Source organism: Arvicola amphibius, chromosome 14, assembly GCF_903992535.2.
Source record: "Arvicola amphibius chromosome 14, mArvAmp1.2, whole genome shotgun sequence".
Classification (NCBI taxonomy): Eukaryota; Metazoa; Chordata; class Mammalia; order Rodentia; family Cricetidae; genus Arvicola; species Arvicola amphibius.
In genome coordinates, this window is record NC_052060.1 from 62,843,237 (window position 1) to 62,912,311 (window position 69,075).

General features: G+C 35.0%; 1 protein-coding gene across 3 annotated transcripts; it reads left to right on the forward strand.

The window, feature by feature from the left end:
- Positions 1-25,897: 25,897 nt before the first annotated feature.
- On the forward strand, positions 25,898-52,534 carry Depdc1 (DEP domain containing 1). 3 transcript variants are annotated; one of them, XM_038311692.1, is made up of 12 exons: positions 25,898-26,008; positions 29,180-29,445; positions 36,619-36,775; positions 38,194-38,315; positions 38,719-38,849; positions 39,500-39,547; positions 43,621-43,761; positions 45,226-46,065; positions 46,505-46,677; positions 50,362-50,538; positions 51,589-51,774; positions 52,394-52,534. In XM_038311692.1, exons 1-12 carry the CDS (start codon positions 25,961-25,963, stop codon positions 52,532-52,534), a joined length of 2,430 nt encoding a protein of 809 aa, XP_038167620.1. In that variant the 5' UTR covers positions 25,898-25,960. The 3 variants fall into 3 exon arrangements, with proteins under 3 accessions (XP_038167620.1, XP_038167621.1, XP_038167622.1); XM_038311693.1 differs by having other exon boundaries at positions 52,400-52,534; XM_038311694.1 differs by lacking the exon at positions 45,226-46,065.
- Positions 52,535-69,075: the final 16,541 nt, after the last annotated feature.

Below are 69,075 nucleotides of genomic sequence, written 5' to 3' on the forward strand. Positions count from 1 at the left end.
AGGTTTTTCTTTCTTTTTCTCACCCACTTAACCACTTGTGTTCAACAAACTTTGTTGCTGGACTAAAGACTTTATAACCTATGGCCTGACATTCACACCTCTCTAAAAATAGGTGACTTGGTACAATTTTGTGGTACAGTGAAAAAGAGTAAAATGGTGCCAGACTTGGACTCCTAAACAACTCTAAAGCACTTGCAGAACTTCAAAATTGAACAAAGTAATTATTTTCCATGAGATGCAGCTATTTAATTCTTAAAATTGTAGAAAAATATGATGCCTGGATTGAAAGGTTGTTTGGGGAACTGTATTTTTTAAAGAATACAAACACTTTGTGGAGAAAGTAAAATTTTATCCTTGTTATTGTTCATAATACTTCATCCCATCTTTTCTTTCATGAGATAAACTGTTTACTCTTAAGTTTTTAATATTATGCACAAACAGCAATGTTTCCCTTATCTGACTTTGGGTATTAACTTCCTGATTTATATTTCCAAATGTAACACATAATCATCAATTTAGTCTGTTAAATTCTAAAGGTTAGAAATCTAAAATGTTTTTTTTCATGACTAAAATCAAGTTGGTGGTATTTCTCCTGCAGGTGCTGAAGGTGAGAGTCCTTGTGTCCTTTGCCCAAATCTCAGCACTGAAGTTGATCTTGATCTCTCCTTCAATTCCCTGCTGCTCAGTCCCATATATAAGGACCTTCTTTCTTAATCACACACATATTCCTTCATATGCATGAAGTTACCTTGCAGATATCCCTTAGTGGTAGGGATTAAAATGTGGACAGTTTAGGATCTTTTTTGGTTCATATTTTACTGAGTGTCTGTGAATGCTAAATTGCAGTAGAGTTTAGGTCCTCTGCCAGTACTTGGTTCCACCTGGAACATTATCTGTCCTCATTAAGATCCCTGTAGCAAAAAGAACTATTGTTTTTCTTTGCTTGCTTGTTATAGATTTTTTTATCAAGTTTGCATTCTTCCTGTAGCAATCCTCTACTCCTCACTGTTCATGTTTGTGAAGAAAGGTTCAAAACTATGAGGAGATCCTCATGAGATACAGTTGGGAAAGAGGATGTCAGGCTTTCTAGGTCTAGCACACTGTAGGACTGAATGGAATATATTAGAACAAACCACAGATGAGGACTAGAAAGGAAAAATTTGACTGCACAAGGAAGGTAGCAACCAAATGATGAAGGGTTATATTGTTTACTTCCATAAAAACCCGAGTTACTATTGCTCATGATAGAGATAGAAGGGGGCTCTGTAGACACTATGAACACCTCCCTGCATCTTTTTTTAATGCTGTTTGAGTAAAAAGACAAACAAGAAAGATCCTTCCTTTCTTCCTTCCTTCCATTTTATTTATTGCAAACATTATCTCCCATTCAGCACTTGAATGTGTAATATTTCTGTTCCACATTTCTGAGGGCTGGAATTACTGGTATGTGCTTTTTTGCCCAACTGGTCAGTTACATATTTGTCCAGGATGCTCTGCCTAGACATCCGGATAAATAACTTATATTATGAAGATATTCATAAGGCCCAAAGGAGTTTTAAAGGAAAACTTTAGTCAGCTAATTTAGAGGTCATAAGTTTAGAAAAGTAGTAAATGTTTTTGGTTACATTACATTGAACTAGAAGGATAAGACTTCTCTTACATACATAATAATAGACAATGAACACTGTGGTTTTGTTTTTTAGATTTTTTTTAAGATTAAAATGAGGGGTTTTTCCCAGCTAAGAGATACAAATTTTTGCATAGTAATTTAAGTCCAGCATAGTTGTGACTGACATTGTAGCTTAATCGTGGAAATGTTAGATGTTAGATTTTTTTTAGCCTTCTTTAAAGAAAGTTACTACAAAAGGATTTGTCCACAGAATGAAATTCTTTAAATACAGAGAAATTTTAATTTAAAAAGACTTGATACTCTCCTGTATCTTATGATAATTATATAGACGATGCAATACTTACTGCATTGAAGTTTGAGAAAACAGTAATTGTGGACAAGGACAGAGACTACAGTGCTTAAAAAATAAAATATAACTACTAACAGAATAAAACAAGCTATAAGCTGATCAGAATTCATCAGCAGCAGAGTTTAATTCCATAGTACTGTATTGTTATCTGTCAAACATTCATACAATTAAGAAAAAATATCTCCCAGCGTTTCCATGGTGCTTGAGCATTCCAGTGGAGCAGGCAGCCCACACAAGGCCAAGGAGCCGTAAAATATTAATTTAGTACAAGCATGCATTCGACAGTCTGAACATTTATTATAGGTTAGAACAATTTTGCCCTAACAAGTGACTCAGTTTAAATGAACACTGCCAAATATTACAAAACAGGGCATACCTTCCTACAATCTTACAAAGTGTTTTTTAAAGCTTAAGATAATAAAAACCATTTGCATGGCGGAGTTTTCCATTGTTTCTAGTTTTACCTCCTGAGAAATAAAGAGGAGGATGGTTAAACACCATCAATTAGAAAGGTGGTTGTGGTTTTTGCAATAATAGGATGGGGTGGGGCATGATGAGATTGTGGAACAGGCATGTTTGTTTCCTCTAAAACACATCTGTTCAGGACTCAGAGAACTGATGAAATTTTACTCAGAAAAATAAAAGGATATTGGTCATAACCAATGTCAAAAAAATCTGAAAGGGAGGAAGGGAGCTGGATTCTGTCTGGCCGTTCCTAGCAAGAGTTAGTTCATCAGCATAGTAGAGAAAGCTCCTCAGAAGAAGGCCTCAATATGTGCTTCTATCCCATATTAGAGGTATGGAGATCTATAAAGTTTTGATCTGTATTAGGACCTATATTGTGTACAACTTTTGAATGAAAATCTTGTTTCATTCCCAAACACCTCCTTCACTTTTTGAAAGTATTTGTAGAGACTGAAATTTACAGCTCACTGTATATATATATATATATATATATATATATGTGTGTGTGTGTGTGTGTGTGTGTGTGTGTGTGTGTGTGTGTGTGTGTATGTATATATGTACATATATATATATTTACTATATATATATTTACTCCCTGAGGGCATTTGTGTCTGAAATCATATGGTCAAGGATGCCTGATATTTAGTAGATGCCATAAAGCTATCATGTTAACATCATGTTGCAAGGAGGTCTTGCTTGTTTGTCCTGGCCACCTGGCTAGCTTAGCCCCAAAATAACCACACAGAAACTGTATTAATTAAATCACTGCTTGGCACATCAGCTCTAGTTTCTTATTGGCTAATTGTTACATCTTAATTTAAGCCATTTCTATTAATCTGTTGTCTATCACCACGTGGCAGTGGCTTACTGGGTAAAATTCCCAGCCTTTGTCTCCAGCGGATCAAATGGCGTCTCTCTCTCACTCTACTCTCTTTCTTTCAGAATTCAGTTCTGTCTTCTCCACCTATCTAAGTTCTGCCCTATCAGGCCAAGGCAGTTTCTTTATTCATTAATCAATACAAACAACACACAGAGGGGACTCCCACATCAACATCAGACACTTATAAGCAAAATTCTCAAAGGTAGAAAAAATTTAAAATATATAGACACATTTTCCCTGTGCTTTCATCCATGTTTGACTTCTCACTCTGAAGCCATCATTTCTTCAGCTTTCTAGACCTATGTGACCTTATCTGCAAGCCTTGTCTTTTAATGAATATAATATGAGTATCTAAATGTATGTCTCAAAGAAGGAAATATAAAAAAAAATAAAAAAAAAATATAAAAAAAAAAAATATAAAAAAAATAAAAAAAAAAAAAGAAGGAAATATATATTAAATTAAATGAGTGCTCTTCTCACTTTAAAATTTATTTCTCCAAAAATAAAAATTAACACTAGAAATTCACAATTTAATTATGAAAACAAAAAATTATAAAATACAAACATTTGCACAATTTTATAAAATGAATACTTTATTTTATCTTTATGAGAACACCAAGAGAAAGTTGCTGAATCTCATTATTCTTCTTTATTCAAAGACTGTCTAAAACTTACCTATTAAACAGCTTTAGTAAGGCAGGGGAAAATTCAAATATAATCCATTTCAAGAGTACAAGTTTTCAATATTACCAAGGACACAGAAGAGAAAGGAAGGGAATTAGAATAAAGGAAAGAAGCAGAGAAAAACAAAAAAGAGGAAAAGTTGTCTATTCTTTATCAGTCTAGTTGGTGACATTGATTTTTGTGGGTTTTAGTGTTAATTATAATGTTAGTGAAGGCTGGAGAAATACCGAGCTCAGAATTTTTAAGAGAAATATTGGTGATATTATCAAGGACTCTTCTATTAGCTAGTTTAGGGATGGGTACATGACCCATATTCATTCAGAGTGATGGTTAGGCATTTGGCTTAAAGGTAGGTGTTTATTCTAAACATAGATGTTAAAATGCATCCTTTGAAATGTTTGGAAAACATTTGTGCCCACTAGAGAATAGGGTTCATGGCACAGATGTAGAACAGGGTCATCTATAGGAAACATCTGATATGCTGCTGTGAGTTGTAAGAACAAAGCAAGTCTGCAACCTAAACTATCTCTGATATCTCTGTTTATTTAAGAGTGGTATTAAAAGGCTTTTGAAATTTCAGAAATTATGGTAATGAAGCTTGTTAGTTGATGACAGCTAAAGGCAACATAACTGATACAAGTATCCATAGCTGGAGAATTTGGAGTTGGGGTTGTAGTTGCATTGGTAGCATGCTCTTCTAGTATGCAGAGCGCTCTTGAGTTCAATATTTAACATTACCTAAACTTGAACATACATAAAACCCTTTCTAAAAGAAAGTTATATAATCTGACTTGACACAATAATTCCAACACAGATATTTTACAACAATGAAATATTCAGAGATATGTACAGTGATATATCAAATTACCTGGTTTCCTATAATAGGAAAGTATGAAAGAATATTTTTTGAGACAGGGTTTCTCTGTGTATGCCAGGTTGGCTTCAAACTCAATCTCTACATGAAGATGCTGACATTGGACTGTTCACAATCCTGATTCTGCCTCCTGAGTTCTGAGATTACGGGTATGGGCCACCATACCCAGCTGATGCGATGTTCAAGTATCAGTTATGTTGCCTTTAGCTGTCTTAAATTCTTTTTTGTTGATCAAATCCACCCCCAATACTTTTTTCTTTTTTTTTCATGGTTTATTTTTTTATATTTAAAAATTTCCATCTCCTCCTCTCCTCCTCCCCCTTCCCTCCCCTCCCCTCCACCCATACCCCCCTCCCTCCCTCTCCAGGCCAAGGAGCCATGGGGGGGGAGTTGGGAGCACCCCCAATACTTTTACTCCAATTCCTTCCCCACTTTTGCCTCTCAACTTTATATGGTTTTTAAATCCACTGAGTCTGCTTAGAGTAGCCTTTCTAGACAATGATTGGATAATCATGTAATTTACCTGGGAATACATTTCATTCATTTAATTTTTTTTACTTTGCCTCTCAGTTACATTTGCTCTTATTAAGTCAATACCCAAGCAAGAAGCCATTTGTGCCTCCATTCTTCCTTGTCTACCATTTGTCCATCCATCTACACACCCATCTCCTTCCCTTTCCTTCCTAAATAGTAGGAACTAGCACAACAGCACCTACAGATGGAGATCAGATGAGTGACATTTCTTATCCTTCCTTGTTCTCATAACTTGTGGAGGAACCTGGGAGAATGGTTGGTGTTGAAAAGCAAGAAGGAAGTCCAATAGGCAGGTGAGGATTACAATAAAGCATGAGGACAGATTTCTGCTGAAACTCACTTTCCCCTCCTCTAAAATCTAGGTGGGAAAGGCTCTCCAAGAGTTCATCTTTACTGTGGATACTTGTATGAGTAAAATTTTCAGCTTTATGACAAAACACCTGAAAAAAATCAATGTATATGGAAAGAAAATTTATTTTGGCATGTTTTGGTAATAGTCATTGGGTCTCCTTGACTTCAACCTGTGGTGGGAAGAGTATGTCAGATACATGTGCTGGAGAAAACCTGCTTCCCGTGAAGCAACTTCAAAGAATAGAGAATGCAAAAAAGGCCGGAACCTCTGTATTTCCTTCAAGGGCACAGTAAACGGTGAACACTAGGTCCCACGCCCTAAAGTTTCTCCAATTTCTTAGTAACTTCACAGGCTGATGACTACACCTTCAACACACAGCTTTTAGGGACAATTAAGATGCAAAACATAGGGCTAGAGAGATGAATCAGCAGTTAAAAGCACTCACAGTTCTTCCAGAGGATCTGGGTTCAATTTCTAGGACCTAGTCAATACTGTTTGTAACTCCAGGATCGAACAACCTCACAAAGTCATATATGCAAGAAAAATGCCAATGCACACAAAATAAAAATAAATTGTAAAAAGATGCAAAACATGATAATTATTCTTATTCTTTCCTTGCTAACTTTTCTTAGTCTCAATCTCACCTATCAGATTTTAAACATTAAGGCAAGAAGGAACTATGAGCTTGTTAAATTTTTGTATGTATTTCTGTAACTCCATTAAAATATCCCATTAAAGTAGATATTCTGTTCCCTTCTCTTGTTCCTTTCACTTGACACAAGAATTTTGCTCTTGATTGACAGAAGACTAGGCAGGTGCCATAGCAGTTGTGTTTGACTTAGGCTTACATGTACAACATTTCCAAAAGTCGTATGTATCTGAACTTTGCAACAATGCATGTTTGGTTTCTGTACTAGGTTTTCTATATTAAGAAATTAATAAATGAGGTTTTATTTTAACTGACTTTAAAAACCTTATTCAGTTCAGTTGTTGAGTTTGTTAGTCATATATAGTCTGTCCTCCTGTGTTTCCAAGTAGGTAAGACCAACTTTTGTACCTAGATTCAGTTACATGAAAGTTATTGGGAAGAGTAAGAAGCTTCCTGGAATAGAACACAATGGTTTTTGTAAATGTGATGAAAGTGTGTGATGTACTCAAGAGATGATATCATTATAAAAATTACTGCTTTGTGGAATGAATGTGCACAAATGAAACAGTTTACGCCCTATATAGCATATATTGAGGCTGTTAGCTCTCACTAGTTTAAATGTATCTGCATCTGTTTTCCAAAAGTGAGTCCTCTGAGGGAGGCAGCATCGTCTAGGTAGATTTGATATTTCCTTGTTTACTCAAAGCCCTCCCTCACCAAGGAAGACAGTTATTATGGAAATATGACACCCTGAGTCTCAGTGGACTCATTGCTGCTTAAGTGAAGGTTGGTATGAATGCTACTCTCTAAGGATGGCACAGACTGTTTGAAGACGTCATTCCTAAAACTGTTTCCAGAGAGTTATTCTGAACTTGTAACTCATAACACATGGAATTCTTAGACACAGTCTTAAGTCAACCTCCAATAATTTTTTTGTAAATAGAAATTGTACTTTCATTTCCTGGCTGCCCAGACCCTAGTAATCATACAGAAACTATATTAATTACAAAATTTTTTGGCTGATGATTTAGGCATATTTCTAGCTAGCTCTTATATCTTAAATTGACCCATTTCTGTTACTTTATTTTCTACATGTCTTATTTCCTCAGCAGTTGGCTGGCATCTGACTTGATGGCTCCTTCTTTTTCTCTATCTCTTTGTGTAGATTTCCAATCTGGCATTACTCTGCCAAGCCACTGGCTAAAAACAGCATTATTATTTAGAAACCTATATACAGAAGGACATCCCACATCATTTTTAAAGATATGGATTTTATTTATTATTTTAAGCAAAAATGGATGTTTGTGAATACTGGAATAGCTCATAAATATGAGAAAAACTTGGGAAATATGATGCATAGTTACAAGAATATCATAGCAGAAACAAAAATGATCTATACTTTTATTCTTAGATAAAGTCTCTTTATAGTTTGGGTGTTTTTCAGTGAATATTTTTATGTAATATGACTTTTATCACTTATATCTAGAATAATTGCTTATTAGTAAATATTTTTCTCATTGTTACATTTGAAGGCTCTATCATACATTATATATCATTTTATTCTGGTGTAATAATATCTAATTAATTCTACATTAGTAGACTCTGATTTTTAACTACATCCAATTGTCCTTACAAGTATTTTTTTTTAGTTAAATTGTTACTATCCAGTCAGGATAAATTTCAAGATCTGTATGTAATACAATTTATAAAAATTCACTATGTAGCTTGGAAGTGGTGACACATGCCTTTAATCCCAACACACAAGAGACAGAGGTCAGTGGATCTCTCTGAGTTTGAGGCTATCTTGGTCTACAAAAGCTAATGCCAGGACAGATAGGGATATTACACAGAGAAACCCTGCCTTGAAAAACCAAAAGATGAAAGAAAAAAGAAAAATAAAAAGAAATAAAGATTGGCTATGTGGAGTCCAGTTTTTACACTATTCATGTTTTGCTTTTCATTCAAGGATGTTGCTTCTTGCTTCAGCCCTGAAACGTTGCCTAAATATTTCTTATTTGAATGACTGACATACTAAAAGGAATGTATGCAGGGAAACACAGAATACATTAAGCCAAATGTCAAAATATCTCCCTGACAAAGTAACTTGCTCAAGTATAAGCACATCTAACTCACCTGGAAGATTTTTTCCTGACCATTTTCAACTAGTTAAGAACTCATCACATGACTTAAATTTATAAGATAATAATAAATGTCAGAATAGAGTTGGTTGCATAAAGACAATCTTCCTGTGAATAATGTGATGGAAACCTAGCTCCTATAATTCTGTAGCCTCATTGCCCTCCTGAAACTAGTCAGTTTCAGCACACTGCTGAGAAAAAGGGCTACAAAATTGTGGCTCCATCATCAAGCAGTCATGTCTGAAACCTGTCAATTAATCTCTCATGATGTTATCTTGAATCTGTGGGCTCCTGTATCTATTTCCATCAGCTGCTGGAGGAAGCCTTTCTAATGATGATTGTGCTTGGAACCTGTAATGATATTATATTTGTAATCCAACAAATAAAGCTTGCCTGAAGATCAAAGTGCAGAACTAAGTCACTAGTTAACCTTGGAGCCCAGCAGTGGCACACAATTTTAATCCCAGAACTAGGGAGAAAGAGACAGATGGGTCTCTGTGAGTTCAAGGCCACCCTTAGTTACAATAGATTGATTCAGCCTCAAAGAGAAACATAACCAGGCAGTGGTGGCTCACATCTTTAATCCCAGAACCAGGAAGGTAGAGATGTGAAGTCATATGACTGGGTAGAAAGAAGAATATAAGGCAGGAGATGGGAGCTAAGATGCAGTGTGAGCATCAGTGCAGACTGAGATGTAATCTGAAGAGGCAGTCTGAGGACAGAATCACCCCTTTTTAGAGATAAAATCTCTCTTAGCTAGCTACTCTTCTCTGATCCTTCAGCTTTCACCCTCTAATATCTGACTCTCAGTTTTTATTATTAAGAATAATTAGAATTTCTGCTGCAAGCACCAATCTATGAGCCCAGCAGAACATCATTAGCAATTATTTATTTATTTATTTATTTGGTTCATTTGTTTGTTTGTTTTGCCAGTCGTGTTGTTACTAGCATATGTCTTTGGACCATCAAGCTTCCTGTTCCTGGCCATCCAGGTAGTATCTAGAATTGGCTTCCTCTGGAATTATGGGCCTTAAATTAGATAAATCATTGAATGGCCACTCCCATAAGCTCTGAGCCACGATTGCTCAACCACATCTTGCAGGCAGGACAGATTTTAGGTAAAAGATTTTGTGACAGGGATTTGTCCTAATCTGTAAAGATTTTTTTTTGAAAATTAATGGTGATTTGTAGATGGAAGTTTTGGTCCCACCTGGTCCCATGGCCATTCAGTTCCAAAGGAGTAAACAGAAGCTTATATTAATTTTACACTGTTTGACCTGTTGCTCAAACATTATTAATAAACTCTTACAACTTAAATTAACCCATAATTCTTGTCTATGTTTAGCCACGTGACTTGGTACCTTTTTTCAGGGCAGCATTCTCATCTTGCTTCCTCTGCATCTGACTGGTGACTGACTCTGCCTTTCTTCTTCCAAGAATTCTCTTAGTCTATTTGACACAACTCTACTTCCTACCTGGCCACTGGCCAATATGTGTTTTCTTAAACTAGTACAAGTGACAAATCTTTACAGTGTACAAGGGCATTATCTCACAGCATTTCCCCCTTCTTTTCTTTTCAAAACAAAAACAAGAATTCTGAATGTAATCTCCTTTGTTTAGTTTTTTTCTTGATCATTATCCATAACAGTTTGTAAGCAACACCCGAAAAAAAGGCAAACATCCATAATCTATTTGGGGAGAATATTGGCTTAGGTTTCTAGGCTACTTTCTGCTGATTGGGTGTGCTGATAATCTTATGGGGACCCAAGGAGAATATAGAATTATGGTCAAGTACTGACAGGAGAATTCTGTGAGGCTAGATCATCTCAGCCACTAGTCTTGAGGCTGTTCTGGATGCAGAATTTAAAGGAAATTACAACAGAGGTGCTCTGAAACTTTGAATCATCTGGGCCATCCATGTCCATTAGAGTTTCTTCAGGGGGTCTTCCTTGTTCAAACCTGATTTTTCTTAACCCAGAAATAACACACTGCCTCTAATATCCTATGGAAGTAAAAGCAAAATCTGTTCTCCAAAGTAACATATCTTTAGACTTAAAATTTGAAGTCAAAGCATTTTCAAAATATATATGTTGTATTAATCCAGCAGCACTTATAATCAAATGTCCTTTAGCAGCTGTTGCTCCATCCCTAGCAGTCAAACAATTTGAAGATAACACAATAACATATAATATCCAGATTCTCTGTATATTTTCCATCTTTGCATGTTTATTTAGCTCTATTTCTTTTATTTTTATTTTTAACTTTTTTTGAGACAGGGTTTCTCCTTGTATCTTTGTTCTGGATCTCACTCTGTAGACCAGGTTCACCTTGACCTCACAGAAATTCACCTGCCTCTGTCTCCCAAGTACTGGGATTAAAGGTGTGTACCACCACACTACTCCATTTCTTTTTTTTAAAGGACTTTCTCTTTCCTTTTTCTTTTCTCTTCCAAACCTACATATAACTTTAAATACATTGTAAACCATTTAGATGATTTTTCTTGTCTGCATCTGTCTTTAGTGTATATCTCTATCTTTTTCTGGGCACATAAGTCTAAAATCTGCTAAGCAGCATGGCTAGTCTTAAAGCTGTAGCTTTGATGACAGACTTCTTTCAGTTTCTTAGCTTTCTGAGAGTCTAGCTTCATTTTGGAGGTACTGGTAGGAGCCATGTTTGTTACAAAAACTGTGAGGAGTTTTTAGGTACATTCCACCACCAAAAGCCTGCTGCCAGCTGTTCAAAATAACTATTTAAGTGTTTGGTGGCAGGGCCTCTTAAGAGCTGTGAGGATTTTACCTCTAATGCTGAGTCAGGAAGCTTCTCTTAAAAGAGTGGTGCTCTGTTCACTCCCAGCAAACAGATACTCCCAGAGAAAAGATGGTTACCAAGAAGCTGCATTTGATTCTGTTCTTGTCTGTCTAGAATCCTTTTTTTATAAAGTTTTTCAGGCCCAATGTGGAAATTGTTGCCAAAAGTTTGGGCACCATTTGAAGATGGAAGTTTCTGTTCCACACCATCCCACAGCCATTCTTTAGGGGTATATTATTTGTATTTTAATAAATAAATCTTGCCTGAAGACCAGAGGCAAAGCTAAGCCACTACAGGTCAGGTAATGGTGACACACACCTTTAATCCTAGGGTTTGGGAGACAGAATCTCTGTGAGTTCAAGACCACCTTGGGCACAAGATCAATGCAAAAACAAATGCAGGTCCCAGCACTAGAGGAAATATAAAATAAGAAAAGAGAGGAGCTTACTCTGTTTAGTCTATGGCCATCCAGCTTTGGTAGAGGTAAGATGTATTTGGTGTCTTGACTGCCTTGCTTTTCTGGTTTTGGGGTTTCACCCCAATTTCCATCTCTAACTTTTTTATTATTCATGTTTTACCCCTTAGTTCCACAGAAACACACAGTGGCTATAAACTGGTTAGCCTATTAGCTCAGTCTTATTATTAACTAGCTCTTACTACTTAAATTAACCAATAATTCTTCTCTATATTTAGCCATATGACTTGGTATCTTTCCTAAGGGCAGCATTCTCATCTTGCTTCTTTTGTGTCTGGTTGTTGACAGACTTTGCCTTTTCTCTTCCCAGAATTCTCCTAGTTTCATCATCCCACTTATAGTTTTTGAGTAGTTACTGGCCAATTATCATTTTATAAAACTAATACAAATGATAAATCTTTCCAGTGTAGAAGAGCATAATAAATCCCACAGCAGGGACTTCGTTGAATCCGTAGATTTCTTTTGGAAGGATAGCCATTTTTACTTTGTTAACCCTACTAAAACACAAGCGTAGGAGTTCTTTTAAAGTCTTCTGATACCTTCTTCAATTTCTTTCTTCAAATTCTTTGAAGTTTCTGTCATATGAGTCTTTCACTTGTTTAGTTAGAATTATGCAAGATATTTTATATTATTTGTGGCTATTTTAGTTTTTTCTGGCTAAGGGTGTTGTGTTATTGGTTTTATGCTCATCTCATTTGTCATTTGTGTATAGGAGGGAAACTGACTATTTTTAGTTAATCTTGTATCTAGCAGTTCTCTGAAGGTGATTTTTCAGTCATAGAAGTTTGGTGAGAGAAGTTTTGGAATGTTTATATATACTATCATAAAATTTACAAAAAATATGTCTGCTTGATCTATTTAAGTTGACTTACTGCTTTATCTAGAATATCAATTATTATAATGAAAAGATATGGAGAGAGTGGACAGCCTTGTCTTCTTCCTTACTTGAGTGAAATTTCTTTGAGCTTCTTGCCTCTTAATTTGGTGTGGCTATGGGCTTGCTGTATATTACCTTTATTATATTTAGGTGTGTCCCTTATACCCTGAATCTCTCCAAGACTTTTATCATGAAGGGGTGTTGGATTTTGACAAAGCCTTTTTCGGCACCTAATGAGATGATTATGTGTTCTTTTCCTTCTAGTTGTTTGTGTGTGTGTGTGTGTGTGTGTGTGTGTGTGTGTGTGTGCACGCTCGCAGTAGATTATATTGAGAAACTTTTGTGTGATATACCCTTCCTGCATCTGTGAAATGATCCTATTTAATCAAGTGGATAATTTTATGTCTTCTTGCATTCGGTTTGCAAGTATTTAATTGAATATCGTTGAAAAATATTCCTGAGGGAAATTGGTCTCGAATTCTCTAAGTTGATCCTTTGTATGCTTTGGATATCAGGGTGACTATGGCCTCATAAAATAAATTTGACAATATTTCTTCTGTTTGCATTTTATGGAATAATTTGAGGAGTATTGGTATTAGCTACTCTTTAAAAATCTAGCAAAATTCTGTGTTGAAACTGTCTGATTGTGTGATTTTTGTTTTGGTTTAGAGAATTTTAATGACTGTTCCTGTTTCCTTAAGGGTTATAAGTTTATTTAAATTGTTATTTAACTTTGATAAGTAGTATTTATCAAAAATTGTCCATTTCTTTTAGGTTTTTCCAATTTTATAGAATATAGGTTTTTAAGTATGATCATACAATTGTTTAGATTTTTTGGTGTCTGTTGTTATGTCCCCATTTCCCTTCTGGACTTCTTATTCTAGATGTACTCTCTCCGATCTCTAGTAGCTTGGAAAAGGATTTCCCTGTCTTTTTGCTTTTCTCAAAACACCATCTCTATGTTTCATTGAATCTTTGTATTATTCTTTTTTAAAATTTTATTGATTTCAGGCCCTAGTTTATTTTCTGCAGTCTAATTCTCTTGGATATGTTTGCTTCTTTTTGTTCTAAAGCTTGCATGTGTGCTTTTAAGTTGCTATTATGAGATCTCTCAAACTATGTAGTCACTTAGTATTATATACTTTCCATTTAGCACAGCTTTTATTGTGTCCCAAAAGTTGTTGTGCATTCATTTCATTGATTTCCAGGAAGTCTGTATTTCTTTCTTTATTTCTGTCTTGACCCAGTAGTAATTCTGTAGAGAGTTTTTCAGTATCCATGAATTTATAGGTTTTCTGTTTTTTCCTGGTATTGTTGAAATTCAGCATTAATCCATGTTGGTATGATAGGCTAAAGGGTGTTATATAAACTTTCTTTTATCTGTTTAGATTTGTTTCATGATTAAGTATGTATTTAATTTTGAAGAAAATTTTGTGAGTTTTGAAGAAGAAGGCTTATTTTTTGTGTTTGGATGTAATGTTCTATACATAACTCTTAGGTCCATTTGAGTCATAAAATCTGTTGTCTCCGATATTTTTCTGTTGAATTTTTCTCTGGCTGATCTGTCTTTTGGTGAGAATGTGGTATTAAAGTCTCCAAAATCAATGTGTTAGTGTTTTTGTAGAATTTAAACTTTAGTATTATTTTACAAAACGTTTGCCCTTGCATTTTGCAGATAAGTATTAAAAACTGAAACATTATTGGTGGATTTTTCTATAAGTGAGTATTAAGCACCCTTTTCCATCACTTTTGTTTAAATTTGTTTTGCAGTCTATTTTGTTAGATATTATAATGGCTACATCAGCTTTCTTCTTAGGTCCATTTGCTTAAAATATCTTTTTCCAACTCTTTAGTCTGATGCAAAGTTTATCTTTGATGATTGGGTATGTTTTATGTATACAATGGAAGAATGAATCCTATTTTGACATCCATCCTATTAGCCTTAAAGCTTTTCTTTTTCTTTTTCTTTTATTTTTATTGAGCTCTACAGTTTTCTCTGCTACCCTTCAATCCTCTCCAAGGTCCCAATTTACTCAGGAGATCTTATCTTTTTCTATTTCCCATGTAGATTAGAACTATGTATGTCTCTCTTAGGGTCCTCATTGTTGTCTAAGTTCTCTGAGATTGTGATTTGTGGGCTAGTTTTCTTTCCTTTATGTTTAAAGCCCACCTATGAGTGAGTACATGTGATAATTGTCTTTCTGGGTCTAGGTTACCTCACTGAAAATGATGTTTTCTAGCTCCATCCACTTGCTTGCAAAATTCAAGATGTTATTATTTTTTTCTGCTGTGTAGTACTCCATTGTATAAATGTATCACATTTTCCTTATCCATTCTTTGGTCAAAGGGCATTTAGGTTGCTTTTAGGTATATCTTTTCATTTGGGAGCTGAGTCCATAGATATTGAGGGATATCAGTACCTAATGATTATTAATTCCTGTTATTTTGTTGATGTTGGCTTTAGTAGTGTGTGCAGGTGGGAGTTGTTTCCTTTTTTGTTTTTTGGCATGAGATTATTTATTTCCTGCATTTAATGGTGAAGTTGACAATCTTGGGTTGGAGTTTGCCTTCTAGTACCTTCTGTATTGCTGGATTTGTAGAGAGATTTTGTTTAAATTTGACCTTGTCATGAAATATGTTGTTTTCTACATGTATAATTATTGAGAGTTTTACTGGGTATAGTAGTCAGGGCTGGCATGAGATTTAAGTACATCTGTCTAGGCTCCATTGTGATGTTATTTGGACACAATGTTATTTCTGAGGTGGGGCCCAGCGGGAAACTTCAAACCATTGAATATGTGCCTCTATAATTTATCTCTTGTATGACTCATTGATAGTTCTCATGAGAAGGGTAATATCTTAGATTGGCACCAGCCAGCACTCCTTGTCTGATTGTGATGTGCACATCCCCACCACTGATGATATAAGGAAACAATATAGCTTTAAAAAAAGCAAACAGGTTCCAACATCTTTCTCTTGAGCATCCAGAGATATGAGCTACCCTGATTAGCTGTTTCACTATACTGACAAAAAGCTGACTGGCACAAAATGGTGAGGGATTTATTTCCTCTTCTAAACCTGCCTGTCATAGAACTGTTATTGAAAAGTGTACTTCTGAAAACAAAATAACCAGAAATCTAAAGATTTTGTAGTTCAATAAATCTATGATTGGTGTGAGAAAATTAACAATTTATGACTTATTGGATATAGAGGGACAAAAACAAATGTGCCTTCTCTTGTTGTCAGTCTTTTTGGAGCTGCGAGACATGTTGTAACTGAATACAAGAAGTAAACATGCCATCCCATAATTCCCAACAAGAAAGTTACCTCTAGACAAATTAAATTTCTTTGATTTGGGAAAATGAGGTCATGTAGCCTCCAAGCAACACTACATAGTGCTGAGCATAAAAGCAAACAGGACCCTCATTTGAGGAATTTATGGGAGCAGAGGCTTCCTGGAAAGAGGATGATGCAGAAATTTCTCTGTGAGAACAATCAAAACACCAGACAAATTCCAAGCCAGCCACTGATCCTAAATTTGCTCCATGAGATTACCATGAAATGTAACATATCATTTAAACTTTTTCTTTAATATAAATATACACAGATACTTAGGAGGAAACAAATTACCTATACAAGTTAATTAAATGCCATAGTAATTTGAAAGACAAAACAAGATTTCCTTTGATAGGAGATGACAAAAATATTCATGAAGATTCCTGTTTCCTAAAGAACAAATTGCACTTCTTGGGAAATACTGGCATCAATGTTTTTTGCTTTTTACAAATAACAAAAATGTAGCTGGGTGGTGGCAGCACATGCCTTTAATCCCAGCATTCAGAAGGCAGAGGCAGGTGACTCTCTGTGAGTTTGAGGTCTACAATAGCTAGTTTCAGGATAGGCTCCAAAGCTGCAGAGAAACCCTCTCTCAAAATACCAAAACTAGTGATGATGATGATGATGATGATGATGATAAATGCATAGGAGATTCTCTTGTTTATAAAACTAATTCTTTTTGTTATGTCTCCTTGGATATAACATATAATATACATACAAATACATACTTTAAATATTGGCATCTGAAATTTATTTTTGTGTCTTACGAGAAGCAACACCACCATCATGTGGCAAAAGAGAAAAAAGTCATAGATGAAACTTAAAATCACACTGTGATATTCGAAATAAACATATACTACTTGTATAATATCCTTGTTCTCATTTTAAAAATGCAGTTTAGCTAAATTGTAACAGAAGAAAATTATGAAGAAGGCTGTCATTAGATTTTTCAAGTTAGATAATTAACTGCTGATTCTTGCCTTCTTGTGTAATACTGCTGAAAAGCCGCATGGGGCAGAAAGCTGGTAAAAAATTACTGATTATATTTCAGCAGTGTAACCATAGTTAACTAACATAAATAGGTATGCATAGAATACTAGAAAGATACAAGTAAAATCTAGGACTTAATCAGTTTAAGGAATATGGTATTTTCTCAAGGGTTGATTAATTGATTCTAACCATACTCTGATAGACAGATCATCTTTACAAATAAACTTAGAAAAATTAGAATTGAATGACATCATATATCAAATGGACATATCATTCTTCAACAGAATATTTCACCCAAAACACCAAAGAATATATAATTATATATTATATATACAGATTATATAATATATTATTTAATATATAATTATAAAAATTGACCACATACTGGGGCACAAAAAATATTAATAAATTCAGAAAATTAAATAATTACTCGTATACTATCAGAGCTTGATGTAATAAAGCTTAAAATCAATAGCAAATGTATCTTTGGTAAGTAAATAAACTCATGAAAGCATATTACAAAATGATGGGTGAGTCAAAGAAGAAATCAATAATTTTTTTATAAATATGGAGCTGAACTAAAAGGAAAACACAACAAAATCATAAAACATTAAAATAATATCTGGAAAACATTAAAAATGTGTACAAGTAAGTAGCTTATTGATGTAACTTAAGAATTTGGAGAAACAAGAATAAACCAAAACCAAATTCAGTATACAGGAAGAAATAATAAAATCAGATCACACATTAGTAAGACAGTTACAAAGAAAACAATTAATGATTCTAGCAAGTGATTCTTTGAGAAGATAAGCAATATTGACAGACCTCTAAGGCAAGTAACCAAAAGAAAGATCAAAATGATCCAAATTAACAGAATCAGAGACGGCAGGGAAACATTACAATACACACAAGAGAAATTCAGAATAGTATAAGGAAATACCATAAAAATCAGTACTCCATTGAATTAGAAAATCAAAAAGAAAAATAGGAATTTCTAGGTTCATCAAAATGACCAAAGTTAAGTCAAGGTCAACAACCAAAAGAGATCTATAAGAAATAAGGATATTGAAACAATGATTTTTAAAAAAGCCTTCTAACTAATAAAAACCCAGACTCAAATGGATTGACAATAGAATTATAGTGGAATTTGTAGATCCAAGAAAATGTACAAAAAATGCCACCAAGGTATGTAAAAAAGTGTTTTTACTCTTAGGTTTAGTGTACCTTGTAGGTTGCTTATGCAGTTCATGGATAAAGACTGTTTATTGGCTACCTCCTTTGGGAGTTTCCATGTGTAGCATGAAAGCTCTTCCCCGTGAAGGGGGAAATGTTCTTCCTCTTCCCTTCCCATTTCCCTTTCCTCTTGTTCCCTTAACCCACAGGAGCTTCCTTTAGAGATGATAGAATGTATTGCCTATATTTTGTCATTATTCGGCTTGTGTAATATGACAAAAGAGCCAACTCTACCTTATACAGTTATGGATATATTTTTGTTTTAATTCTAAAATATGTTCTTTGATATTTCCCATTTGCATTGGTGTTTCTCAGTGTTTGTATAGCTTATTGTGAACTATTGAAAAATATAGTTGCTCACAGAATGAAGTTTTGTAATCAACATTTTCTACTACCAGTAATTTCTATTTGGTTTGTTCATCCCTTACTATTATATGTCTCTATTTCCTTAACTTTGCAATAATATTTTAAAATAAACTTTTATAAACTCCTCAAAATAAATTTTTCACAAGTACAAAAGTAATCAAAAACTACCCTCCAGGAAGGAAGTTGACAATTATATATCTGATAAGGAGTTAGTACTGAAAATATTTAAGTAACTCAAGCAACTACATAGTAAAGTAGCAAATCGTCCCGTTAAAAGTAGACAAAAAAGTGAGCAAATAATTCTCAAAAGAAAAGCATTCAAATGGTCAGCCTGAGATGAAGAGCTCTGCTCACTCACTATTAGGAAAATGTAAGACAAAACTACAAGAAAGTATTACTTCTCAATTGTTAGATGACTTTGATCAAAATGAAGAAAGAGAAAATACAGAAAAATAAGAACTCTTATACAATGTTGGTAAAAAATGTAAATTAACACTGCCCTTATGCAAAATAACATAGAAGGTTTTGAGAAAAACTAAAACCAGAACTAGCACATAATTCTGCCATCTCACTTCAGGTTGCATATAAATAGAAGTCAGTACGTTAGAAGAATATCTAATTCCATGTTCACTGCAGCAATATTGAAAAGTGACAAAAGATGTAACTGACCAGAATCCAATAGTGGTGAACTATTATATATAATGAAATCATATTTATCTTTAAATTGAAAAAATCTGTTTTATTCAATATGAACCAATTAGAGGACGTTGTACCAAGCAAAATATGCCACATGTACATCACCGTCTCACTTACATGAGGAATTTTAAAAAGCTGAAGACACATGAAGAAAATAAAATTATGGATTCCAGAGTCTGGAAGAAGAAAGTGTAGCTACTAATAAAAGAATAACAAGCTTTGGTGGGTTTTAGTTTCACTTTGTAAGTCACACATGTGACATGCTATAATTTTCCCTTGAAATTCAATTGTTTCTTGCATATTTTCTCCTTAAAATTAGCAGGGGACCTAATGCTTCTCAAATTTCTTATGTGGAATTACTAATTGGGAACTCTTCTGATTTGATAGAAACAGTTGGGTGCGTATGAGAAAACAACACTTGAAACATTAACTATGTTTCACAGTTCTGGAAAGGAGGGTAAGACATGCATACACAGGATAGAGAAAAATTCATAGTGCCAATAAGCTCTCTGGACACCAAGCATAAAGTGGCATAAAGAATCAATGGTAGGATCTGGTATAATCCAATGGGGAAAGTGCAATGTAAATATGGGATGGATAGATTCATCTTTACTATAAACAGGAGCTTATATTGGTAGAAGACGTATGGTAGGGTAGGAGGGGAAAAAGAGTATCTTGTCAAAGTCTGCCTTTTACATAGAGATTGAGATATGGAACCCTCTTGTAGAAAATGGAACTATATAAAAGCATATCTTACAGACATGAAATAGTTCTTTGCCTTTGAATATTGCTATCCTTAATGTAATGTATCCATATATTTTTAAATTTGTAACAAGTAGCTGCCAGCTGAAATAAATGTTGCAAGAGCAGAATGTGTCTGGCTCGATATTTACTTAAGCTTGCATAAATTCTGAATTCTATGTCTATAATAAGGTTGTGTGGGGGTGGGAAAGTGTATTTGGGAAAGCATAAAAGATAACAATGGGACCTTATATAATGACTATGATGTATTTATTAAAATATGATGTACTTCTTAAAAATCAAAAATAGGAGCTAATAGTTAAAATGTTTATGTAAGCCTGAATAGAAAAAAACTCCATTAAAGTATAAAGACTGCCCAAATTCAATCTATCTCTTAGTCAGATATCTCCTGGTGCCAATATCCCTTCCCCATCTCAAGACCTGAACCCAAGCCAAGTCTGGACGCTGACAATGATTATCTGCACAAGACCTGCACAATGCTGGGCTTGTCAAACTTTCCATAGTGGATGGCAGAAGAGCTCACAAAGGCCCATTCCTCCCTGAAGAGCAGTTGGCAATTAATGGGTATTGGGGAAGAGAGGATCTTTTTACAATAGTATGATTACCAGCAACTTTCCTGTGCTTCTGTATATAACCTACCTAAGTTTATACAAGTATTCATGATCAAACTCAGTTTCTCTCTCTCTTCTCCTCTCTCTCTCTCTCTCTCTCTCTCTCTCTCTCTCTCTCTCTCTCTCTCTCTCTCTCTCTCTCTCTCTCTCTGTGTGTGTGTCTTACACACACACACATATACACACACACAAAAGAAAAAAATGAGCCAAATGTGACTTCCTATTCTTGTGTATCTCATGTCAGCCATAGTACCAAGACGTGTCTCCTAGCAGCTGCTTACAGAAAGAGCCAGCCTCCAGCCACCATACACTCCCACCATGCTCTTAGCTGCACCTGCAGTGGCTCAAATTAATATTCACCTCATGCAACCAAAACACAATGCAGATGTTCAATAAAATAGATTTAGACCAAAATAAAAAGCCTCTGAATGAGTTACAATATTTTTTTAAAAATATACATATGCACCGGGCGGTGGTGGCGCACGCCTTTAATCCCAGCACTCGGGAGGCAGAGGTAGGCGGATCTCTGAGTTCGAGGCCAGCCTGGTCTACAAGAGCTAGCTCCAGGACAGGCTCTAGAAACTACAGGGAAACCCTGTCTCGAAAATATATATATATATATATATATATATATATATATATATATATATATATATATATATACACACACATAGGCTTAGGAGAGAGAAGGTGAAGAGTGCATACAGTCATAGCATAAAATATAGTTTTAAAATAATAAAGTATTTAAAAGGGGAGTAAAGTAATGTAAAAGAAAAAGGCATGTAAAGAAGGATAATACACAGAGACTCTGGACACTGTATATTATTCTGTTGTCTTTGAATTTTTTGGCTGCTGGAGAAAGAGTGGTAGCTGCTAAGAAACATCTGATTATGAAAGCTGATTTAAAAAAAAACAACCAAACCAGTATCCTTCTTATGTGTAAATGAGACTTACTTTCATTTCCTGGCCACCCAGACCCAAATAATCACACAAAAACTATATTAATTACCACACTGTTTGGCCAATGGCTCAGGTGTATTCCTAGGTAGCTCTTACATTTTAACTTACCCCATTTCTATTACTTTATATTTTGCCACAAGGCTTGTAGTTTGTTACCTTATATCTTACTTCATGAAAGCTACATGGCACCTCCAAACTCTGCCCTCTTTCTTTCTGCATTCAGTTCAGTTTTCCCACCTTGTCAAAGCAGCTTCCTTATTTACCAATGCTTAATATAAAAAGGAAAATTTTAACTTTAATGTAGTAAAATTGCATATAACAAAACAGGTATTAAGCAAGAATTACAGTTACAATATTTAATTCATTTGTATCTGGCAAAATTAAAGAAAATATTCTATTATCTATTTTATCTTTGTGAGTCTAAAGTTTTATATCTAATTTATTTTATCATAACTGAGGAAAACTATAACTATAGCTATCTGTCTTCAACTCCATCAAAGACACCAGAAGGTTTTAATATTACCTAAGAAAACAGGAGGTGCCTTGTAAGCAACTTCCAAAATTCTGAATTGACAGAGACATCTCACTGGCCTGGACAGTCACCCAAAGTTCCTGTAGGCCCGTAGAATCTAGCAGATTTTTCCTTGAAGCAGGAAATTTGAAATACTGTTTTGCCTATATTGGCAGCTTGCCAGTCACTTTTGTCTGTGTCCCGTCGAATGTCTGAAAGACTGTTTCATGAAGCAGAAAATCTAAAGGACTGTCTCACATTCTTTTGGCAAGTTCTGCAGTCCTGTGTGTGTGTGTGTGTGTGTGTGTGTGTGTGTGTGTGTGTGTCCTGAGTGTCCAGTTTATACAGCATACTGTCACACAGTAAAGGCAAGGCTAGCAAGCTCTATATGGAGCCTCTATGATACCCATCATTCTCTTGAAGTAGATTGGTGCTGCCAGAATAAGACATGTCTCACTGTCAAGAAAAGTCTAAGTTTTTAAAACATTTTAAAGGCCATATTCTACAGGTCTTTGAAGTGCTGAAGGTTATTTATCTCAATAAAATCATCTCTGTCTAGAAAACTTAACGAGCATAATTAAAAGTTTGATTACTATAGATGACTAGTAATCTGTATTTCTTAACTATTCTTAACTGTGCATTTCTTTTTTCCTTTCTTTTTTTGGTCTTTTGAGACAGGGTTTCTCTGTAGCTTTGGAGCATGTTCTAGAGCTCACTCTTGTACACCAGACTGGCCTCGAACTTACAGAGATTCACCTGCCTCTGCCTCCCAAGTGCTGGGACTAAAGGCATGTGCCACAGCCACCCGGCCTTGCATTTCATTTTTAAATGAGCTGCACAAACATAATACCTTAAACAAGAGCAGAAATACATAAAGACAGTATAATGAAATTGACCTTAAATTTGTGTCAGTAGGCCAAAGTCTGTACCAATGTATTCATTTCTACACTACCCCACCACCACCTTTTTAAGAAAGAGATTGACTGTGACCATTAACCACTTGTAATCAATCCCCTTTGAGTGAAAACAAACATTTGTAAACAATCAATTTATTTATGGGCATTAGTGTTTTTCCATGGGACATTTTGGGTCCCCTGAAACTGGAATTACAGAGAGTTGTGAGCTGTATGTGGGTGCCTGGAGTTGAACTTGGATCCTTTTGAAGAGTTGTCAGTGCTCTTAAACTGCTGACCCATATTTCCCCCAAGAAAAAAACATTTTAATGTCTACAGATGAATCAAGGGAAGTGGAATAAAAGTTTATTTTTATTAAATTAAAATTATTTCTTCTAAAAGAAAATTATTCCATAAAATAGAAACATAAAAAATACAAATATGGACTATGGCAACCTAGCCAGAGGTACTTTCTACAGTTATTATACTAACATACAAATAGTTGATAAAACAGATCTAAAGTGAGTTTATTTTGGCTCATAGTTTCAGATGTTTTAGCATAATCCATGCCTCTATTGATAAGGCAGAATATCATGGTGGTGGTAGGATATGGTAGATGCTGCTCACACCATGATAGGCAGTTCTAGATGATGAAGGACAAGACACAGCCTCCACTTATGCATGCTAAATAAGTTACTACTACTGAACGCTTAGTGTCAGTGGGACATTCATATCCCCCCTCAAAAGCTTAGAGACGATAATGGAAAATGGATTGAAAGATGCAAGAGTCATATAATACAGATAGGACCATGAAATGTTATCTACTGGGTATCACATGGATATTGTACTTATAAACTCATAGCAACTATGGTTACTTGCACAGGGCCTGTACAATTATGGGCCCATGAATATCCAGTCATAGATTAGAGAGGGGACTCTTGAGGCTCTAACCCAGAGAGCTCTTGGTAACTGATATCTGATGAGAGAGGATTCCTTGTCTTTAGCGATATAGCTTATGAGTTACCTATGATCCTGTGGATAGAGCACTCCACACACATGTTTATGCAGGCAGCCCAGGTTAAATTCAGTGGGTCTTTGACAGAATGCCTTGATAATGGAAGAGCAACTTTTGGGGAGGAGCAAAGGAAATGAGAGGATTAGTGGGAATGGGAAACTGTAAGGGAGTATGAATGACATGATAAGAATGTCTCATAATCACATATGAAATTGTCAGTGTGTAAATTATTTTTTAAAGTACTGCCTCATGTAATAAGATTCTAGGAATCTAAACAAATCATGAGAAGTTTAAAACTACCTTCCTCAGCCTTTCATTTCTGTTTCTCTATGAACATCAGTGCACTTAACTATCTAGATGTCTCCCTTCTGATGGTAATTAAAGCCATATTGGCTCCTGTCTCATATCCTCTCAGCTTCTATATGGAAGGAGGTAAATCTTCATTACTGATGCAATTCTAAAGTTGTCTTAGAGAGTTTTAACTGATTTTCTTAAGTGATATGACCATCTCATGGATTCATAGGAAAACTACGACTCAGCTGACTCAAGTGTTCATTCTAAAGTAACCTCCGAAAGCAAGGGACACAGAAGAGTTCATGCAGAATATGTTAACAAAGAAATATTTCCCCAAGTGAGAAGGCTGTTTTTTCCCAAAGGAAATGAAAACTTGCTGCCAAGCAATACAATGCATATCAACTATACTTTCAAACCTAAATTCGATAATGGCTGTTTAACACTTCAAAATACTGTATTTATAGAATAATTAAATATATAAAATAGTTATTTGGAAAATATATACTCTGGTCCCTCCCTGAAACCTGAAGTAAAGTACAATTAGGACAGAATTGCGTAGAACTAGCTGGGAGGACTGACTGGATGCATGAGTTAGGGTCCAATGACCCTCCCCACCCACTTCTTTTGGGGAGGATGTCAACAAGAAGCCCAGTCATGATATTTTGAAAGCAGACACTGATTGTCTTAAGAAGATGACAGCTGTTCGGCTCATGATAGTTTAACAGAAACAGACCTCTCAATCACTGCTCTGAGCAGTTTCTACTACCAAATAGTTACAGAATGCTAACAGCGCTTTTATTGTTTATTAAAGCAAGCCTGAAATCGGCAAGGGGTTCTGAGACTTTATGTAAATCTCTTAGCTCAGCTTAGTTTTGTCATTTGGGGGTGCATTTTTAAAGACACCCGTAATGTTTTAAGTGTGTGGTCATGGTTTAAGCATAAGCCAGGCTTCTTCTAAGGATATTGCAATAGATTTTCTTAAAGAAGGCAAGTTTTTAGAGGAACATCTGCTTATGCTCCATTCCAGTCATGGAAGAAGACAAACTGGAGCGGACATTTATTTTACTTAGACCCTAACCATGGCTCTTACTAATATGTGTGTGAGAGAGAAAGAAAGACAGGCTGGGAAGTTGAAAGGAAACAAGCACACTAACCCGTTTAGGTGCAGTGTCCCCGTAAAGTCCCGCCTTTATATTAGTATTATTTATATTAGTATTGTTGAAGAGCCCCTAGAATCAGGAAGGGAGAATCGTGTTGCTGTTGTACTGCTCACGAGGTACACAATTCCTTCGGTTCTAGATTGCACAGTTCCCTTAAGCGATTTAGTGACTGACTTGAAAAAGCGTGTACCACCTAGGCAGACTGAGAGTCAGAGTAACTCCCCTTTCTCCTTCCCCCGCCCCTCTCCCGGCAGACAGGGACTGCCACGTCATGTGACTCATTGGCACCACCAATCAGCTCCGCTCCGAGATATTCAAATCAGCAGCGCGGCAGTTGTGCAGACCCGGACGCCAGGCTGAGGTTCCAGCTACAGCGCTATTTCCGCCGCCTCCATGGACTCTGCCTGGCACTGACAGCATGGAGGATCACGGTGCTCCTCTTGGACCTTACCGGGCCACCAAGCTGGTAAGAGCGTGGACGATCGCTGGAGGACAGGGACCAGGAACCTAGGTCTCCTGAGGGACCCAGAGATCCTGCGGACCTGGGTTTATGAGGGATTTAGGTTTCCTGAGGAGACTCGGAGATACTGGATTCTTGATGAACCAGAGATTTGGTACCCTGAGGGACACCAGGACCCCAGATTTCCGAGAACGGTACTGAGGGACACTCGTTAGTCATGGCACTGAGTTGCACTCCACTCTGGTCTCTCTCAGCTTCAGATCCAAAGTGCAGTGCCCCAAAGCTGCACAATTTTCTGGCTCTTCAGAACAGCTGCACAGGTATCTTCCTTTCCCTGATTCACAAATACCATTGTTAGTCACTTTTCATGTGTTATTTGCTGCCTCCCGGAATTAGAAATTAAAGTTTCAAATCAGAAGTTCAGGCATGGCTCTCTAAAATTTATTAAAGGACATGTATGCTAAGTAGCACTAGAAAAGAACTGTTGAAGCTGAAGCTAAACCCAGAGTACTTTTAGTAACCTCTGAGGGTTGTCACCAGGGCTGTGCATTTGGATTTCCTATCCTATAAAGTAGTATACTTCTGGTTATGAGACATGAAGAGATTCACCTAACCTTGTTTTCCACACTGGCACAATGGGCTTGTGGGACATGCCCACTTTAAGAGATTTCCTAAAAATAAACTGTGAGAATGTGTGGAAGGCTATAGAATAATATGCAAGTTATCCTCTCACAAATGCCTGTTCTACTTCACCAGTGTGGAAACCAAGGTTCAAAGAAGGCACTCTCCTGAAGACATATAAATGGTAAATGGATGAACTAAAAGATTCACCTCTTTCTGGCATGGTGATCTTGACATATATTCTACTGCTCAGCAAGTAGTTGGTAGTTATGTTTATCAATATAAAGGATAGAATTTAGTGCTGAAAGGTACCTTAATGATGTAATCTTGACACATTAAAAATTTACTATCTTAGATGAAAGTAACACAAAAAATTTTAAAAAATTCACTAAGTACTTACAAATACTTTACATAAAGTCTTCTTTATTACCACATGGTAAATATTAGTATAAGGATATTGAGGTACAGAGAAGAAAAGAACAAAGATTTATAAACAAAAAGTAAATCTTAAGCAAATCTTAAATGTTTCACTCTGGGACTTTATAAACACCCTGCATTTCAAAACTGTTCTGTGCTGTCTTTATGTTCAGAGTCACATGTCACTTTTAGAAGTTCAATAAAGTTTCTTGAATGTAAGTAATAGAGAGGTGTGGGAAGAAAAGAAATGCAGTTCAGCAGTAAATTCAGTGTTGTGATACCAGGGTGAGATATATGACACAGTAGTAATATAATTCACAGTCTCATAAATCAGGTCAATGATCTGATTTCTAATGTATGACTTTTTCTGTTAAAAAAGTGATGTATTCATTGTATTCCACCACTTTTATATTCTAGTACTAATGTCTCAAATCTAGACATTTGACTGAGGGTAGTTCAGAAAACAAATACTTTTTAATGCATGGGTTCATTAAATGTACGATGAATTCATTTATTTTATCATTATATATAAGGATAAATATATCCTATGTTTTATATATATATCCTATGTTCCATTTATTTATTTATTTTGAGACAAGTCTTTCTATGTGGCCCTGGGTGTCCTGGTACTCACCATGAAGGACAGGCTGGTTTTGAACTCACTTAGATCCAACAGCCTTTGCCACCATTCCCAGAACTACAGGGATTTTCATAAGAGACACTATACTAAATGCCTGGCATTAAAAGCACTTTGCCATTATAACTGTTACATGCCAGAAGTTTTATTTGACTAGTACAATTATTGAGTACAGATTCTAGACAGAACTTGTTACACCTGGTCTTTTGTTGCTATTGCTTCTCATTCGTTTGTTTGGATTTTATTCTGTGATAGACTATGGCATCCGTTCTATGTTTAATTTGGGGACAGGGTTTCACTAAGTTTTGCAGGTTGTTTTTTTAACTCATTCTGCATCCCATCTAAGACCTGAACATAACAAACTTCATGCCTCAGCCTCTGAAATTGCAGACCCACCTAAACCTGGATTTGAATGCTTGTGTTAATCATTTAGACTAACATGCAACCTGTGGGTTGTGACCCCTTTGGGGGTCATATATCAGATATACTGCATACCAGATATTTGCATTAAAATTCATAACAGTAGCAAATTACAGTTATGAAGTGGCAACAAAATAATTTTATTGTTGGGATTCACCTAATGAGGAACTGTATTAAAGGTCATAGCATCAGGAAGGTTGACAACCATTACTTAGATATATGATCTTGGTCTAGCTGTCCATCTGTGCTTCCTTTTTCTTATATGAATAATGCAGTAATAGTAACTTCATAAGACTATAAGAATATTTACAATTAAATAATGAATACGAAGCATATTATTAATGTTAAAGTAAAAAACTAGTTCGAGGCCAGCCTGGTCTACAAGAGCTAGTTCCAGGACAGGCTCTAAAAAAAAAAAAAAAAAAAAAAAAAAAAAAAAAAAAAAAAAAAAAAAAAAAAGCTGCAGAGAAACCCTGTCTCGAAAAACCAAAAAAAAAAAAAAAAAAAAAAAAGGAAAGTAAAAAAACTAATAGAAAATGTTTATCTAGGACTAAGAAACAGGTTTATACAGTTCTTTTCATTCCTAAATTTCCTAAGTGGAATACCCAATGAATGTATAGTTAAAAAAAAAAAAGCCTATTACAAAGAAAATATTATTTTGGCATTAGAATTAATAATAAATTAGTGAGATATAAGATTTTATGTAGCACAGATAAGATGATTACTTCAAAGCCGGGCGGTGGTGGCGCACACCTTTAATCCCAGCACTCGGGAGGCAGAGGCAGGCGGATCTCTGAGTTCGAGGCCAGACTGGTCTACAAGAGCTAGTTCCAGGACAGGCTCTAGAAACTACAGGGAAACCCTGTCGAAAAAAAATGATTTCTTCAAGGATATTTACGGTATAATCAGTTGTGGAATAAAGAATTTTCTTTGTCTTAATAATTTTCTTTATTTCTTTTGGTTATTTTGAGATAGGGACTCATGTAGTCAAAATTAGCCTAAAACGGGCTACATACCCAAATCAATGAGATTTCACTTTTTTGTATGATGTTTTTTGAATGATATTTTTCTTCTCTTCACAGTGGAATGAAGTAACCACATCTTTTCGAGTAGGAATGCCTTTAAGAAAACATAGACAACATTTAAAAAAATATAGCAATTGTTTCACTGCAGAAGAAGCAGTAGATTGGCTTTATGATCTATTAAGAAATAATAGTAATTTTGGTCCTGAAGTTACAAGACAACAGACTATTCAACTATTAAGAAAATTTCTTAAGAATCATGTGATTGAAGATATCAAAGGTAGATGGGGATCGGAAAACCTTGACGACAACAATCAACTGTTCAGGTACTGAATAGATGTGTAATTATAAAATCTAATTAGTTCTGCTCCCAGCATTTTACTTAAGGGAAATAGTCTCCCCTGGTAAAGAGCCCCAAAATAGTCATTCAATACCAAATGGACATCCTTGAAATCATATGTATACAAGTAACTTCATATGAACTGAGCAAGATGCATTGATCTATTTAGAATATTCATATACAATATGTATGTGAATTTGAGAGAGTAAGGAGGGGTACAAGGGAAGTGTTGCAGGGTGGAAAGAGAAGGGTGAAATCATGTAATTATGTTTTAATTTCAAGAATGAAAAATTAAATACAAATAAGAAAAAATCCTGAAATTACATTGAAATTGTAGCTTCACATTTGTTATGTTTTAATAGCAATAACAGCTTCTTTCAGAGAAATAATATTATTTTAGAAAGGTATTGTTGATCTTTTTTTCCACTTTCATTGAAAACAGATTTTTTTCATATAATATGCTCTAAGTAAGGTTTCCTCCCTCCCATTTCCAGTTCCCACCTCCACTCACACCCAGAGCCACAACCTTTATTCTCTTCTTAGAAAACAAAATATATCTAAGGAGTAGTAATAAAATAAAATAAGATAAATGAACAAATAATTTAAAATATGATAAAACAGCCAAACAAGAAAAAGTACAAGAAACCCAAATAGTTGCTGAGACATACACATTCACACACTCAGGAATCCCATTGAAACCAAAATTGGAAGTAATAATATATATGCAAAGGACTTGTAATGTAGAAAAAAACAAAAACAAAAAACAATGTCTTGTCTTAACATTATGAGACAAAGAAACTCCAAAGATGTGGTTGAATTTGCTTTGTGTTTGTTATCTGCTGCTGGGCATGGATCCTACTCTTAAGAGTGTTGTTTTCCCAGGGAGGCCCTTTGGAGAAAACTTAAGTTTTCATTTTCAAGTGGTTATCGATTGGAATTAGCTTCTGGGTTAGGAATGGGTATGTATCTGCTCTTCCTTTCAGCTCTAGGACCATCCGATGCAGGCATGTTTAGATCCTGTGTGTTTTGTCAGTCTTTGTGAATTCATGTGCCAGTACTGTTGTATCTAGAAGGCCTTGACTGATGTCTTTGATCCCCTATGTCTCTTACTTCACCTTCTCTTCCTTAGAATCCCTGAGCCCTGAGGGGTGGGATTTGATGAAGACCTTCTATTTATGACTGTGTGTTCCAAGGTCTCTCGCTCTTTGCATAATATCTGGCTGTGTGAGTCTCTGTATTTATTCCTATCTGCTGCAGGAGAAAGCTTCTCTGATGATAGTTAAGCTTGACACTGATGTTTGAGCATAACAGAATGTCATTAGAAGTCATTTTATTGCTACATTTTGTTTTGTTTTGTTTTAAAACAGTAGTATTTGGATTTTTCCTATGTCCCTGGCTTATCTAGTCTCAAATTTTGGTTGATTACTCCCAAAGGTTTTTGCCTCCATCGCACTAGCATACCTTGTAGGGAGGACACATCGTAGATGAAAGGGTGATGTAGGATGTCTTTCTGTATGCTATGACTATGTGTTTCTCTTATTGGTTGATGAATAAAGCTGTTTCAGGCAATGACCAGTAAGAATATACCTAGGCAGGAAATCGAAACAATGATAAGGAGAGAGAGAGTAGGTAGAAGGGAGATGCCACCTATCCGCTGGGGAAGTGAAATGCCAGGGTATCCTGGTAAGCCACAACCATGTGGTGATACATAGATTAATAGAAATTTATAAGAAAGAGCTATCCAGTAAGACACCTAAGCCATTGGCTAAACAATTGTAACTGATATTAAGCCTCAGAGTGGTTATTTCATAAGCAGCTGTGGAGACCCGGTGGTCAGAGAGGAACCAGTCAAGTGGGATTTGCAGAACGGAGAGAAATCTCCATCTACAAAAGGGTTTGTGTCTAGGTTGGTGTTTACATTTCTCTTTTGATGCTAGGACATGGAGGTGAAGACTCTAGGTAAACATCAGCTTAACTTCTCCATGTTCCAATGAGTTGTGTAGGTGTTGTCTTCAGCGACAGAGTTGAATTTAAAGGACAGGAGGTAAAGTGAAGATCTGAAGATTGCCTACCTGCTTTCCTGGCTTACATACTTCCCAGGGAGTGCCTATGGACGTTGGAGACTGAGACACAGGATTGGGGTAAAGAGGGCAGGTGTAGGGGAAGATAGTCATGATCTTCTGGAGATGGGAGCAGAGAGGAAGGGGAGATGGCAGTAGGTGGTGTACTACAGAGTTCAGATTATTAGACTGTGGGATTAGATTTGGATGAGAGCAGAGTGAAGGTCTAGAGATTGCCTAGTATTGCTGTTCTTAAGTAATTAAAACTATGTAGAAAAACTGTTATGGTTGAAAGTTGTGAGCTACAAAGTTCATAATTTTGAGTGTTAAGTAGTGTAGTATAAAGCAGAAGTTGGAAGGATAACATTACTAGTGTGTGTACATGTTATGAAAGTCAGAACGTTTCAATGATGTTATTATTGACATTAAATTTCATAAATTCTCTAATTCCAAACAAATTTATGGGTCTTTGTCTTTAAATGATATATAATTATTATAATAACATGCAATAAAATGGTAGAGTATTTTATGTAACAAAATCAGTGCTGGCATTGGTAGAGTGCTTGTCATGAATGTTCTCTATGCCCAAGACCCTGGGTCTGGTCCACCACAGCACTTTATTTTAATATATTTATTTTAAGTTTTTGGAGACAGGGTGTTTATGTAGCTTTTGGTGCCTGTCCTGGAACTAGCTTTTATAGACCAGGTTGGTCTCAAACGCACAGAAATCCACCTGCCTCTGCCTCCTGAGTTCTGGGATTAAAGGTGTGCACCACTACCACATGGCTTGTTGCTTCATTTCTAAAAACTGCCATTGTTTACCCTATAAACCTCATGTCACAATCTCTGAAGTTTAGATTTTACCTAAGAGTCCTTTCAATATCTATAAACCTATGAGTTAATGGCTTATTTGAATTACCATAAATGACAGGTTCTAATTAAAAATCATTTTTACACTAAAAATAAAGAACTCTTAATCAATTTTATTTGACTATTATTTCACTCATAATTTCATATATTTTCTTCATTATTGTTAAACACTTTCAATATAATATATACCAGAGAGAGAGAGAGAGAGAGAGAGAGAGAGAGAGAGAGAGGAGAGAGAAGAGAGAGGAGAGAGGAGACAGAGAGGAGAAGAGAGACAGAGACACAACAAGAAATCAACCACAGGATATAGAAACTGCTTAATTATTTGTGTACGTCCCAGTTTAATCTCTAAGAAAGTTGAGCAGGGATTCATTAAGCCCTATTTGCAAATGAGAATGCTGAGACCCTGCTTCAACAAATGTTGCTTTATATTTCTGAAAGTTTTTTCTCCTTAAAGCACTGTATACACTTATTATACTAATTAATAAACTCCCAGATATCTTCTGATCTTAGTTCCATCTTGTGTTACGTCATAGCCTAGCAGAAAAGCAGAAGGACAAGCATTGCAAAGAGGCAAACATGAAAGTTTCTTATGTTTTGGTAATAGTATTTGAGTCATGCTGGAACCAGAATTCCCTCAAAAGAAGCATTAATCTATCTTAAAAGCCCAACCACCTTGGTATCCATTACCTAGGGATACAATTTCACCTGAGTTTCAGACAGGGCAAAACATAATACCTTTTTATCAAAGGATTTTCAACATACAAGTGAATTTCAGTAACAAGCATATGAAAAGTGTGTGGCATTCTTTCCCCTTCTTAGTTACAGCACAACAGTTTTGCAGTCTGGGCCCTTTCCTCACTTTGACCTTGTTCCTTCAGTGTCTCATTCTGTGTCTTTACTTGCTTTCCTACCATTATCAAACATCTCAAATAAATGTACCATCAGTTTTGGAGTAATTTTTTTAAATCTCCTACTAGATATAAACTTAAATATAGCATATTGAGAGTCATTATTGTTAGTGTTCAGGCATCTGTGCTAGCCTGTCCTTAGGGTCTTCACAGAAGCCACTCAGCACTCCCTGTACACAGTTGCTACTGTTCCCTTATAAAAGGCAGGCTTTGCTCACCTCCCATCTTTTTCTCTTCCACCACTCTTGTCCCCAGGGACTGATCTCTGCACCCCTCCACCCCCCTTTGTCCCTTCTCTGTCCCCATTTCTGTCCTTTTTCTCTTCCAATAAACCTCCCATGGGAGCCCTGATGTATGCTGTGATGTTTTCCAGCCACTCCTCCAAAGAGGCAGGCCTTTGCACTTCTCTTCCTCCTCCCTTTTTATTCCCCTCCCCCAATAAACCCTCCACGTGAGCCCTGTCCTATGATGGCATCTCTCTCTCTCTTGCTCTTTTTTAAATTATAGCAACTGTCATCTTTAACATAAGTTTTTGTCCTTTTGTTTTGTTTCCAAATGAGTGACATTCTTCCCTATAGTTGTCTTTATTAGTCCCTTCTCCACTTTGAACATGGTGGAATTATTAAACTCTGTCATACTACCTAGTACTCTAATCTGTATATTTCTTCCTCCAATATGAATATCCTTTATTAGATTTTTTTTACTTGGATTTTAAAGTTGTATTTTATGTGTATGGATGTTTTCCCCAAATGTATGTCTGTATGCCAAGTGTGTGCAGAGATGATAAAAAATAGGAGGGCACATGATCCCCTTAGACTGTGAGCCACCATGTGAGTGCTGGGAACCAAAACCAGGTCCTCTGGACATTCAACCAGTGCTTTCAACCACTGAGCCAGCCCCCTTCACTGGAGTTTGTATAGCTCATCAACTAATCTCACTGCCTCTAGACTTCCAATGATTGTCTTAGTTAGGGTTTCTATTGCTATGATAAAATGTCATGACCAAAAGCAAGTTGGGAAGAAAAGGGTTTATTTGGCTTACACCTCAGCATTGATGTTCAAGGACGTCAGGACAAGAACTCAAACAGGGAAGGATCTCGGAGGCAGGATGTAGATGTCATGAAAGGGAGCTGCTTACTGGCTTGCCCAGCCTGCTTCCTTATACAATCCAGGACCACCATCCAAGGGATGGCACCACACACCTTGGATTGGGCCCTCTGCCATTGATCACTAATTGAGAAAATGCCTTACAGCTGGGTCTCATGGAATCCTTTCCTCATCTGAGGTCCCCTCCTCTCTGATGATTGTAGCTTGTGTCAAGTTGTTGCACAAAACCAACCTGTACAATGATTAAAAAACAGAAATTATGGGGCTGGAGAGATAGCTCAGTTGTTAAGAGCATTGCCTGCTCTTCCAAAGGTCCTGAGTTCAATTCCCAGCAACCACATGGTGGCTCACAACCATCTGTAATGAGGTCTGGTGCCCTCTTCTGGCCTGCAAATATACACACAGACAGAATATTGTATACATAATAAATAAATAAATAAATAAATATTTTTTTGAAAAACAGAAATTATAAAGTGACCATAAATAAAGTTTCAAAAAATATGAAATCTTATTAGGGAAAATTTTAAAATTATTACTGAAAAGAAAAGAAATAGAAAAGCAGACCATGTTTATAGGTAAGATAAGAAAACTCTAAAATTCATCTTGATAAAGGTCTAAGACATTTCAAAGAAGAAGGGGAGAAGATTTCCTCACCTGATAATTGAGTCTAAAACAATTACATACAAAGAAAACACATTAATACATAGGTAGAAATTTGATAAAAATGTATTTGTAATCCCATCAACACTACAGAAACAATGTAATGAGATATAGTTGAAAAGGATGCTTTTGTATAATTTAATGTCATTTGTTGTTCTTCCCATTTGGTGTGTAATCAGATATAATCACAGCCACTTGGGATGTAGGTGCTTCAGAATCAGAAGTCTAAAATTATTCGTAGTTACATAGGTGTTTAAGAGTAGCCTGGGCTAGAGACTATTTTTCAAAAAGCAAACAAAAAAGGTTGGGGATGGAGAGATAGTTCAGCACTTAGAAGCACACACTGCTCTTTCAGAGGGTATGAGTTCAATTCCCAGCTCAAGGTGAATCTGATGATTCTGGCCTCTGAAGGCACCTATGCCCACATGTATATACCTACACACAGATACATAATTAAATATTCTTCAAAGCAAAACATTATACCTGTTTTAAATACCTCAGTATGAAAAATAAAATTTATATGGGATAATCTAAAAATTATAACTAGGAAAGAGCTTCTAATGCCACTAAAATGTTAAGTATGAATTTAATGTGTAATTAAAAAAAACAAAAGAGAAAAACACACAAGACTATGCCATTTACATATATTTATTGAAAGCCTAAATGTACACACAGATGCAAAAAAAAGGTAAGTTTATGATTTCCTTTAAGAGAGGGTTAAAAATTTAAATAGGCCAAGGACTTTCTTGTACTTAAAAATGGAGAAGTATTTGGTGAAATATCAACAATTTCATTGCTTGATTGTTGTATATATAGATGTTGGTTTATATTCTGCTCTATTTGTGCCATTGAAATATTTCACATTAAGATGATAAAAATGTATCATAGTCAAAAGAAGCAAGAGACTGCATCCTAATATTAGGACAAACTGTCGAAAGGCTGGAATTATATCCAACTCGTTCTTTCTTCCTTCCTTCCTTTCTTTCTTTCTTTCTTTCTTTCTTTCTTTCTTTCTTTCTTTCTTTCTTTCTCTTTCTTTCTTTTGTTCGTTCATTCATTCATTCTTTCTCTTTTTCTTTCTTTCTTCTTTTTTTTTTTTACTTTTTGTTTTTTGAGACAGATTTTCTCTGTGCAGCCCTGGCTGTCCGGGAACCTGTCCTCTCAACCAGGATGGCACCAAACCCACAGGCCTCTGTCTCCTGAGTGCTAGGATTAAAAGTGTGTGCCACCCTTGCCTAACTATGATGTTTTTCTTAAAGTGATATAAAAACAATATTCTAGCATTATTTATATTTAAGTATTACTTCTTCAACCAGACTAATCCTAATTGTAGCCCTGTACTGTATACAAGCAAAACTGAAATGTGCACAGCATTTTAAAGAAAGCGAGAAACTACTAAAATACTTTAAATGTTTATTGGTAATATTTACTTATGTAGAATCTTCATTACTTGATAATGTAATTAAATCAGATTCTTTGTGTGACTTCAAATGTACTCTAAAAGTTTATTTTTTATCATATACTATTTAACTCCATATTATTTTTAAACCAGATTTCCTGCAACTTCTCCACTTAAAACTCTTCCACAAAGACATACAGAAATCAGGAGAACAAGCAAAGAGTACTTTTCCAGAGATAAAGACAGTATTTTTAAATTGCGAAACTTATCTCGTAAAACCCCTAAGAAGCGTGGATTGCATTTCTCTCAGGTAAAATATCCTTTCATTATCCAGAAGTTTCAATAGCATTGTCGTAAGTCTCATAATAAGATTGTTAAAGTTAAAATGTATGATGCTTTAATATTTGAAGACAATCTTGTAATTCCTTACATTAAAATCTTTTTTTAAAAAAGTGTGAATGCATTTGGGACGTACAGAAACAGTGCTGAATTCAGTAATGAGTTTATAAAAGAAAAGGATTGCTCTAATTTAATATTTTGTCATTTGTTATTCCTATTTGGTGTATTAATTAGATTTCCACCACTGTGATAAAATACCCAAGAATTGATCTCCAAGTAAACAAGTTAAACCTTAGATTTCAGAAGTTTCGGTCCATATTCTCTAGTCTCTGTTATTTTTGGTCTTATGACAAGGCACTGCAATCATAATAAGAGCATGGAGTGGAGGTGCTACTTACAGCAGGAATTGCCCGGATTGGGGTACCAATAGCTCGCTGCTCCAAAGGATTGCTGCCTGCGATTCAGCTTCTTTGCACCACACCTTGCCTCTGAAAGGTTGCATCACCTAGTAAGTTCAGGTTAGAGACCAACTTCAATATGGGTCAATTGCAGTATATTCATTATTTAAACAATAGCTGCATAATTACATAACTCTTCAGTTTGTCTCTGCCACTACTCCTTTATAATGATAACCAAACTATAAAGTACATAGATATGTAGTTGATTTGGATGTGTTGAAAAAGGTACAAAATTTAAAACCTTTGCTATGTTTCCCATTTCTTTCTCACACATTGTAACATAGTACACTTTAACTAATAAAATTACAAGTATGAAAAACCCTGACTCAATAAATAAAGTGGAAATCCATCAAGGAAGACAGCAAATGTTAAATTCAGTCTGATACAAGAAAGGAAGGAAAGAGGGAAGGAGAGAGGAGAGAGAGAGCGCGCGCGCGCGCGCGAGAGAGAGAGAGAGAGAGAGAGAGAGAGAGAGAGAGAGAGAGAGAACAAGCAAACAAAAAATCCTGTGTTTAAAGTGTTCAACTTTCCTTTATTTTGTGTATAGACTGTTGTAAACAGAGACTGCTCATTCATTTTCCAGCCTCCTAGACCTGAACAATCACACAAGAAACTATATTAATTACATACTGGCCAACGAGCTCAGGCTTATTAACTAACTCTTACACCTTAAATTAACCCATTTCTATTAATATGTGTATCGCAATGAGGCTGTGGCTTATCAGTAAGGGTCAGGGGTCTGTCTCTTTCGTCAGCTACATGTTGTCTGTCTGGCTCCACCTACTCTCTCTTTATTTCTCTTCCAGTCTGGCTATATTCTGCCATGCCATCGGCCAAAGCACCTTTATTTATTAACCAATAAAAGCAACACATATATAGAATGGCATCCCACATCAGACTGTAACAAACCAAAACAATTTTTTTTCTTAAGGAAAATACAGAAAACATAAATCATGAGAAGATAATCAATGAAGACCAAGAAAACCCAGCTGACAAGAGAGAAATAAGCCAAGAAGATGTTGAAGAAGTTTGGAGATACATTCTCATGACCTAGTAAGACAAAATTGAGCTGTAGTTAAGATTGTTAAGTACGTGGATTATAAATTTGATTTTTTATCCAAATCTTCAAATGAATAAAAACCTTATTTTTAAAAATTAGAATTTTAATACACTTGTATGATTTTTAGTAATTGATCTGGGTACAGATCCAGTACACAAAGAAAAGTTTCACCTTTTTAATTAAAGTCATCACTGTAGTTTGAGATTTTTATTGGATTCCTCTGAATTTTGTTGAGTAAGAATATATATGTAAAAGTAGATCGTAAATATAATTCTTGAATTTTTGACAAAAGAAAAATAAAGTAAACTGGTGGCTTTGTTTGTTTCAAGTCATATTCACATTTATATTCTATTCCTTCATTTTATAAAGAAAAAATATTTATACACTTCTTTTTAGCCTGCAAAGCATTTTAGGTGTACCATCTATAGAAGACCTCATAAACCCAGATGAAGTAATTCCTCAATATATAATGTACAACATGTCCAATACAAGTAAGCATGGAGTGGTTGTGCTACAAGACAAATCAGGTAGGTGTTTAGAAAAATTTGGGGATATTTTTAAACTTGGTAACCAAAGTTGGCTTCATAGGGCAATGTAGACACCCAGATATAGAAAACAGAATCCTTTCCAAGGCTACATTCATTTACTTTTTAAAATTAAATTTTTTTAAATAAACATTTTTAAAAATAAACATTGTTCATACTATCATAAGAAAATATTTAGTTGCTAACATTAATTAATGCATGACTTTAGAAAGATAACATGGATAAGCATCTGAAATGTAGACAAAAAAAGAAATTATTATTAACCATTATTAGGTTTGAAAAAGCTGGATATGGTACCAACTTAATATTTTAAGCAGATATTGGTGTAAAAGTTCCCTAATATTCAGACATTGTTAATTTTGGTCAGAGGCTTCACCTAAATCAGTAATAGTCATGTAGCATAGTAATAGGACTAAAGAGAAGTAATGGGATAAATAAAGATGAGAATTAGTTTATATGCAAATAGACCTTTCTCATATAATTAATTCTTGATTTGGGGTAGCTAATCTGTACTCAACTAGTGCTTAGCTCAGCTGGTAAAAATCCTAGGTGCTAAACCAAGTATAATATTAAAAAAAATACTATCATAAAACATCTATGACTTAATATACATTTTTGATTTTTGTATCTAGAGGATCTTCCACACTGGGTATTATCAGCTATGAAGTGCCTTGCAAATTGTAAGTTAAACCACAAGTGTGTGTGTGTGTGGTATATTATGTTGAAAGTGTTTAACAATAATGAAGAAATATTTGAAATTATGAGTGAAATAATAGTCAAATAGAATTGATAAGGAGTTCTTTATTTTCAGTGTAAAAAATGATTCTTAATTAGAACCTGTCATTTATGGTTCAATTCAAATAAGTCATAAACTCATAGGTTTATAGATATTGAAAGGACTCTTAGGTAAAATCTAAACTACAGTGATTGTGACATGAGGTTTATAGGCTTAACAATGGCAGTTTAGAAATGAAGCAACAAGCCAGGTGGTGGTGGTGCATACCTTTAATCCCGGAACTCAGGAGGCAGAGGCAGGTGGATTTCTGTGCGTTTGAGACCAACCTGGTCTATAAGAGCTAGTTCCAGGACAGGCACCAAAAGCTACAGAGACAACCTGGCCCCCCAAAGCTTAAAATAAATAAATAAATAAATAAATAAGGAGCAACATAGGAGTAGAAGATGTTAAATCAGAATCCAAGTTTCATAAACCCCATGTCCATACTTTCCCAAGGTAGATTACTTCATAGGATGTATTAATAGAAAATGCTGTTAGTTATTTACAAACCACTGTTTAGCATTTTATTGCTCAACCTTTTTCTTAGTAAACATTAATAGTTGGTTTACAAAATTCTTACTGCTTTCAAAATATATTTTAAAAATTTGCAAAGGTATTTGCTTTCATGATACATTTATCTAATTATTCTTTATCATTAAAAATCGGGAGTTGGATATTAGAGTAAGATCCTGAAAGATCAGAGAAGCAGCAGAACAGTGACCAGTAATTTTTTATCTCTTCTGTTCCTCCATCCAGAAAGGTTGAGATCCTCTCTCAGTCCAGCCTTCCTGTTTCACATCTGTCCACAGTCCTCCAAACATCTGCAGTTAATTTTGGTCAGCTAATGGCTAGCTCTGCCCTCTGACTCAAACAGGCTTTATTTTCAAAATGAAATTAAAATATTATGCAACACGTTTAAGTCATCAAAAGTTAAAATGTATTTTAGAAATTTTAGTGATTGCTGGAGTTTTTTAAAGTTACTACTTTTGGAAATGTAATAGAATTTTGTAAAAGTCAAAGATTATATTCCTTTTTGTATGTCAAAATAACAGAAGAGCAAAAGAAATAGCAATTATACAAATAAGTTACAAAAACATTTTATTCGTGGAATTAGATAAAGAGCCTGTGGTTTTAAGCATGGACTTTTGATTATCTTCCCTAATCAACTGTCCTGCTCTCCTATACCTCATGATTAACAACATAGATAAGCATTCTCAGAGGCATTTATCTTCCATCTTTAGAGATTTCTGTCTTCCCTCTCTTCCAAGCTCGTATGATACCTAGATAATAATAAGTATATAGCTTATTGGATTTTAGTTAATTGTAATGTGTTATCTAGAGTCTATAGTAGTGGTTCTGAACCTGTGGGTTACATTCCCTCTGTTAAATCTCTATCTCCAAAAATATTAACATTGCAATTCATAACAGCAAAATTACAGTCCTGAAGTAGCAATGACATTTATTTTATGGTTGTGGGTCAGCACAACATAGGATGTCTACTAAAGGATCTATATGGATCTAAAGGAACTACTGGTCTATATGAAGAATAATCTTGAAAATTAGTCTGAAGAATACTACCTACAACTTTTTTCCCAGAGATGAAAATTAGTATTATCTGAAATCAAACCTAAATTATCAAACTATAAATTCTTCTTTTTATTTCTAGTGAACCTGTGTTTTCTGTGTTAGAAACTGTACTGTTGATTATTTAATATTCTATATATTAAAAATATTTATGTCCGCTTTAGAAAAATACCTTGTTTGGGCTCTAGAAAATTCAATATTAGTTTTTAAAGTATTATGTTTGTGATTTGTTTTTTTCTTTAATCATTTTAAAGTGTGTATGCTTACAACTTGTGTAGCCATACAAAAGTTTGGAAACAGAAAAACAAAACTTTATTTGGCTCAAATAAAAGGTTTTTGGTAAGGATAACTCAATGATATGAGTTAGCGAGAGCCTTAAAGTTCTAGCTCTTAAGACTTTCATTCAGGGTTCAATTAAAGAAACTATGAATAGCTAAAGGGGGCTAAAATTCTGAGGGTAAAGAAGTCTACTCACAACAGGAATCACCCATCTTTGTTCCTTTATTCTTCTCTATTCAATCCATCATTTCTCATTGTTCTTTGTTCTACCCATTTTACAAATGTTTCCAGTCATATATATCCTTAACACCAACAATTCCCAAGTCCTAGCAGATTCCAGGGTCAGAGTTCTTTTGCCCCATAGAAAGTCAGATAAGGAATTTTACATACACACAGATCCATGGGAGTGGCTAGGACAAGGCTTGTGAACTCCTTAAAGGAGAATGTTAGTTAAGAAAGTAATTAAATAATCAGGGAAATCTAGACGGGAAGGTTAGTATGCTGTACTACATATTTAGTGGTCAGTAAAGGGCTAAAAGGTTTATTTCTAGCATGCCGTGTTTTTCCTCTCCCAGCATGCATGAGGTAATCAGGTAACTAAGCAACCTACATAAACAGGTAGAAGCCTTGGCTCTAGATCAGGTAACTCCTATACCAGATACTGCAGTTTCTATGGGCTTACAGGTTTTGAGTACACACCTAAGCAGTAAAGACAAGGGGAAGAACCAGGCCTCTAAAATGATCAGCTCCTGGGTGTGCTGTTATCAACTGTTCTCTTTGGTGGGTGATTGTGGGGTAAAACAGAGTAGCAGCTCAGGCAAGCAGTAATTCTATATCCTTGGAGATCTGTGAATATCTTAAATGAAATGCTCTACACCTGGACCCTAAGCACTGACCAAATGCCTGCTAATAAAGATAATTGCAGGAAAGTAGATCTCTGTGTTTATGTAGAAAAGAGAAATGGAAGCCTGGCAGTGGGAAACTATTCTGAACTAAGGAATTAATTCCCCAACGTGTAACAGAAAGGGAAGTCAGCTCCAGCGAAAAATCTACAGCAAAAGACTATTCACAAAGCAATAATGCCAAAAAGCCTTGCTTTTTGTTTTAGCCTTTATCAGATCTCTTGGTTCTGATAAGTTGCTTGTGAAAAGATGACTGAGAAATCACTGTATAATGTTGCAGCTTGTAGCAATGAGTACATACTTCCTTCACTAGGGAGATGTTCCCAAGACTCCAGTGCAGTTGAATCTTTTTTGTAAACCATGTCCCAGAAGATTTTTATAGGAAAGAGTCCCAGGTCATAGTTTATAGATGCTAAATTAGAGACCCCAGAGTGAAGAGAAACACTAAAAAAGAAGTCCCATACTAGCTCAGAATTGAGCTAGTTATTTATTTAGGGGTAGACTCACAGATCACAATTTTCTGCTGAAAAGGGAAACAGCAACCAAATCCTGCAGCTAGAAAAGAGGCCAGATGAGCGCTTTACTTTGGCATATATAGTATAAGAGGCCATACCCAAGTAGGCAGGTAACTTAAAGGCTACTGGTGGTGGGAATTCCTACAGCACCAGAGCAAATAATTCTATGGCAATATGTTCCTACTTCTCCTTGATGAGTACTAGACTGTGTACAGAAGTTTATATTTTTCATAGATCAACAATGTTTAATAATTATGATTCAATAGTAGTATTAAGTTTAAAAAGTAATATGGCAAAATATTAAAATTATTAAGAATTTTAAAGAGGATAAATTTATTCATAAAAGTACTGACATACAAAAGATAGTTTAGAATTATTTGTATTATTCTTGTCTTCACAAAATAAATTGCAACAAAATCTCACTAAAATTAATTGATGATTTTAAATATATCCATAAATTTTTCTTTCTTATAGTTTTTCATATGTTAAAAAATATTAAAACAAAATACCAGCCAGAGGCTGCTTAAAGTGATATCCAGTGAAATGATGAGACCTGAGCTGATGAACTGCATATAGTGTAACATGAATTGTTAAACATACATCCCTCATGAAATACAATCTTAAACTTAGGTGTACTTTTAATTGTATTAAATTGGAATATAGATTTCCCAATATTTTTTTTGCCTTCTGCTTCTTAGGGCCAAGAAGTAATGAAACCAACAATCCAACTTATGTTGGATTTGAACGTGATGTATTCAGAACAATTGCAGATTATTTTCTAGATCTCCCTGAACCTCTACTTACATTTAAATATTATGAATTATTTGTGAACATTATGGGTATGTATAAATTTTACTTTTTACTTAAATTTATTCTATTAAAATTTCAAGTTTCCTTGAAGTTAAAGGTCTGAAATATGAATGTGGTGGGCTATAACTATTTCAAATACTATATGCTAGTTCAAATGGTTCAAATATGCTGTAACACTAGTTGTCTTGAAATGGACTAACATATAGCTATGTAGTTGTGACACAGCTTCCTAGACTTAGCCTTGATCCTACAGGAGAAAGGCTCATAATCACAAGACTGTTCTTATTTCTGGTTCTGGCAACAATTAAGTTCCCTATGCTCCCACACTTATGCTCAGCCAATTACCAATTAAAACGTTTATTTGAACCCCTCTGTAATTCTCTCATGAAATCCTGGAAAGTAATTATGTTTGATATTTTGTTTTAAAAAGGATAGAACTCAAAAACAGACAGAAAGAAGAAATGCACATGGAAGGAGTTGGGGTACCAGGCTCTGTACCCTCTCAGGAACACACCTGAACATCTGTGTGTTCATCAACCCAAAGCTGCCTTAGCTTCACTGTTTCAGAATTTTAAGTAAATTTTATTAGCTAGGTATGATTGATTAACTTATCATTTTATGCTATTAAACTCAATCTCCAGCCCCCTTTCCTTCCCAAGGGGTTGTAGGTAATGGTTTTATGTGACTAGCCATGAGTTACATTAGCACAAACTCATGTATGTTGAAATAGCTCCTCATGAATAACAATACTGACCACTCAGGAAATTCCAAGGATTTTAGGAGTTCTATGCCAGTAACCAAGAACAGAGACCAAATATATAGTCTCCATGTGCTGTTTACATACTCCTGGACTCAACGAATCCACATTCAAAAAGGTTTTGTTTTCAATGTAGCTCCAGAGAATTTGCGGAGGGGGAGGGTTCCTTGTCATTATTCTGTAAGCAATAAACATATACATAATGCTTGCTTTGTGTTAGTTATATATGTAATCTAGAGATTTTGTTTTATGTTTGTTTGATTTTTGTTTTTTGAGACAGGGTTTCTCTTAAATAAATGACTATGTTACATGTATGTGCATAGAGCACCATTTTATATATGTGAAGATTTTGTTCATGTGCATCCCTGGAACCAGTCTTCCCATGAACACCAAGATGATTATATGCGTACTTCTATATACAGGTGTCTTATAATTGAAAGATTTCAAATACTAGTAGGATTAAAACATTTTATCCTGATTCAATTCTTCTAATTAGGCTGTTAAATTAATTTTTAGATAATTTATATCATAAATTTAAATATTACTAGTCAGTCTTGCATGTTTATAACTGAATGTTGCATGAGTCTATTGAAAAGGCTTCCAAATTAAGGAACTTCTATGTGTTCTCTACTAACAGTGTATATAATAGTGATGCTTTTTTTTTTAACTTTATTTTTGTTTGTTTTTATTCACTGTCTTGCACTTGCATCTTAATTTTTGTTTCATTTTCTGGTAGTTGTTTGTGGCTACGTCACAGTTTCAGATAGAGCAAGTGGGATACATAAAATCCATGATGATCCACCGTCTTCAAATATCCATCATTTAAGTGATTTGAATTCCTTCAAATCAACTGAATGTCTGCTACTGAGTCTGCTTCACAAAGACAAAAGCAGTGAAGAATTGGATTCTTCTAAGAGACTGCAACGAAGTGATCAAGGATTTCAAGAAAGATATGCCAAGAAAATGCAGCTAGTTAATTTAATAAACAGAAGAGCTAGTACCAACGACATAATGGGAGGAAGCTGTCATAATTTAATAGGCTTAAGTAATTCACATGCCCTATCCTCTAACATCAAACCAAGGTGTTCTTCTTTGGAAGGAATTATAGATATGTCAGAGAATTCAAGTAAAAAGACATCCAGTATCTTCTACCAGTCTTTTCTGAACATAGAAGAACAAAATCGTAATCAACCTTTAGTGCCAATGCCCAAACAGAAATCTCTATTTAATCTTCACTCAGAAGAAAATATTCAGCAGTCATACTGTGTTAGTCTTAAAAGAAGCTCTGCTTTGACTGTTCAAGACCAAGGGGAGTTATATAAAGAAAAATATAATTCAAAACAGCTTTGTAGATCTCAGAGTTTGCTTTTAAGAAGTAGTACAAGACAGAATAGATATATCAATACACCAGTGGCTGAAATTATAATGAAACCACATGTTGCCCAAGGCAGTACAAGTGTGCAAAGTGAGCTCGGAGAGTCTGGTACCACAATCAATAAAAGACTGTGCAAAAGCACAGTAGAACTTTCAGAGAATTCTTTACTTCCAGCTGCTTCTGTGTTGACTGGCACTCAAAGTAAGGCTGTTTTCAGTGCATGCAATGTTAACGTTTAATGTTTACTAACTCTGCTTTGTATTCCTGACTTTTCTTGTCTGAAATTGCTTTTTTATTTCTTGAAAAGAAATTTTTATAAAAGACTGATGATGGCATAACCAATGTTTATTCTACCCTACTTAAAGCACTTAATTTCTTTTCCTTTAATTTTACTTATTCTGTGCCACTTTATATATAAATGAAGGGTTTTAGTACTTAGAAATAGGTTGTAAAATGATAGTGATTATCTTACTATACTTTTAGAGAATGGAAATTTGTAACTCTTTTTTTTTTTGTAACTCTTAATTAAAAGGAAAATACTGTCAATATATTAGACTCTTAATATGACTGCACATTCTATTTATTTGAAAATTATTATCACTGATGATTTTTGGGGGATGGGGGTCACTTTCCCTTCTAGGTTTGCTGCAGCCTCATTTAGAGAGAGTTGCCATCAATGCTCTACAGTTATGTTGTTTGTTACTTCCCCCACCAAATCGTAGAAAGCTTCAACTCTTAATGCGCATGACTTCTCGAATGAGTCAAAATGTTGATATGCCCAAACTTCATGAAGAAATGGGTACAAGATCATTGGTAAGTTGATTTATATATATAATTTTACTATATTATATATAGTCCTCAAGAATTTCATACATGTGTATAATGTGTTTTGACTGTATCTACTCCCTATTCCTATATTATATATGCATATATGTGTGTGTATATATGTGTATGTATATGTATATATACATATTCTCCAACTTTATATTCTCATTTTTAAATAACTCATTGAATCCAATTATGTTGCTCATATATACATGGTTATAGGGCCATTCACTGGAACATCATTGGCCTACCTGGGCCAAATTCCTAAAGAAAACTGACAGGAGGACCAATGGAACCAAATTGAAGTTCCCGATATTAATCCACACACCTATGAACACCTGATTTTTGACTAAGAAGCAATAAATATCAAACGGCAAAAAAAGCAAATTTAACAAATGGAGTGCTTGCATAACTGGACATCAACATGCAGAAAAATGAAAACAGAACCATATCTATCACCATGAACAAAACTCAAGTCCAGATGGATCAAAGAAGACCTCAACATAAAGCCAGCCACACTAAACCTCATAGAACAGAAATTGGGAAGTACACTTGAATGCACTGGCACAGGTGACCACTTCCTAAATATAACCCCAGTAGCACAGACATTGAGAGAAACAATTAATAAATGGGACCTCCTGAAATGGAAAAGCTTCAGTAAAGCAAAGGGCATGGTCAACAAGACTAAACGGCAGCTTACAAAATGTTAAAGGATCGTTACCAACCCCACATCGGACAGTGGTCTGCTCTCTAAAATAAACAAAGAACTCAAGAAATTGGTCACCAAAAGAAGAAATAATCCAATTAAAAAAATGGATTACAGACCTAAACGAGAACTCTCAACAGAGGAATCTAAAATAGCTGAAAGACACATAAGGAAATGTTCAACATCCTTAGCCATCAGAGAAATGCAAATCAAAACAACTCTGTGATTCCAGCTTATACCTGTAAGAATGACCAAGATCCAAAACACTGATGACAACTTGTGTTGGAAAGGTTGTTGGGTAAAGGGAACATTCCTGCATTGCTAGTGGGAGTGCAAGCAGGTACAGCCCCTTTGGTTATCAGTGTGGTGATTTCTCAGAAAATTAGGAAACAACCTTCCTCAAGATAGGCAATACCACTTTTGGGTATATACCCAAAGGATGCTCAATCTTACCACAAGGGCATGTGCTCAACTATGTTCATAGCAGCTTTGTTTGTCATAGTCAGAACCTGGAAACAACCTAATGCCCCTCAAGCAAAGAATAAATAAGGAAAATGTTGAATATTTGCACAATGGAGTACTGCACAACAGAAAAAAAAATAATGACACCTTAAAATTTGCATGTAAATAGATGGATCTAGAAAATATATTGAGTGAGGTAACCCAGACCTAGAAAGATAAATGTCATGTGTACTCACTCATAATTGGTTCTTAGACATAAAGCAAAGAAAACCAGCCTACAAATCACAATCCCAGAGAACCTAGGAAACAATTAGGACCCTTTTAGAGACATACATGGATCTAATATACAAGGGAAGTAGAAAAGACAAGATCTCCTGAGTAAATTGGGAGCATGGGGACCATGGGAGAGGGTAGAAAGGGAGGAGAGAGGCAGGGAAGGGAATAAGAGAAATCAATAAGAAAAAAAAAAAAAACCATTAACAAAAGGAGTACAGCTTTAAACAGAGAATTCTCAACAGAAGAATGTCAAATGGCCGAAATACACTTAAATGACTGTTCAGCATCCATATTCATCAGGGCAATGCAAATCAAAATGACTCTAAGATACACCTGTCAGAATAACTAGTTAAAAAACACTAATGACACCTTATATTGGAAAAGATCTGGAGTAAGGGGAACATTCTTCCATTGTTGGTGGGAGTGCAAACTTGTACAGCCACTCTGGAAATTAGTATAGTGGTTTCTCAGAAAATTGGGAATCAATCTACCTCAAGACCCAGTTGTACCAATCTTAGGCATACACACAAAGGATGCTCAATCACACCACAAGGACACTTGCTCAATTATGTTTATAGCAGTATTATTCATAATTGCCAGAACAAGGAAGCAACCTAGATGCCCCTAAAACATCTACCTCAGTCCAAAATGGCCAGGCTGTCTCAAGAAATCTCAGAATGAGACTGTGACTGCTGTTTTATAATCCTCTCTAGTTCTGGGAATAAAGATGTGTACCACTGGAATTAAAGGCATGCACCATGTGATTCCTATGGCAAAGTAGTGTAGCTATTGAGATTAACGGTGTCGGTCATACTGCTGTCTGTAAGGCTGACCTTACTCTTTGATCTTCAGGCAAGCTTTATTTGTTAAAATACAAATGAAATGCTAGTAGTACACACACAATACACACACAACAGACACACCACACACACCACACATATACACACCACACATATACACACCACACATACACACACCACATACACACCACACATATACACACCACACACACACCACACACACCACACATACACACACACACACAGGATTCAGGGAACATTATAGAAGAGGCAAAGATCACGGAAAATTTGAATGAAACAGAGTATTTGGGATAGGACAGGACTAATAAATTCAAACTCCCAGCAACAGTTGCCTGCAGAAGATCAAACCAATCAACATTCCAGCATTGAGGTGGAGGGATTTTCATGAGTCTGTTTTCCTCTACTATATTTTCAACACTTGAGATTCTCTCTTCCATCTCTTGTATTCTGCTCTTTATGCCTGCATTTGTGATTCCTGAACATTTTCTTATGGTTGTGGGGTGCTTAGCTGGCTGGCTGGTCATTCACCTCTTGGTCCCCCATCTCTGAGGTTTTGTTAGTGTGGTTTATGTATGTGTGGCAGTGGGGCTAGAGGGTGGAGAGTGTTTCTTATACTGGATTTATAATGTTTCTCATCATGGTTTATTAACTAAAAAATGATCAAGCTATTTGAAAGTACTGCTTGTGTGATACTTTTATCTTATAATGCTTTTGTTATAAAAACTTTCAACAATAAAATAAAATACAAAGTATTTTTAAATCACTTGAAAGAAAACAAAGCACCCCCTGAAAAGTAAAGCCATGTGTACAAAGCACAAAATAGAGTTTAATAGTTCTGCAGGTTAAGTTCTTAGTTTTTATTTGTATGATTGGTCAGTTCATTGTTGTTTTATTTTATGCCAAGTATTTGTATTTAAAAGTTAGTTAAACTTAAAAACAAAACAACCCTAAAATCTTGACCTTGTCTAGAGAAAACAATGTTACACAAATTCTTTGTACTTTTACCTCTTCATGTATTCCATGTGTTATATATTCTTTTTTTTGTGGTTTTTTTGGAATTAGTTTAATAAAATATGATCTGTTCTCTAACAGCTTTTGGCTTAAGGATTATATCTCTATATTAATAGAACCCATGGTATTTATTAATAAAACTATAAAAATGAAAGGAAAACCCACTAAACATACTCCATTGGAAATTTGTCAACAAAAATACATAACAAATGCCTTTTAGAGTACTGTAATATAATAGAATTCTTTCCTTCATAACTATAATAAATTATTTCCACATGCTCTAAACTGAACTCTGCTTATCACTTGGTCCCCACACATCATGTAATACAAATCGGAAATTACTGATATTGTCGTTTATATGAAATCTTAAGTTCTTAAGTTGTCATCATTTTGTAGGTTATACAAACTTTTTCTCGGTGTGTGCTGTGTTGTACTGAAGAAGTGGATCTTGATGAGCTTCTGGCTTCAAGATTAATATCTTTCCTAATGGATCATCACCAGGAAATTCTTCAAGTACCCACTTATTTACAGACTGCTGTGGAGAAGCATCTTGACTACATTCGAAAGGGCCATGTAGGTATTTTAACCTTAAGAACATCTCTGCACTAGTTATTCACTAGTAGCAAATTTGTCTCAGAGTCAAATTGGATACTAATAAGCTCACATGAACATTCACTAAATCAGGAATATATAGAGCCTATAGATTCACACAGCACTGAGACTCTTCTTGGTCTTTCATCATTAATTTGGCTAGACAAAACTTCATGACTCCACCCTCAACTCTGGGATTACAGAAACATGCTTCTTTGCATGTTTTTAGTAGATGTTGGGGATCCAAACTCAAGTCCTCATGCCTGCATGGGAAACATTTTACCCATTAAGCCATCTCCTCAGACCCTACATATGGACCCTTAATTGTCTAATGAAAATCTGAGAGTAAGTTTGATGGAAAGAGTCTTATTCTGATACATTCTATATAGTTAAAACAGAATTCATTCTGAAGAAAAGAAGAAGGCTAAAATACATAGAATGGAAAAAAGTCAGAAAAAGAAAAAAAGCACTAAGCAGCAGATATCCACCATAATGAGGCATTGGCTGACAAGCACATTTTGTTTGTGCTTTTTCTTATGTATATTATTATAATATTGTACTGACCATAAATATAACTGTACCTTAAACTTCAATATCCATAAATGCATGGGCTCTGATTGTCCTCTGGTTCTCAACAATGGATCAATGGTTCATTACTAAGTCAAAATATTAGTGGTTTAAACTGAATTAAAACACCATTTAGATTGCTATGTTTCATACTTCAAATAATAAAATAAATGATTAAGAGTGAGACTAATAGCTACCTTTAGTGCTTCTGTGTACATTTTCTCGTGTAATCTTCATTTTAATGATGAGTAAACAGACCTGAAGTTAATTTGGCACTATAAACTAGTATGCTTTAGCGTTTGGATTTAGATCCTGCTCACTTGCTCTACTGTATATTCAGTTTTCTTAACAAACTGAATGTTTTATTGAAGGAAAATGATAGATATTAGATTCTACCAAAAATTCATAGGAAAAAATAAAACCAGAACATACAGATTTTCACTGTTTTGATTTCTTCACTGACAGTTTAAAAATCCTGGAGATGAACAAGTTGTTCCTTTGCCAACATATTCTTACTGTAATCAGATTAGTACTCAAGAATTTGATAAGCAGAAAGTTTCAACTTCTCAAGCTGCAATTGAAGAACTTTTGGAGAATATTATTAGAAGTAAAAGCTTGCCACCAAAGGAGAAAAGAAAAAAACTGAAGCAGGTACAAGGATGCCCAATCCATCTTACAAACGTTTTCTAGTTTGTGATCAGGGATTGCTATTTTTAATGACATTTTGAGATAAAATTTTAACTTTTAAATATGTAGCTTATATATTGTTGTTCATTATGTTCTTAAAGTATATGAGTGTTTATTTCATTTTACTCTATCTTAAATTTAAAATAATGATAATATTAATTAACTCTCTTTTATTTTACTTGTATTTTGTATAATTATACTTTGAATTAATCTGAGAAAGCTTATGTAAAATCTGGATTATAATATCTCTGAATGAATCATCCCTACCACTGTTTAAAACTCAGGTCTAAAGCTCAGTAACTACATCATTCGAGAAAGAACAAAGCCTGAGAAACTCAAGAGAGAAATAAAAACTGCACCAACTTCCTCTGGCCTTCATAGGCTTTATCAGAAAGATTTGGGTTTCGAGTGAGAATTAACAGAAAAGAATCCTAGAGTTTTACTTACAGGAGTCTGGAGGCTTTTATAACGTTACCTTCACAAATGCGCAGAGTAGTAAGTGCCAGATGAAAAGATACTTGACAAACTTCATCTAGGTAAATAATACTCAAGAGTTTCTAATATTCTTCTCCTCATTTTTAAGTTTCAGAAGGAATATCCCTTGATATATCAGAAAAGATTTCCAACCACTGAGAGTGAAGCAGCGCTTTTGGATGCCAAACCTACCATCAAGCAACCAATGCTGAATTTAAGAAACCCAAAGCTTCACCGTCTGCGATACTGACTTAAAACTCTAATAAATGAATCCGTATATGAGAATATTTTTACTTAAAAGGAAATCTATTAATATTGTTGTTTCCCTGATAAGGTTCATAATAGTCTTTTATCCATGTGAAACTGCCAAAGCTACTGGCTCTAAGAATACTTAATAAAAGTGAAGCATGGTTAATAAAGACTCAGAGAGAGAAATTGGGGTTTAACCTGAAGACCCAAAAGGCAAAGCCGTCAGCCACTGACTTACTTTGACCTCAGTCTGAAATGGTGATCCTTTTTCCAGGAATCTCAGAATGAGACTGTGTGTGAGAGCTGTTTTCTCCCATTTTACAACCTCTCTAGTTCTGAGATTAAAAGTAAGTACCACCTGGTTTCTATGCAACTGGGACTAAAGGTGTGTGTTACCATTACCTGGTCTGTAAGGCTACCAGTGGGGTTATTTAACTCTCAGATCTTCAGGCTAGCTTTATTTATTAAAATACAATTAAAGTGGCACTATACAAAAGCCCATACCAAATATTTTAATTAGAAACTATAACTTTTAATATAATGATCTAGTAAGGCTATTAGGATTGTATCATACAGATGAAATTATGGTGCTGTTTTAAAAGAAAACATGCCTGTGTCTAGATGTGTGCCTATGGGTATTATCTAAAGAACTGGCTGTTTATGATTATTTCTACGTATCAGAATGTGAAGAATACTGTACTCTTGTATAATCTTTTTATACTTATGACCTATTTAAATGTGTTTAAATATATACTTGTAGCTTGGTTTCTGTTTATTGGGAGATAAAAAGGGGTGACTTTATGAGATAAAGTCTTAACACGCACCCCACTCTGACACCTCAGCCTTATACTCCTAGTGGTAGGAATGCAAGTGTGCCACCATTCCTGGCTTATATATGTGGGTTTTTAATGTAACTATCTCAACTACTTCAGTCTTTTTTCCAGAAATATCTTTTGAATATTTACATTCTTTATCCATTCTAATACTGAAATAGGTGTGTAATAGTTATTTAGCATCAGATATGTGCCTTTTATTATTTAAATGTGATAATAGCAATGTACCCTTCAAAGTTTCTTAAATGTGACCATGATAAATAAAGCAAAATTTCTTCACTTAAGACATTTATTTTTTTCAATTAATGTAACTACATTTTACATGCCCTTAAAATAATAATATATTTACTGACATTGAGGTATGGGGATTCTTTCAGCTGAACACTGGCCTTTCTTAGAATAGTCTCTAAGCAAATGTTTTTAAGTTGGAGCACTTTGGAATTACCAAGGTCTGATAAGCTAATCAAGTCTATAATTTAGAGATGGTAAAAAATACAATGGTACTTGTGGTGGTTTGAATAAGTATGACCTCCATAGACTCATGTGTTTGAATGCTTGGTCTATAAGAAGTAGCATTATTAGGGGTGTGGCCTTGTTAGATGAAATGGATTACTATGGGGTGGGCTTTGAGGTCTTACATGCTTAAGCTATGCCCACTATGGCACATAGTCTTCTGCTGCCTGAAGATTAAGATACATTGTCGGCCTGCACAAGGCCATGCTTCCCACCATGACAACACTGGACTAAACCTTTGAAACTGCAAGCCAGCCGCAGTTAAAGGGTTTGTTGTTGTTGTTTGTTGTGTTTTTTTTTCCATAAGAGTTGCTGTAGTCATGGTGTATTTTCACAACAATAGAAACCCTGACTAAGACAACATTTTTAGGATTTTGAGACAAGGACTCACTATGCAGCTTAGGCTGATCTAACCTTGTACTCATCTTGCCTAAACCTCCAAGTGCTGGGATTACAGGCATATGCCACGACTATTGGATAAACATTAATGCTTTTTAAATCTATTGGTCATTATACTGTTTAATTAACTTTGAGAATCAGTACCCTGTAGCACAAATAATAAATCCCAGAAGCATATATTGGGTTCAACCTGAAGGTCAAAAAACCTGAAGGTCAGCCATTCACTGGCTCTTCTACCTCAGACCATATATATACAGTGTAACAAAAGTAAGCTTAAATTTATATCAATATACAAAAATACCTTAAACAAGAGTAGAAACATATATATGTTCTAATAAAAATAACCTTAAATCTGTATCAATATACAAAAATCCATAGCAATGTAAAACATTTGTGATTAGCAGTTGCTTTAAGTTTAAAAGTAAATTCAATAATCTATCTTTTTCCTTTCATTACTATATCCATCCTTTTTTTCATTTCAGAAAATCTAATATCCTATGTTTAGTTTCTTCCCTGACCATGAACAACAAAAATTGCAACCAAACTCCCTAAACAATGACAAACATCCATAATCCATAAAATGAAATAAAAAGAAAAAACAAAACAAAACAAAAAATTAAACCATCTCACATTTTGGGAATTTGGGCATCACGTTCTTAAAATTATTTCCTCCTATCTGGAAACAATGTCATCTTGGAAGAATCATAGAAAATTAAATAATAGTCATATCCTGGAAGAGCAAGATTTTGCCCAGTCTTGATGTGAACAGAAAGTTCAGAGCTTATCTGAAGTCCCAACTGGAGTAGTCTATGAAGCTGGACCATCTCAGCTAAGTGCTTTGAAGTAGTCTTGAGCAGTTTGTAATCCAAAGCAGATTTTTGGATGGTATTTGTTACCAGGTAGAACCAGTGTTGCAAGGCGTCATCATCATCTCAGAAACCTCATAGGTCACTGCCAGAAATGGACACACACTGCTGTAGAAAACTTTAACATTTCAAATTTCATATGCAGCAGATCTCCAAGAAATTAAAGGACCACAAATGGTTAAGTACATCGACAGTACACAAATTTAGCTCCCAGTTACCTGCTTCAGACTCAAGCACAAAGTCACATACAGCAGGCTAGATAAAGTCTATTTCTAGAATTAGTACTCTATATGATCATTAATATAATGACAAAAGGTTTAAATATATATTTTAATCTTATAAATTTTGAGACAATATTTATATCTTAAGAAAAGTTTTAAAGAGTCAAGATAGAACCAAAGGTTGATGAGATTAGTGCCATTAAAATAGTTGTTTAATACTGTTTTTCTTCTTTACCATAGAGCATAGCATTTCTGACATGAGACAGAGATTTTGTATTTTCCTTTAACAAGAATGCTGGGGTTTAGAAAAGGTGAAATCTATGTTCCAATTACAAAGACAGTTTTAATTTTTAATTAAATTGGAACTACAAAATGACAATTTGACTTACATATTTGTAGAGAAGAAAAGAAACAAACATTTCAGAAAATTTGTGAAATTGTATCCCATTGGGGAGTTGGGAGGACCTTGGTCTTAGCATAGAGTGGGGAACCCTGCTGGCTCCTTGGCCTTGAGAGGGAGGGAGGGGAGGTATGGGTGGAGGGGAGGGGAGGGAAGGGGGAGAAGGAGGGGAGGGAAGGGGGAGGAGGAGGGGAGGGAGGAGGGAGGAGGAGGGAAGGAGATGGAAATTTTTAAATATAAAAAAAAATAAACCATGAGAAAAAAAAAAAAAAAAACTTCTCTTTTACATTACATATGTCCTGCAGCCAGAGAAATCTACCAGCGTAAGCCCCTCTCTGTGGGTCCTCTTACACCGCTTCTCATTTGAGATGGGCCTTTGTTTTCTAGAGTGCTAGTGATTAGATTAAGTCCACATGGATAATCTAAGACCTTCTTCCTATTTTCAGCTCCATGCATGACCTTGATGATATCTGCACAGTTCCTTCTTAGGAGAACTCAAGCTACCATTGACTGAATGTTCCTGGTGCAGGGATCCTGGAAACTGTTTTAGAATTCTAACAGGATTACACAATGTGTGATTGTAATTGCTAGGGCAAACTGGAAAAAAAAAAGATATACACTACCTTTTTTTGTACCTTATTGTAAATATATACTTATCTTAAAATAAAAAAGATTTGAAAGCGCAAAAAAAAAAAAAAAAGAAATGTGCTAAATCATTAGGCTAGTATTATTTTTCCTCAGACTTTTTTTTGATGTGTCATCCTTCTCCTTCAGATGTTTTGTTTGTACAGTATAGATGTCAATTTCTATCCTGCCCAGTCCCACAGCCACTCAGGCCCAACAAAATACACAGAGGTTTATATTAATGATAAAGTGTTTTACCTATTATCTCAGGCTTATTATTTATTAGCTCTTACAACTTGAATTAACTATGATTCTTATCTATGTTTAGCCATATGGCTTAGTATCTTACTCAGTAAGGCATTCTCATCTTGCTTTCTCTGTGTCTGACTGGTGACTGCAGACTGAGCCTTTCCTCTTCTCAGAATTCTTCTAGTCTGGTCAATTTGTCTAAACTTCCTACCTTGCTACTGACCAATCTCAATTTTATTAAACCAATACAAGTAAGAAATCTTTACAGGGTACAAGAGCATTAACCCGCAGCAGTCCAGTAGTCTTCAGATTCCCTAATTGGATGCTATTATTCTACTAGAAATAAAAAACAAAGCCCTATCCAACACTATCTTTGCGGAGTTTCCCTTTTTGGCAGGTTTTGTGATTAAATGAAAGGCATTTCTTAGTCTTATAAGTTAGTTTAGATTGAATGACCACCCTATTACCTTTCCAATAAAGAGTTCTCTCCATTTCGAATCTTTATCAACCTTGATGATATCTATACATTTTCTTCTCTTCTGGAAATAAAAGCAAAACTTCTTCCTTAATATAACACATATCCTGGTATCCATTTTGAGGTTAACACATCCTTAAATTACATAAGATGGTTTAATTCAGTAGGTTTTTCGACTATCCACTCTCTTTCCATAATCTTGTCATTCCTTTTTCATTAACACTTAAAAATCTAAGGTTAGTAAAGTATTGTGTAAGCTGTCTTTGGGTACCTTTATTGCCCCTTTGTTCTTATTAAGCATATCAGTGCTTGGTTGTGCTTCATATTTTTACTTGAGTACTTAAGGCACCTGGGGCTGAACTGGTGACACATGAAGCTTTAGTCTAATGTTTCCTAATCACTTTAGAAGCAGATCCTGTGGCTGGAGAGACGGCTTGGTTCTTAGGAGCCCATGCTACCCTTGCAGAAGAGCTGAGCTCAGTTTCCAGCACTATACCAGAAAATTTATAACTGTGTGCCATCTCCAGCTCAAGAGATGCAATGCCTTTTTCTGGTCTCTGGAAACATTGGCCCTCACATACACATATCCATATTCATATAAATATTTGAAAGAATAAAATAATTATTTTTTTTAAAAAAAATCACAAGATCCACCAAAATGAAATGTTTTGTTTTCAAAATTTTATTAACCAAGGAAGATTAAACTCATCACACAGGAAATGACTGAAAATTAAGTATCACTATCAGAGCCTATGGGAATTTTATGCCAGGCTGCTGTCTGTTTTACATACACATTAATCTCTTCTAAAATTCATCTACTAATCCTCAAAATGCCTGCTTGCCCTCATTTTCCTCTCTCTATCAGTATGCAAATTTCTGAATCTTATAGGATTATTGTTCACCATCCCAGAGGGTCTATGCATGTAAAAAAATTTTAGTGTTTTTTTTCTCTCCTGTTAATCTGTGTTCCAGCTATTTTCAGCAGATTATATAGGGTAGAATCTTCAGAAGATGGAGGAATTCCCTCACCACTACAACATTTACTCAATAAAGTCTCAGATGGTCAGTAGGGTCTTACCCACAAATTGAGAATATTTCTAAAAATAATTATTTCAAAAACAACTAAGTTTACATCTCATATAAATTTACTAATGTTAACTTATTATGATAGATCTTATGCTTGTACCAATAAATGCACAACTTGAAGTTCCACTTGGCTTCCATATGGGAGAGGTGCAGTGCATCTCCTAAATCCACAATGTGCCTGTGAGCATGTTTCATCCTGTTAAGTATTGTGAGCTCCCAAGTGTTTCAGGCTTGCATAATCTCCACCAAATGCTACTGTCCTATCACAAATACCTGTAAGGTCTTTCTGCTTGTATGTTCCATTCTGTATTTCTCTCTTTCAGATTGCATATCCTATGCATCCTCTGTAGCGCTGTACCTCTCAGCCATGTTAGAGAGACTACTTTGGGGAAATAATTTTATTTTTCCACCACAAAAAAACTCCCTCTTCAAATGCTTCTCTGTCACACTCTGAAAATCAGTAACTAGAAAGAGTAAATAGTTTTTTCTTCATTCTAGAACAGCCTCGGTCTCAACTACAGAGTATAGTCACAGCAATCCTATATCAAAAGCATTTCCACTGATAATATCCTTAAGTCTCGGTCTGATTCTCACTGACTGAAAGCAAGTCACAAGGTCACTTATATATACTTCATTCTTCAGTCTTTTTCACTTAGTGGAGATTTACTTGTCACAAAACTTTCATAACAACATGAGATTAAAAATGCCTTAGATTTCTCTTCCCAAAAGATAAATAACTTCATTGATATTATTATTCTTTCAACATTTCTTAATCCTTTTCTATTTGTCACTTATTGTACTAATTCCTAGGGCTTGAGAAATGAATGATACTACCTGTTTCCAAAGAACATCTGGACTTAGACAGAGATACATGTGAACAGTTATCACACAGGGTTATCAAGGCCAGCAGCTTTTAAAGGATAAATGAAGAAAGGACTGTCATGATGGCTCAATGGGAGTAAGAATTTACCTAATAAAACTGATGACCTAAGTTTAATCCCTGGGTCCTATGGAGCAATGAGAAAATACATTTCCACAAAGTTGACCTCTGAAATCCACACAAATATTATAGCTTGTACACATGTCAATGTATTTCTCTGTCTCTGTCCTCTCTCTCATATATATTAAAAAGAATAAATGGAGGGACATTATTTCTCAAATAAGTATAGCTAAGCACGGTCAAATGTATCTGTATGTCCTTTACCTGGAAAGTGAACCAGGGATAATAAATAAATAGATATCTAATTTTTAGAAATTGCACTTGTACTGAACATACAGAAACATTTTTCTCATCATTATTCCCTAAACAATACAGTATAACAATTATCCGTAACACACTTATATAGTATTGACAAATTATAAGTAACCCTGAGATAATTAAGTACATAAGAAGACTGCATAGACTTCATGAAAGAACTATGACACTTGTACAAAGGTCTTAAACATCCTTGGACATCAGTCACAAGGATCTAGGACTGGTCTCCTACAGACAATAAACATTAACAAATGGCTGATATTTTATCAATAAAGGAGCAATGAAGATATAGATAAAGGATCTGAGTGATCGATAGGATCTTGCAAGACAGTTGCAAACACAGAAGTGAGAAATGCTGAGTAATATGTTTTAAGAAGAGTTTGAGGTAAGGCAAGGAAGAAAGAACATCATAAAAATTTATATGTGTCATACTGAAGAACTTGAGCTTTATTCTATAAACAAATTTCCTAAAATGTAAACTTCATGCAAAAGATTGAATAAAGGTCATTGAAATCAATCTATGTTCTAAGACCCAAAGGCTGCCACTATATTATGTATAACAAAAGACTACAAATATGAACAAATTTTTTATTGAGATGGAGTATCATCTTGGTTATCAGGGTGGACCTAGTATCATCCCAAGATTTATTATCACGAAGAGGGCAAGAAGATCAGAGTCAGAGAGAAGGTGTGAAGATGGAAATAAGGCTATAGCTAGCATTTTAGGCCAATGTCCTATCTCTGGAAAGCACTAGGTTCAGCAAACCATTTCAGTCCATTAACTAAAGAGATAAGCAATTATCAACGAATAGTAAAAATACAGAATAAGATATTTAATCAATATAATTACATTGGAAAAAAACAAGATGAGCCATGTAAAGATGGAATACACACAAAGAGTATGAATTATGTATATTATTGGCTTTCTTTGAATTTTTTGACTGTGAAGGAGCTAAGTAACCAAGATATATACCTTAAAGGTATCCTGACTTCAGAATTTGAGTCTAAGGATATGTTGCTTTGAAAAATAAATTCTTCTTTGTTTCCACAGAAGATGAGAACCTGTGGAATATTTCCAGACTAATGTGGTTGATGAGCCAAGATCCCCTGAAAGGTCCCTGTGAATACCTCCCAAAATTAATTTGCCCAACACAAAGCAGGATGCAGTATGGAGAGAACTACATCCATATTCCCAAATATTGCCTGTAATGTTTGTTTACACTTAAAGGGAATATGTATAGAGGTTTGCATTGGTATGGATCTTGCTTTATTGATACATATTTTAGATCAATTTTATTATATGTATATTTCTGCTCTTGATTAAGATATTTGTGCAGTTCATTATAGAATGTAATGTATAATTAAGAAATATAGGTTAAGAGAAAGTCATCTATAATAGTCAAGCTTCTAGTCGTGTTAGGTTTTATATCTAGAGAGAGATATATTTCAATTAGGTATTCTTCAAATATTTCAAAAACTTCATAATATATCATCTAAATGTTTTAATAACTTAGAACTTTTCATGACAGTGAGACACATCTGTTCCTGGCAGCACCAGTCTACTTCAAGACGAAGATAGGCATCAAAAAGGCTCCGTATGGAGTTGGTTAGCCATTTGGGCAAAAAACTGCTCTTGCCTGGACTGCTTGATGGTATGCTATGTGAACTGGACATGCAGGACTCACAGAGAAATAACTGTTGAACTTGCATAAAGGATCCTAAAGGAAGTCCTTTAGGATTCCTGCTTCATGAAAGAATCGAAACAGCCTGCTAGACATTCTGCAGGACACAGAAGAAAGTGACTGAGAAACTGCCAATATAGGTAAAACTGTCTAAGCAGATGAATTCTTGCTGTTGTGTTCAACAACAACATGAGCTATCTAATCAGACACTTGTGTAATTATAATTTTTTCCTGTATAACTAGCAACATTCATGTAACATTTCTGCAAAGAAATCTCCTGTTGCAGTTACAATAAATAATTTTATTGATTATTTCTAAGGTATGTCTTTTGAAAATGACAGTAAAATTGCAGAATCAGTGAAATTGTAAGGCTCTGTCTAGTTTTGAATAGAATTTCCTATTAAAGTATCTTTAAATAATAAATGCAATAATGATATATTAGAGTCTCAGAAACTTGTTCTCAAAATAATAAAATGGTATTGACTCTACAGGAAATACAGCAGAAGAAAAATATTTATTTAGAAGTGTAAACACAGCAGATCAAAGTGTTTTTAAGGACAAGGTTCTTTGGAGAAATGCCTCACTAAGTAATCCCTGAGAAGTTATGATTATGCAAAGTAAGATTATGTAAGATTTACAAAACAAAGAAATACTAGAATTCCAATTCAATGTGAGTTTATCCATACAGGGATAGATGCCAGGAAAACACACTACAGCAGTTACTTGGAGTATCTTAAGCCTAAAAGCCATTTTCTCCTATTTTCAGCAGTTGTGCACTAATCAATAAGACTTCTTGGTAAGTTGTTAAAAATCTACTGTTTTCCCCCCATTAGTTTTTTTTTAATTTGTATACACAATAAACAGATTCTAAAAGCAACTAATTCAAAAAATCTGATTTGAGTATCTAACAGGATATTTGCTTTTTCATAGTTACATTTGTAACTCTAACAAATATTTGACTAGCTGTTTACTTAAAAAATAACAATAAATTCCTATAACTTATGCGTGATTTTCTTCCCTCTTCCAAGTAGTGCTGCACTGTTGTACTGATTACAGCTAAGAGAAAACTTGCTCCTGCAGAGTGTTCTAAACTAACTTCTTTGGGAAACCTGATTAGAATTCTGTGTATTGAATCATGGCTTGAGTTACTTGGCCTGAGCAAAAGATATCCCACATAATCTGAAAAAAAAAAAAAATGTTGTTGAGCATTCTCTGATGTGGGATTCCCCTCTGTATGCTGTGAATACAATCGGTTAATAAAGAAAGCTAGCTTGAGCCTATGGTGGGGCAGAGCAGAGGTAGGCAGGGAAGATGGAACTAAATGCTGGGAGAGAGAAGGGTGGAATCAGAAAGAAGGAATACAGCTCTGCCAGAGACAGAGGCCAGAACTTTAGCCAGTAAGCCACAGCCTCGTGGCGATACACAGATTAATAGAAATGGGTTAAGTTAATATGTAAGTGTTAGCCAATAAGAAATTAGAGCTAATGGGTCAATCAGTGATTTAATTAATACAGTTTCTGGTGATTATTTTGTGGCTAAGCAGCCGGGAACAAACTAGCACCCTCCTTTCTACAATTTTCTATACAGGTCCAAGTCTGAAATGTTACAAAATGCCCACATTTATTATTCTCTTTATCAACCATAAAAATCTTACCTTCACATGATATAGATGCTATCATAGAAAGTTTGAAGTTATTATGACAATGTTAATATTAAAAGTTAAGGAAACAGCTTTTCCCAGCTGTGACAAAATGTTGGGAAAATCAACTTTAAGGAAGAAAGATTTATTTTACTTCACTGTTTCATAGTTGTCAGCTTATAATAACTTGACTCTGGTACTTTTAGACCTTCAGTAAAGCAGAACAATCGTGATAGAAGGGTATAGAGACTAAAATATGTTCATCTCATGGTATGCAGAAAGAGATATACCAGGAGTCCGGAGACAATATACCATTCAAATGCACTCCACCGTTTTACTATTTCTCAAATTAATTTTGTCTCCTAATAGTTTATTAAACTTGAACACATTAACGAGCTAAATTATTTATAAAATCAGTGTCTTCGGAATCCAATCACCTCTGCCACCAATCATGCTACCAATATGAGCCTTTGTGCTCATGTCAGTATAACATGAGCATTTGGGGGGGGGGTCACTTCACAGCAAAACATACTTAAACTACTGAAATAGTTATTTTATTATACATAAACCTCTGTTGGAATTGAGAACATGTTGGCCACTCAGTGCAAAATAACTCTCTTTACAATTATTCTTAGAATAAAAGGTACAAACTACTTGTTATTAATTTATTTATTCACTGATCCTTCTATATGCTTTGTACTGTTCTAGACAATGCAGATGAAGGGCTAAGTAATACCCCATACCCCTTCTCCTACAAAAGTTGGCAGACTGAAGAAGACAAATCTATTATCTGGAATAATGTAGCAAATATTGTAACAGTGAAACAATAAATAATGTAAAGTACATCATATGTTGCATTTGTTCAGTTAGCTGGCTTTGTTTTCTAACCCCTTACTAGGAAAATGTTTGATGAAGGGAGGGACTTTATTATTCAATTCTGTCTCTCTTTAATCCCTCCCCTTATTTCTCCCCACCCCTGTGTGTACATGTGTTTGTGTGAATGTGTGTGTGATTGTTTGTAGTTTACAAGTCTAATGATCATTCTTTGTTGATTTTTGTCTTGTTTTCTTTTGTTCTCTTATATTACAGAGTTTCTGCTACCACTGTATCATACCTAATAATTTCAATCATGAAACTCCATAATCTCAATTTCCACTTCCAATGATGGTCAAGACGGGGCAGTGGTGGCACGTGCCTTTAATGCTAGCACTTGGGAGGCAGAGGCAGGCGTATCTCTAAGTTTGAGGCCAACATGGTCTAACAGAATGAGTTCCCAGACAGATTTCAAAGCAACAGAAAAACTGTTGTTTTGAAAAACAAAACAAAAACAAACAAACAAACAAACAAACAAAAAGATGGCCAAGATACCTTCCTCCAACAACGACAGAAGATACCTATTCCTATTCTGTATAAATCTGGGAGCTCACACAGATTTCCAAATGTATTTTCAAAGAAATTCTTATTATTTGGAAACCTTCAGACTCCTGACAAGACAGAATACCAGAGGCCATATTTATCCTCTTGTATGAAACACTTTAAAAGAATAAGACAGTAGTCTTCCATATATATTAGTCATGAGCTCATAAATATCTATGGTCACTAATCAAAGTAAACTACTCAGTAAGTTAATCAGCTCTCTTGCCTATTTGTTTATTGAGACATACTCTCACAATATAATCCTGGTTAGCTTCAAACACTCAATATAACTCAGGAGAACCTAAAACTCATAAAGTTCCAGCCTCATCCTCCTGAATGCTAGAATTATGCATATGCTTATCATTCCTATCTGAGTTTCAACAAATTAGTACCAGAAGAGCATTTGAAATGTAGTCTCAGAAGGTAACAGACCCTCTGAGCTGAGGAGATGAATTTAAAATCTTCAGGGAGAAATCATAAGAATTTGTAGGAAAGACTGCAATAGAGAGCAAACATTCAGAAATCTTGTACAGTGTACTCTTTGATAGTATCTGTTCCACTAAGCAGAAAGAAAAAGAACAAAAAGTAAGTATTTTTAATATTTATCAATAATTGTTTATTTTGTAGCGAATGAGTTAGTGTTTTTCTTGCATGTATGTTTATGGACCATATTTGTGCCTGGATCCCATAGACTTCAGAAGAGGAAATCAGATTCCCTAGAACTAGAGTTACAGATGTTTGTGAACCATCATGTGTATTTTATGAATTGAACTCAGGTCCTCTGATAGAGAAATGAATGCTCTTAACTGATCAACTGTCTCTCTAGTCCTGATTTTTTTAATAAAACACAAGTTCCATGTTTCATGGTCAATTTAGTTGAGTACACAAAGATCTCAAGAGAAATACAGTATTAAGAAAAGTAATATTACAATGAGTACTATTCTATTTCCACCTAACAAATCATTAAAGTAAAATTCTTAAAGTTCAAACTGTTTCAAATAACACAAAGTCCCTGATAGGAACTCAAAACTATTTAAGGAATACAGATAAAGCTCATCAACCAATGCAGTGTAAAATTAAATATCGGTCATCTAACCAAAACTTCTCATTCATATAAAGAACCAATAAAATCAATAAATGGTGACCTAAAGTTAATATGTTAATTTTAGCATGTAGATACATTAAAATATTCACTATAACTATATTTTATATATTCAAAAAATTAGAGCATATACTCCTAATTAAAAATCCTCAAATAGGGCGAAAAATTTCTTAACCCTGTAGAGCATATCTGTAAAAGAAAAAAGCTGACATTAGATGTAGTGATGGAAGACTCAACACATTTATCTTAAGGTAAAGAATAAAAAAAGGGATATCCTTTCTCATCACTATACTAAAGTTTCAGTCAGTGCAATAAGATAAGAAAACAAAAGAAATAAAAGACATCTATAACAGAAAAGAAGTAAAACTGTCTGTTTATAGACAAGATTTTCTGTGTATATTCAAATGGAATATACAAAAAAGAAACAAAAACTAATAAGAGTTTCAAAAGATTACAGAGAACAAGATGAATATATAAAAGTCAACTTTATTTCAATATGTTAGTATTGAGTAATCATAAGTTCAAAGTAAAAAGCATTGTCATCTATAGTGTCCTAAAATATCTAATAATTATTGTTAAGTAAGGAGACTTTTGTTAAAGTCACAGATAACAGGACTACTTGTTGTACGGAGACCACTTGTTGGTTCCTAGCTGCTCATCACCGAAATAATCACATAGAAACTATATTATTTAAATGATTGCTTGGCCCATTCGCTCTAGCTTTTTATTGACTAACTCTTACATCTTATTTTAACCCATCTCTATTAATTTGTGTAGCACCACAAGGTTGTGGCCTACCAGTAAAGTTTCAGCACATCTGGCCCGTCAATGGCTTCTCTTTGACTCTGCCCTTCTTTCTCCCTGCATTCAGCCTAGCTTTCCATGCCTAAGTTCTGCCCTGCTATAGGTCCAAAACAGTTTTCTTTATTAATCAATGGTGATCACAGCATACAGAAGGACATCCCACATCAACCACTGCCATCAGGAAAACTTCTAAGTGAAGAAACAAACAACAAAACAAATAATGAACATACTCTGATAGAGTAAGAGACATAAGTATGGGCAACTCTGTTAACTTTTGTCCTCTGTCTGGAAATCCAGTTTTCTACCTGTAAGAAATACCTCTTAAACAATACAATAATTCCATAAACTGTAACAGCACCACCAAGATTTTTAATGCTATCACAATAACTCTTTGTTTGATGCTTGCAGAGGGAAGTTAAGTAATTTTAATTAATATTTAAAGTGCTTTCATATTATGAGCCAATTCTGTCACCCAGTTGGCAGGGCTGAAAACTTACAAGAGTGAAACAGGCCTTTCATGGCTGAGCCACCATTAATCCAATAAGGCTGACTCAGAATCCTTTTTTGTGCTTTTCAAGAATGTGACTCAAGAGCTGATTAATTAAAATCCAAGTATAATCAAGACTTTAGGTAAGATATTTCAAATTTTTTAGTAGAGAAAAAAGCCAAACCCTTAAGCACTCATTATAAACAAAATTTTCTCTTGCCACCTTAGTTTGTAAAAGCAATATTTCAGAGACCTCTACAAAACATTCAACAAACAAGTTTTAAGTTCTTGTGGTGATCTTATAAACATAACTCTACCTATATGACTGAGTCTGCTCTGAGCCTAGATTTTTAAGATATTTTTATGTTTCTATTCATTTTATCTCTACTAGGCAAAAATGTTGCCTAGGCTGACCTTTTGCTGGGGAGACATATTTAGTAAAACAGAGTCACACCACCTATTTCACTAAGACCCAGATCAGCCAATAGATGAACACTTCTATTTATAATAACAAGTCCAGTTATGTCAGCAGATCCACATAGCCAACTGCTCATCTTATGGTTAGATGGCACTGACCTTTGATATTACTTTATGCTACAGTATTAACAACAGAAAGTGATATGCCTTACACTCCATTTTTCTAAAACTCATAGAGCGATCTACAGTGCAAATTCTGCAGTTGCATCTCAGTCCTGGAAGCTTATGTCCTATGTGAATTGTTCCATTGTAGTCTGGTGCTTTTTTTTCTCTTCAGATACAGATATTTGTGAGAGGATTATTCCCAAATCAAAGACTGCCTCAGTCATTCTACTTAACACCCTCTATCATCATCCCTGCTTTCAGAATATAGTCTTCACTCCCTACTGTGGTTCACAAGCCCAGTGAAGTGGGTTAGGAACCAAGACAAAGCAGCAATTTCAATTCCACTTGTAGTAATGACTTCTTCAAGGAAGTAAAAAAAAAAATCCACTTTCATGGAAATGCTTTTTTACTTTAATTCAGGAAATATTATTTTGGTAAATGTACCAAAATATATCAAAATGAAACAGTTCATATAGTTGAACATGAGTATCTGGTTTTACCAAGTGATAAAAAGTTAAGAGAACTAGCAAGAGAAAAGGAAGAATAGAAATAATAATAATACATTGGAGAAAGATCAACTTGGGCCTCCAGAGGAGTCTACCTCTGAGTGTTATGGGCAAAGAAACCAAAATAACACTATGGAGCAGTGAGTACGACTGATCTTTAACTTTACACCAATGACAGAATAGGTATACCTGTATCATCAAGAAAATATTAGATATAAAATCAAACTTCATGAAAATGGACATTAGTAGGTATTGCTTGATATTTATATTAGCACTTTTGGCTAAAATAACTAAATAAAAAATGTGTTTGCAGAGCTGGGGGTGGGAATACAGCTTAATAGTAAGTGCTTGCCTAGAATCCCCAAGTGCCCTGGTTCAATTTCCAGTGTTGAATGAATGTTTTGCATATTTCTGTACTTACAACTAATTGACTCTGGAATCAATGAAATATCCTCATAAATTAGAAGTAATTGATGTTTGTTGTTGTTTGGTTGGTTATTTGGTTGGCTTGTTGCTGCTGTGTGCATGTGTGTGCATTAGTTTTCACTTTTTACTTGTTTGAGATACTGAGGATTAAAGTTAGGGTCTCACACATACTAAACAAACAATCTACTACTAATCTACATCCCCAGTCCCTTCTATTTTTTATTTTGAGTTGGGGTGTCTCATTATATCCATTCACATACATTTAGAATCCTCCTGCCTGCATCTCTCAGGTGACTGAGATTATAGGCCTACACCACCAGCCCTGTTTAGAAACAAGTTTTCATCTTGATTTTATCCAAGCATGCTAACTTAACATTCATGATTTCTTAACCTAGAAGCCTTCCATAAATGGCTTACCATTATTTTTATTTCTGAAAACATTCCTCAAGGTATTAATATCTAGCGTCTATCCAGGTAAAAATATAAATAATAGCAAAGGTTCAAAACACCATATACACACACTCCAGTCCTAAGACAACAAAGGCAACCCAGAAATACCAAAGAAAGACACTGTGGCATGGAGGGACACCAGAAACACTAATTTTTTCCTGGGAAATTGGGAAGTATATAGTATTATTATATGAACCAAATATCTACACCTAAGGAAATACTTGGAAGAACATTATATCCAATAAAAATAAAAGAGATAGTGCTGAAGCATGACCTTCCAAATTCTCTCTCTCTCCTTCCATCCCTCCTTCTCTCCCTCCCTCCCTTCTGTGGATTCTCCCAATTAATTATACTAGCATCTATTGATCATCTCTTTGGTCTTTTATTTTTTCCAGAACATTTACTAATTGTACAGTTTGATCAGACCTTCTCCAAAATAGCTCTTTAATTTGATCATGTATACCCATCCTCAGTGTGTTCTTCTATAAAAGTCATCTTCTTTTGTTTGATCTCTTTTTCCCTTTGAT

What these genes read in the sequence shown, in the direction of transcription:
- Depdc1 (XM_038311692.1), top strand. Translation starts at nt 25,961, where the DNA reads ATGGAGGATCACGGTGCTCCTCTTGGACCTTACCGGGCCACCAAGCTG. An exon ending in TGTGTTGACTGGCACTCAAA is followed by an intron (nt 46,066 to 46,504) that starts GTAAGGCTGTTT and finishes TTTCCCTTCTAG; the next exon opens with GTTTGCTGCAGCCTCATTTA. An exon ending in ACTACATTCGAAAGGGCCAT is followed by an intron (nt 50,539 to 51,588) that starts GTAGGTATTTTA and finishes CTTCACTGACAG; the next exon opens with TTTAAAAATCCTGGAGATGA.